At 38.6% G+C, this 72089-nt stretch overlaps 2 protein-coding genes and 2 non-coding genes across 6 annotated transcripts in view; 2 read left to right on the forward strand and 2 right to left on the reverse strand.

Moving 5' to 3' along the window:
* Positions 1–33638: 33638 nt before the first annotated feature.
* On the forward strand, positions 33639–34103 carry LOC130939804 (uncharacterized). Its single transcript, XM_057867878.1, has one exon. The coding sequence runs from the start codon at positions 33639–33641 to the stop codon at positions 34101–34103; it is 465 nt and encodes a 154-aa protein (XP_057723861.1).
* Positions 34104–40970: 6867 nt separating this feature from the next.
* LOC130942561 (small nucleolar RNA R71) lies at positions 40971–41078 on the reverse strand. The gene has a single exon (XR_009071129.1). It is a non-coding gene; the product is annotated as a small nucleolar RNA R71 (small nucleolar RNA).
* A 6938-nt stretch (positions 41079–48016) lies between these two features.
* LOC130943162 (small nucleolar RNA R71) lies at positions 48017–48120 on the reverse strand. The gene has a single exon (XR_009071693.1). It is a non-coding gene; the product is annotated as a small nucleolar RNA R71 (small nucleolar RNA).
* Positions 48121–68983: 20863 nt separating this feature from the next.
* Positions 68984–72089, forward strand: part of LOC130940440 (protein PIR-like) — a 3613-nt gene continuing 507 nt past the window's right edge. The window contains exons 1-8 of one of the 3 annotated variants that reach the window (XR_009070305.1): positions 68984–69359; positions 70049–70122; positions 70282–70346; positions 70767–70886; positions 71002–71072; positions 71268–71360; positions 71667–71736; positions 71923–71987. Coding sequence is in view for 1 of the 3 variants with exons in the window: in XM_057868567.1 (XP_057724550.1) it covers positions 70236–70346; positions 70767–70886; positions 71002–71072; positions 71268–71352 (387 nt within the window). In the remaining 2 variants the exon portion in view is untranslated. The other 2 variants (XR_009070306.1, XM_057868567.1) reach the window with 2 other exon arrangements.

Raw genomic sequence — 72089 nt, forward strand, 5'->3', positions numbered from 1 at the left:
TCTAGTTTAATTTCCTTTGTCAATATATACATAGTTTTGTAATTTTGGATTTTTAGTTGGTTAATTTGATGTATGATATTCATTGCATGTATGTTTGAGTTGCCTTTATTGATTTTGATTATTTATGGTTCATAGCTTTTTATCATTTTCCCAATTTTTCCATATTTTATGATTATGCCTATTAGGTGTTTGATGAAATGCCAATGTTGATTATGGGGTAGATTTCCACCCCTTTTCTTAGGGAAAATGAGTTTATGGATCACTAGATCCATAATGTCCAACATTTAGTGATAATTCTTAGGTTGTTAGTTGTTATCGTTTCCACTAACGCTAGCTTTTTACCAATTAATTTCGTAAGTTAACTAGGATTTGTGGATTAATAACAATTATGCTCACTTGACTTATCCTTCGATGTTAATGGTTGACTTAGTGAAATTAATCCATCACAATTATCATAGTTGTGGTTATAGCAATGAAGGGATTCCATGATTCATCCCAAGTCAAAGTTTCATTTATGTTTTAAACCATTTTTCCATTGATTTTGAGTCTTACTTGTTTATATTGCATACATAGTTCTTTTGTTCTTTCATTAGTTTATTAATTACAATTTTGCCTTGTTCTTTAATTCCTTTATTTTGTTTGCTCTCAATCATTGAAAACCCCTTTGATTCTCACAACCAAGATTGTGCACTTTTTGGCATTAGTTCCTGGGGAAGACGACCCGGGATTTAAAACTCCCAGTTATTTTGTGTTGATTGTGACACCTTTTGGATTATAATTTGATTGATGATCAATGGTTGGGTTTGGACTATACTTGCAATGTCAATCCTATTTTTAGTGCGAAAATAGAAACCCATGCTTTTGGTCATTGTCAAATTTTGGCGCCGTTGCCGGGGAGCTTGCGTCATGAGTGCTATATTTTGGTTGTTGTAAATATGTCCTAGTGTAAATAGATACTTTTTGATTGAATGTTTTCTTTTTGTTGGTAATTAGGATTTTGTTTATTTTGTTGATTGATGTCTTTAACTTTTGTTTTTAATTTTCTCTATGAGTTATCACCCTCTTGGTTTGGAGTTTGGTTGTAATCATTTTGTAAGGCTTGATAACCTCAATTTTGGATTGCATCATGGGATTGGAACAACAATTTTGGAAGGAGCCACCTCCTCTATATTACAATGAGCCATACCCTTCCCAATGCACACACCTAACCCAAGGATATTGTTGAGTTCACATTGATTATGCACCTCCACCACGATATGCCTATGACCCTTACTCCCAACATAACCCTCAATCAGCATATTTTCAAACACCACACCAATAACAACATCCACCTTCTTAGACACCCCTAAACACTTGCCAACATGAGTCACCTCCCACATATACAATCTTTCGCCCAAATTATGAATCTCAATTTTCACCCTAATGTGAAGCTTTCCCACCCTTGGCCCAAGACCAACAAAACCTTCAAGCCTTTCTCCAAGAGAAAGAAGGATTCTGAAGCACACAAGGGCAATTCATGGCTACCATAGCCGAAGTAGTGAACCGCTTGGTTCTACTATGCTCATCCGATCAAAGCACTCCTCTTGGAGAGTGTGAGGGAGCAAATGAAGGGTGTAGTGAAGAGGAGAGAATGGAGCCACAAGGGAAAAAAGAAAAGATAGAGCATGAATTGGAACATGAGGAAAAAAGTGGATTATTTAAATCGGAGGAAAAAAAGGGAGAATTGAGGAAGGTTGATAAAGATGAGGATTCTATCATTGATGGTTTTTTGTCTTCCTTGGTCAATCCCCTTAATGATCCTAATGAGCCTCTTCCCATTGAGCTTGATAGACACATAAAGGTAGACTTTTCACAACATCCTTGTTATGACTTAAGTAATAGGGAATAGGAGGAAGAAGAAGTTGGTGAGGAAGGAGTTGACAACCAAGAGCATATTGAGTGGGTGGCAATTTCACCTATGAACTTCATTGTCCCCCATCAATATGCTATCTTGGAGACAGATTACCAACTAAAGGTCCTTCTTGGATTGGTACATGGTGGAGGAATGGGTATTGGTTGCCAAGAGAATCCAAGGCCCTTCAAGAAGAACAATTCAAGAATTGGAGTTCAAGAATGGTGTGAAGCACAATTGGGTGATTTTTGGAAAATGTTGGGTTGTTACAAGGGTCAATTAGGAGCTTATCCATCCGACTTGAAGCATAAAGATCAACAAGAAGGTGAGCATATGCCCAGAATATGGGATTCCAGAGGAGAGTCAAAGACCAAGCATGGATGGAGGTTCAAGGAGGAGTGGAAACACAAGCCACCCTAGCTAGAGTCTCCTCCAAAAGTCCAACTTATGGACTATAAACCAAAGTGTTAGGTGGGAGACACCCCACCATAGTAACATTGTTCTAACCATTCCTTCTTTATAGTCTTGTTTTATTGCATTTTGCTTCTTTTAGCTAGCTTAAGATTAGTTTAATTTTTGAGCTTAGATAGGTTGATGTTGGTTTGGATCATGATTTTATGGATTTCTGAATATTTGGGGTTGAAATATGTCTTGAGCTAAGGTTTGGTGCCCAAAAATATGCATTTCCCTCTGATTTGCGCACTGTGCGTGCGCACCAACATGTGCGTACACACACGCCCTTACAGTCCCTCTGGTGGAGGCGCTCGCACATCCTGTGCGCATGAACCCTACCCCTTTTGTCCTTGTGCGTGCGCACACACACATGATCCTTAAAAAAAGAAGAGAGTTTTCAGTGCGTACGCACCTGTTTATGTGTACGCACACGTCTTGTTCTTCTCTCTGTTCAGAGCGTTCGCACGACTTGTGCGGACGCACCCCTCCCCTTTTCACCTTGTGTGCGTACGCATACATACCTGTGTGTATGCACAAGTGTTGTTTTCTCTTGGGCATGATTTGATTATAAATGTGACTGTTTTCTCTTGAGCACTCTTTCTCGAAAGTGCGACACCAGTGAGATGGTGGAATGTGAGGATCCCCTTCTTTGTTACTCCTAGTATTGTAAAATCGCATCCAGCGAGATGGTAGGAGGTTTGGATCCCCTCGTGGTTCCTTTTGGATATATGACTGATGAGCGGATAATTTGTACACTTTTTGGCATTGTTTTTAGTATGTTTTTGGTAGTTTTAGTTTAGTTTTTATTATATTTTTGTTAGTTTTTAGTTAAAATTCACTTTTCTGGACTTTACTATGAGTTTGTGTGTTTTTCTGTGATTTCAGGTATTTTCTGACTGAAATTGAAGGTTCTGAGCAAAAATCTGATTCAGAGACTGAAAAGGACTGCAGATGCTGTTGGATTCTGACCTCCCTGCACTCGAAGTGGATTTTCTGGAGCTGCAGAAGCCCAATTGGCGCGCTCTCAACGGCGTTGGAAAGTAGACATCCTGGGCTTTCCAGCAATATATGATAGTCCATACTTTGCCCAAGATTTGATGGCCCAAACCGGCGTTCAAAGTCACCCTCAGGAATTCCAGCGTTTAACGCTGGAACTGGCATAAAACTTGGAGTTAAACGCCCAAACTGGCATGAAAGCTGGCGTTTAACTCCAGAAAAGGTCTCTACTCGAAAATGCTTCATTGCTCAGCCCAAGCACACACCAAGTGGGCCCGGAAGTAGATTTTTCTGTCATTTACTCATTTCTGTACACTCTAGGATTACTAGTTTACTATTAATAGGATCTTTTGACATTGTATCAGGACCTCATGACATTTTTACACGTTTCATTGTATACTTTCCACGGAATGAGTCTCTAAACCCCATGGTTGGGGGTGAGGAGCTCTGCTGTGTCTTGATGGATTAATGCAATTACTACTGTTTCTTATTCAATCATGCTTGCTTCCATTCTAAGATATCACTTGCTCTTAACCCGGATGAATGTGATGATCCGTGACACTCATCATCATTCTCAACTATGAACATGTGCCTGACAACCACCTCTGTTCTACTTTAGATTGAGTAGATATCTCTTGGATTCCTTAAACAGAATCTTCGTGGTATAAGCTAGAACTGATGGCGGCATTCAGGAGAATCCGGAAGGTCTAAACCTTGTCTGTGGTATTCTGAGTAGGATTCAATGATTGAATGACTGTGACGTGCTTCAAACTCCTAGCAGGCGGGGCGTTAGTGACAGACGCAAAAGGATCGATGGATTCTATTCCGGCCTGACCGAGAACCGACAGCTGATTAGCCATGCTGTGACAGAGCATAGGAACGTTTTCACTGAGAGGATGGGAGGTAGCCACTGACAACGGTGAAACCCTACATACAGCTTGCCATGGAAGGAGCCTTGCGTGTTTGATGAAGAAGACAGTAGGAAAGCAGAGATTCAGAAGAAGGAGCATCTCCAAAACCTCAACCTATTCTCCATTACTGAAAAACAAGTAACCAATTCATGTTCTTTTGCTTTTTACAATCAATCCTGATAATTTCTGATATCCTGACTAAGATCTACAAGATAACCATAGCTTGCTTCAAGCCGACAATCTCCGTGGGATCGACCCTTGCTCACGCAAGGTATTACTTGGACGACCCAGTGCACTTGCTGGTTAGTTGTGCGGGATTGCAAAAGTGTTATTGCAATTTCGTGCACCAAGTTTTTGGTGCCGTTGCCGGGGATTGTTCGAGTTTGGACAACTGACGGCTTATCTTGTTGCTTAGATTAGGACTGTTTTATTTTTGTTGGTTTAGAGTCTTTTAGTTGAGTCTAGTTTTATATTTTAAGTTTGGTGTCAATTGCATGCTTTTGCTTTTCTTTTAATTTTCGATTTTTGCATGTTCTTAGTCCCTTTTTGATTCATAAAAATTCTAAGTTTGGTGTCCTCTTTGTGTTTTCCTTTAAAATTTTCGAAAATTAGTGTTTGATTTTCTAAAAATTTTAAGTTTGGTGTCTTTTTGTTGTTTTTCTCTTTCCTCTTTTCAAAAATCAAATCTTTTTCATAAAAATTTTTCAATCATATCTTTTTAATTGCTGTTTTCAAAATCTTTTTAATTAACTAATTGATTTAGTTCTCAATTTACTTTGATCTTGTTTTCTTTTTGATTTTCGAATTTTTTTTATTTTAATTTTCTTTTGTTTTATTTTATTTTTTTTTCGTTTAACTAAAAAAAAAAACAAAAAAAAAACAAAATTTATCTATTTGCAATCATTATCATTTCCCTCTTGTCCAGTATGGACCTAAGAGGGATTGATCAGTCCAAAAGGACTCTAGGGTCATATGCTAACCCCATTACAGCTGCATATGGGAGTAGCATCTGCACACCTCCCATCAAAGCAAGCAGCTTTGAGCTAAATCCTCAACTCATTATCATAGTGCAGCAAAATTGCCAGTATTCCAGTTTTCCACAGGAAGAACCTACTGAGTTTCTGGCATAGTTCTTACAAATTGCTGACACAGTACATGATAAAGAGGTAGATCAGGATGTCTACAGACTATTACTGTTTCCATTTGCTGTAAAGGATCAAGCTAAAAGGTGGTTGAACAACCAACCTACAGCAAGCATAAAGACATGGAAACAGTTGTCTGACAAATTCCTGAATCATTTTTACCCTCCAAAGAGGATGACACAGCTAAGGCTGGACATCCAAGGCTTTAAACAAGAGGATAATGAATCCCTCTATAATGCCTGGGAGAGGTATAGAGGTATGCTTAGAAAATGCCCCTCTGAAATGTTTTCAGAGTGGGTACAGTTAGACATCTTCTACTATGGGCTTACAGAAAAAGCTCAGATGTCTTTAGACCACTCAGCTGGTGGATCCATACACATGAGGAAGACAATTGAAGAAGCTCAAGAGCTTATAGACACTGTTGCTAGAAACCAATACTTATATTCTAGCAATGAGTTCGTTCCAAAGGAGGAGGTCATGGCATTAGTCACTGATCCTAATCCTCAGGAACAGATGAATGAGCTTAATCAACAATTGCTCCTGATGACAGAACAGTTAGCAGAATTTAAAGAAATGCTCCATGATACTAAGGTTGCTAACAAGAGCATAGAACTGTAGTTGAATCAAGCAAAACAGCAAATATCTAAACAGATAACAGAGGAATGTCAAGCAGTTCAACTGAGGAGTGGGAAGACACTGAATAACACTGCTCAAAAGAGCAAAAAGCCAAATAAGGAACAATTGACAGAGGATAACCAACCCACTGTTCAAAATCCCTCTGAGGACAGTAAGAGCCCAGAGAGGAATGCTATTGGCGTTCAAACGCCAGAAAGGGAAGGAAAGCTGGCGTTAAACGCCCATTCCTTGCCCAGTTCTGGCGTTCAAACGCCAGAAAAGGGGGAAAAGTTGGCGTTAAACGCCCATTTTCCACCCAATCCTGGCGTTCAAACGCCAAGGGAGGATCAGACACCTGAGAGTGCTGATAATTATCCCTCTAACAAGGCTTCTTCAACCACTTCTGTAAGGAATAAACCTGCAGCATCTAAGGTTGAAGAATATCAAGCCAAGATGCCTTATCCTCAGAAACTCTGCAAAGCGGAACAGGATAAGCAATTTGCCCGCTTTGCAGACTATCTAAGGACTCTTGAAATAAAGATTCCGTTTGCAGAGGCACTTGAGCAAATACCTTCTTATGCTAAATTCATGAAAGAGATCTTAAGTCATAAGAAGGATTGGAGAGAAACTGAAAAAGTGTTTCTCACTGAAGAATGCAGTGCAGTCATTCTGAAAAGCTTACCAGAAAAGCTTCAAGATCCTGGAAGCTTTATGATACCATGCACATTAGAAGGTGCTTGCACCAAGACAGCTCTATGTGATCTTGGAGCAAGCATCAATCTAATACCTGCATCCACTATCAGAAAGCTTGGGTTGGCTGGAGAAGTCAAACCAACCAGGATATGCCTCCAACTTGCTGATGGCTCCATTAAACACCCATCAGGCATAATAGAGGACATGATTGTCAAGGTTGGGCCCTTTGCCTTTCCCACTGACTTTGTGGTGCTGGAAATGGAGGAGCACAAGAGTGCAACTCTCATTCTAGGAAAACCTTTCCTAGCAACTGGACGAACTCTCATTGATGTACAAAGAGGGGAAGTAACCCTGAGAGTCAATGAGGATGAGTTCAAGTTGAATGCTGTAAAAGCCATGCAGCATCCAGACACACCAGATGACTGCATGGGCGCTGACATTATTGACTCTCTGGTAGAAGATATCAATATGGCTGAAAGCCTAGAATCAGAGCTTGAGGACATCTTCAAAGATGCTCAACCTGATCAAGAAGAACTAGAGGAAGCAAAGGAATTTTCGAAAATTCCTCAGAAGGAGGATAAACCTCCCAAACCTGAACTCAAACCTCTACCACCATCCCTGAAGTACGCATTTCTGGGAGAGGGTGACACTTTTCCAGTGATCATAAGCTCTGCTTTGAATCCACAGGAAGAGGAAGCACTGATTCAAGTGCTAAGGACACACAAGACAGCTCTTGGGTGGTCCATAAGTGATCTTAAAGGCATTAGCCCAGCTAGATGCATGCACAAGATCCTGTTGGAGGATAATGCCAAACCAGTGGTCCAACCACAAAAGAGGCTAAATCCAGCCATGAAGGAGGTGGTGCAGAAAGAGGTCACTAAATTACTAGAGGCTGGAATTATTTATCCTATTTCTGATAGCCCCTGGGTGAGCCCTGTCCAAGTTGTCCCCAAAAAGGGAGGCATGACAGTGGTTCATAATGAAAAAAATGAACTGGTTCCTACAAGAACAGTCACAGGGTGGCGTATGTGTATTGACTACAGAAGGCTCAATACAGCCACCAGAAAGGATCATTTCCCTTTACCATTCATAGACCAAATGCTAGAAAGACTAGCTGGTCATGATTACTACTGCTTTTTGGATGGCTATTCAGGCTACAACCAAATTGCAGTAGATCCTCAGGACCAAGAGAAAACAGCATTTACTTGCCCTTCTGGCGTGTTTGCCTATAGAAGGATGCCTTTTGGTCTGTGCAATGCACCTGCAACCTTTCAAAGGTGCATGCTCTCTATCTTCTCAGATATGGTAGAGAAATTTCTGGAAGTCTTCATGGATGACTTCTCAGTATATGGAGACTCATTCAGCTCCTGTCTTAACCACCTATCACTTGTCCTGAAAAGATGCCAAGAGACTAACCTGGTCTTAAACTGGGAGAAATGTCACTTTATGGTGACTGAGGGAATTGTCCTTGGGCACAAAATTTCAAGCAGGGGAATAGAGGTGGATAAGGCAAAGGTAGAGGTAATTGAAAAATTACCACCACCTGCCAATGTTAAGGCAATCAGAAGCTTTCTAGGGCATGCAGGATTCTACAGAAGGTTCATAAAGGATTTTTCGAAAATTGCAAAACCTTTAAGTAACCTGCTAACTGCTGACACACCATTTGTGTTTGACGCACAGTGTCTGCAGGCATTTGAGACCCTGAAAGCTAAACTGGTCACAGCACCAGTCATCTCTGCACCAGACTGGACATTGCCATTTGAATTAATGTGTGATGCCAGTGACCATGCCATTGGTGCAGTGTTGGGACAGAGGCATAACAAACTTCTACATGTCATTTACTATGCTAGCCATGTTCTAAATGATGCACAGAAGAATTACACAACCACAGAAAAAGAATTACTTGCAGTGGTTTATGCCATTGACAAGTTTAGATCTTATCTAGTAGGATCCAAGGTGGTTGTTTACACTGACCATGCTGCTCTTAAATACTTACTCACAAAGCAGGATTCAAAACCCAGGCTTATCAGATGGGTGTTGCTTCTGCAAGAGTTTGATATAGAAATAAGAGACAGAAAAGGGACAGAGAACCAAGTAGCTGATCATCTGTCCCGAATAGAACCAGTAGCTGGGGCGTCCCTCCCTTCTACTGAGATCTCTGAGACTTTCCCAGATGAGCAACTCTTTGCCATTCAGGAAGCTCCATGGTTTGCAGATATGGCAAACTATAAAGCTGTGAGGTTCATACCCAAGGAGTACAGCAATGTGCAAAGAAAGAAATTAATTTCAGATGCCAAGTACTACCTCTGGGATGAACCATATATCTTTAAGAGATGTGCTGACGGAGTGATCCGCAGATGTGTACCCAGAGAAGAAGCACAAAGGATCCTATGGCATTGCCATGGATCACAGTATGGAGGACATTTTGGAAGTGAGCGAACAGCCACTAAAGTCCTCCAGTGTGGCTTCTACTGGCCTACTCTCTATAAAGATTCCCGAGAGTTTGTGCGTAACTGTGACAGTTGCCAAAGAGCTGGTAACCTGCCTCACGGATATGCCATGCCTCAACAAGGGATATTAGAGATAGAATTGTTTGATGTATGGGGAATTGACTTCATGGGGCCATTCCCTCCGTCATACTCAAACACTTACATTCTGGTGGCGGTGGACTATGTATCTAAGTGGGTAGAAGCAATTGCTACACCCACTAATGATACCAAGACCGTGCTAAAATTCCTCCAGAAACACATCTTCAGCAGATTTGGTGTTCCCAGGGTACTAATCAGTGATGGGGGCTCTCATTTCTGCAACAAACAGCTATACTCTGCTATGGTTAGATATGGAATTAGCCATAAAGTGGCAACTGCGTATCATCCACAGACAAATGGGCAAGCTGAAGTCTCTAACAGAGAGCTAAAAAGAATCCTAGAACGAACTGTGATAGCCCGAAGAAAGGATTGGGCAAAGAGCTTGGATGATGCTCTGTGGGCATACAGAACAGCATTCAAGACTCCTATAGGAACCTCTCCATACCAACTGGTGTATGGGAAGGCCTGTCATTTGCCTGTGGAACTGGAACATAAAGCCTACTGGGCAACCAGATTCCTAAACATGGACGCTCAGTTAGCTGGTGAAAAAAGATTGCTCCAGTTAAATGAGCTAGAGGAGTTCAGACTCAATGCCTTTGAAAATGCAAAAATTTATAAGGAAAAGGCAAAGAAGTGGCATGACAAGAAATTGTCAACCAGAGTCTTTGAGCCAGGACAAAAAGTTCTGCTCTTCAACTCCAGGCTCAAATTGTTCCCAGGAAAACTCAAATCCCGGTGGAGGGGTCCGTATGTGATCACAGGAGTGTCACCATATGGATATGTTGAGCTTCAGGATATTGATTCTGACAAAAAGTTCATTGTTAATGGACAGAGAATCAAGCATTATCTTGAAGGCAATTTTGAGCAGGAATGCTCAAAACTGAGACTTGAGTGATTCTCAGTGAAGGTCCAGCTAAAGACAGTAAAGAAGCGCTTGCTGGGAGGCAACCCAGTCATTAGGAGGTTATATGATTTTTTCTTACAGAGGCAAGTATCAAAAATGAAGGAATTCACAGAGTTACAGAAGGATTCAGCTCAAAAAGCAGAGAAAATGAGCTTACTGGCGAAAAAACGCCAGTAAGGGGCATTTTGGGCGTTAAACGCCAGAATGGGTACCATTCTGGGCGTTTAATGCCAGGAATGGTGCCATTTTGGGCGTTAAACGCCAGAATGGGCACCATTCTGGGCGTTTAACGCCAGGTGTGCAGCATCCTGGGCGTTTAGAAAAACGCCCAGTGATAAAGGATTTCTGGCGTTTAACGCCCAGCCAGGGCGGGCACCATTCTGGGCGTTTAACGCCAGGTGTGCAGCATCCTGGGCGTTTAGAAAAACGCCCAGTGATAAAGGATTTCTGGCGTTTAACGCCAGCCAGGGCACCTGGCTGGGCGTTAAACGCCCAAAAGGGGCAACAAATGGGCGTTAAACGCCAGAATGGGTGCCATTCTGGGCGTTTAACGCCAGAAAGGTGGGGGGACCACAATTTCGTTTTCAACTCAGATTTTTTCAAACTTTCCTTTTATTACCCATACTCTTCTACATAAATGCACTTCAACCTTTCATCATTCACTTTCAATTCTTCACAAATCAAAACCATTCTTCAAATCTATTTCAAATTAATCCCAAATCTTCTTCAAAAACTCACCCTTTTCTCAAATCCTTTCCATATCTTCTCAACTTTTCTTTCAAATTCTTATTTTTTTTTCGAAAACTCCCCTCCCCACCTTATAAATACACGTTTGAACCCCTCTTTCCACCACACCATTCGAATTTCCTCTTCCTCCCTCTCTCTTCTTTCCTTTCTTTTGCTTGAGGACAAGCAAACCTCTAAGTTTGGTGTGCTTTTCCGTGATCACTAAGCCAAGATTCATCAAGATCATGGCTCCTAAGGGAAAACAAACCAATTTAAGAGGCAAGAAAGAGAATAATCCAAAGAATCTTTGGAACCAAGAGAAGTTCTTAACCAAAGAACATGAAGACCATTATCACAAAATAATGGGTCTGAGGTCAGTGATCCCGGAAGTTAAATTTGATCTGAAGGAAGATGAATATCCGGGGATCCAAGAGCAAATTCGAAACAGAGGATGGGAAGTTCTAACCAATCCTGAGATAAAGGTTGGAAGGAACATGGTTCAGGAATTCTACTCAAATCTGTGGTTAACAGATAAGCAGAGAATGACTGGAACTGCTTACCATACCTACAGAACTATGGTCAGAGGGAAAGTTATGTACTTCCATCTGGACAAAATAAGAGAAATCTTCAAGTTGCCTCAACTGCAAGATGATCCTGACTCTTTTAATAGGAGGATGGTGAGAGTAGATAAAGGGTTGGATCAAGTTCTAGAGGACATATGCCTCCCTGGAACTAAGTGGATAACCAATTCTAAGGGTGTCCCTAACCAACTCAAGAGGGGAGACCTCAAACCAATTGCAAGAGGTTGGCTAGACTTTATTGGGCATTCCATACTACCCACTAGCAACCGTTCTGAGGTCACCATCAAGAGAGTAGTGATGATTCATTGCATTATGCTTGGAAGAGAAGTGGAGGTTCATCATGTGATTGCTTGTGAGATCTACACAATTGCAAATAAAAATTCCACTGAAGCCAAACTGGCTTACCCAAGCTTAATCTCCTTGCTCTGTAAAGAGGCTGGGGTGAAGATGGGAGTAGATGAATTCATACCCATTGAACATCCAATCACCAAGAAGTCAATGGAAGGACAAGTGCAAGACAACTCTATCAAAAGGAGGGCGCAGGAGTTCCTCCCTGAATTTTCTGAAATTGGCTACTGGGCCAGCCTAGAAGCATCTATCACCAAGTTGCAAGAAACTATGGAGCAACTGAAGGAAGAACAGCAGAATCAGAACTGCATGCTCTGCAAATTGCTGAAGGAACAAGAGAAGCAGGGGCGTGAAATCCAAGAGATGAAACGCCAAAAGCTCTCCTCTCAAGCTGAGGGAGCATCCACTTCTCAAAATCAAGGTTGTTGAGTCCTAACTCTGTGAAAACCTCTATCATTAGGAGCCTATTTTTGCGTTTTTCTTTTGTTTTCTATTTTTATTTTTTTTAGTCTCATCTTATATCTATATTTGAGTCTTGTTCTTAATTCATAATTAATAAAATTTATGCCTTAAAGTTATGAATGTCCTATGAATCCATCACCTCTCTTAAAAGAAAAATGCTTTAATCACAAAAGAACAAGAAGTACAGGATTTCGAAATTATCTCTGAAACTAGTTGAATTGGTTTGATGTGGTGACAATACTTTTTGTTTTCTGAATGAATGCTTGAACAGTGCATATGTCTTTTGAATTTGTTATTCATGAATGTTAAAATTGTTGGCTCTTGAAAGAATGATGAAAAAGGAGACATGTTACTGAGGATCTGAAAAATCATAAAAATGATTCTTGAAGCAAGAAAAAGCAGTGAAAAAAAAATTTCGAAAAAAAGAGAGAAGAAAAGAAAAAGAAGAAAAAGAAAGAAATAAAGTTGTGATCCAAGGCAATAAGAGTGTGCTTAAGAACCCTGGACACCTCTAATTGGGGACTTTAGCAAAGCTGAGTCATAATCTGAAAAGGTTCACCCAATTATGTGTCTGTGGCATGTATGTATCCGGTGGTAATACTGGAAGACAGAGTGCTTTGGGCCACAGCCAAGACTCATAAAGTAGCTGTGTTCAAGAATCATCATACTTAACTAGGAGAATCAATAACACTATCTGGATTCTGAATTCCTAAAGAAGCCAATCATTCTGAATTTCAGAGGATAGAGTGAGATGCCAAAACTGTTCGGAGGCAAAAAGTTACTAGTCCCGCTCATCTAATTGGAACTATGTTTCTTTGATATTTTGGAGTTTATAGTATATTCTCTTCTTTTTATTCTATTTTGATTTTCAGTTGCTTGGGGACAAGCAACAATTTAAGTTTGGTGTTGTGATGAGCGGATAATTTGTACACTTTTTGGCATTGTTTTTAGTATGTTTTTGGTAGTTTTAGTTTAGTTTTTATTATATTTTTGTTAGTTTTAGTTAAAATTCACTTTTCTAGACTTTACTATGAGTTTGTGTGTTTTTCTGTGATTTCAGGTATTTTCTGACTGAAATTGAAGGTTCTGAGCAAAAATCTGATTCAGAGACTGAAAAGGACTGCAGATGCTGTTGGATTCTGACCTCCCTGCACTCGAAGTGGATTTTCTGGAGCTACAGAAGTCCAATTGGCGCGCTCTCAACGGCGTTGGAAAGTAGACATCCTGGGCTTTCCAGCAATATATGATAGTCCACACTTTGCCCAAGATTTGATGGCCCAAACCGGCGTTCAAAGTCACCCTCAGGAATTCCAGCGTTTAACGCTGGAACTGGCATAAAACTTGGAGTTAAACGCCCAAACTGGCATGAAAGCTGGCGTTTAACTCCAGAAAAGGTCTCTACTCGAAAATGCTTCATTGCTCAGCCCAAGCACACACCAAGTGGGCCCGGAAGTGGATTTTTCTGTCATTTACTCATTTCTGTACACTCTAGGATTACTAGTTTACTATTAATAGGATCTTTTGACATTGTATCAGGACCTCATGACATTTTTACACGTTTCATTGTATACTTTCCACGGCATGAGTCTCTAAACCCCATGGTTGGGGGTGAGGAGCTCTACTGTGTCTTGATGGATTAATGCAATTACTACTGTTTCTTATTCAATCATGCTTGCTTCCATTCTAAGATATCACTTGCTCTTAACCCGGATGAATGTGATGATCCGTGACACTCATCATCATTCTCAACTATGAACATGTGCCTGACAACCACCTCTGTTCTACTTTAGATTGAGTAGATATCTCTTGGATTCCTTAAACAGAATCTTCGTGGTATAAGCTAGAACTGATGGCGGCATTCAGGAGAATCCGGAAGGTCTAAACCTTGTCTGTGGTATTCTGAGTAGGATTCAATGATTGAATGACTGTGACGTGCTTCAAACTCCTAGCAGGCGGGGCGTTAGTGACAGACGCAAAAGGATCGATGGATTCTATTCCGGCCTGACCGAGAACCGACAGCTGATTAGCCATGCTGTGACAGAGCATAGGAACGTTTTCACTGAGAGGATGGGAGGTAGCCACTGACAACGGTGAAACCCTACATACAGCTTGCCATGGAAGGAGCCTTGCGTGTTTGATGAAGAAGACAGTAGGAAAGCAGAGATTCAGAAGATGGAGCATCTCTAAAACCTCAACCTATTCTCCATTACTGAAAAACAAGTAACCAATTCATGTTCTTTTGCTTTTTACAATCAATCCTGATAATTTCTGATATCCTGACTAAGATCTACAAGATAACCATAGCTTGCTTCAAGCCGACAATCTCCGTGGGATCGACCCTTGCTCACGCAAGGTATTACTTGGACGACCCAGTGCACTTGCTGGTTAGTTGTGCGGGATTGCAAAAGTGTTATTGCAATTTCGTGCACCAATGACAACGTACATCATGAGTAGACGCAATGGTTATGGTTCACCCCACTTGCTCCAGGTTGGTTTGTTGAGGCTCTCCGCGTAGATGCAAGGGTGTGGTTCACCCCACTTGCTCCGGGTCGAGATGGTTTGAGCTTCTTGGGTAAATGCAAGGGTCTGGTTCACCCCAATTGCTCCAGGTTGAGATGATTGTGAGCTTCCTGGGTAAATGTAGTGGTTGCTCCACTTGCTTTAGGATTGTATTTAGGATTGATCTTAGTCTCTCTGGGCAAACGTAGTGGCTCATCCTCACTAGTTCCAGGTTGATATTTGAGATTTCTTTGACCTTGATGCGTGATAGATGATTGATTATTTTTACATATGCATATGCTTTGAGCTTCGCACCACTGAGACTGTCTAGGGTTCGCTACTGGACATGTCGGGTTTGACTGGATAACTAACAGATGATATCATGCATCATGTGCATTTGTATGACTTGATTGAGTATGCATATTTTGGTTTGCCTAATTGTGTATATATGTCTATATGCTACATGACTTAAATATTGTATCTGTTTCTTTAATTGTGTATTAGTTGTATGATTTGTATGTGTTTGACCTTGAGAGACCCCTCTTATGGTGGAAGCGTGAAGAGGGTTGATCCACCTGGTGATTAGGAGGATTGAAGGAGACAAGAGGTGAAGTGTGAGATTAGAATTAGAATCCCCTTAAATAGATTACTTGTTATTCTGGTTTAGTGAAAACTCTAAATTTTGATCTGGGTTGTAAAAGTTTTAGAATTGCCTTCGGCTTCACAATGCCTTATATCTTGTCTGTTAGGGACTATTACCATGCCGAGAACTGGTTCCATACGTGTTGTTGCTTTTCAGATGCATGACATGAGGCACCTTGCTGAGCATGCTGGAAACTCTCTCAGACCGAAGATCTACGTTTTGGGTTTTTATATTATGTACTTAGTTATATATATATATGTGTGTACTTTCTCCGATTTTGTAAGAAAAACATGTTTTGTCCCTCTTAGAGGTTGACTTTGGAGAACTTGGATTTGTATTTGTACTCTGGTCAGCCTTTGCTTCGCAGATCAGTTTTGGAGCTTGCTATTTGTATCTTTGGCACTCTGTATCATATGTATCTTATGCTTCCATATGTTCATATCTATTTCTTTTATGCTTAATGTTTTTTGAGTATGACGTTTTTGTCTGGTCTTGGTTTTGCGTGACTTTTACCTTCAAGGCTCCACGTTAAACTATTCTTCACATATATCTATGTACGTATTTTGTTTTTAGAGGTCGCAGCGCCTTACCACCTTTGATTTATGTCCTAGGCGTAAAGCAATGTATGATAGGGTGTTACATGCCACACCTTGAAGAGAGCGTGCAACGCCCCTAGGTACAAGAGTGAAGGGCGTGCCATACCCTAGAACTAGGTGGAGGGATGCCACGCCTTGAAAACAACAAACCCCTGGGAAGTAATTTATAAATGTTGTCAACCCTGATCTCTTCATACATAAGTGATCATAACATGAGCTAAAGAGGTCTAAATGATGTAGTTCTAATGGTGTTGGAAAGCTAACATTTAGAGCTTCAAAACGATATGCATATGTCTATAGTGGATGTTTGGTTTGAGATGTGCATGACCCTTGTCTTTTCAACTTGCAAAATAACACCCCAAGAAAAATAATGCAAGGTGTGCCACGCCCAAAACTAGCGTGTAATGCATTGGAAGAGGGCCAAGGGCTGTGTTACATGCCCAAACACCAAGTGCCATGCCCAGCAGCCCAAGTGCCATGCCCAAACATCCTGGAAGAGTAATTAAGCATGGCGTCTAACACCTCACTTGTGGCATGCAACGCCCAGACCCAAGATTAAGCTCAAGTTACATGCCAGTGAGCCCACGTGCAACTTCAATAAGGATTTTAACAAGGTCCAACCTCAAATATTTGATTCTTGTTTGAAGACTAAAGAAGATTTTGTTATAATTAAATTTGAATTTGATTTAATTCTGTTTTATTCTAGGATTTGAATTATTAAGAGTTATCTTATTTTGATTAAGATGAGATTTAGTTTTTAAATTTGGATTTGGATTTTAGGTAGACCTAGGATATAAATAAGTGAACATTATTCACAAGGAAGGGAATCCAAGGGAGGATATTCGGACCCCTCACGTATCTCTCTTCTTCTTCTTTTCTTTTGCTTTGTTTTTCAAATCGCCATTGGTCACTAATCCCTTTGTCAAAGGGGAGCTCTATTTATGTTTTTATTGATTAATCTAAGTTTTCTTTTATTTTGAAGTGTTGCATTGATCTATTTCATGATTGAGTTATTCGTTCTTCATCCTTAAAGGATTAGTAGTATCGAAAGGTATGCTAATCCCGCCTTGAATTTGTTTATTGCTTCGATAGAACTAATATTTGAATTATGCTTGAAAACTCTTTCACATGACTTTTTGAATTGAATAGACATAGTGGTTTTTAAAGTGGCATATAATTCGACCTTGGATACGTGACATATAATCCGACCTAAGGACTACTTTTTTTGAATCCAATGAGGAACTGAATTGGATTTGTACTTAACCTCTTCAATTAATTGATTGACCAAGACATTGGTGGTTGGTTAATTGAAGAGAAACCGAGGACCTAAGATATTGGAAATCGGTTAATTAAGATTCATCGTGAAAAGATCTTAGCATGCTTTAGAATAGGGAAACAAGGTTTAGTCTTCCTAGGGCTTAAATATCTCTGAAACCCTTGACATTATCCATTATTGATTTCTCTCAATTCATCATCATTCCCTACCTCATAAGCATTAAATTTCCTAGACTACAGCAAGACAAGTTTTCAACCCTAATCATTCTAGGTTTTAATGATCTAATTAGTTATTTAACTTGATATTTGCATGCTCAATCCTTTAATTCCCGTGAGAACGATATCCACTCACCGTGGTATTACTTGAACAATTCAGTCCACCTGCCAGTATCCATGAGCTTTACTTTTTGCTCATCAAGTTTTTGGTGCCGTTGTCAGGGATTAACTGAGCTTGACAACATACGTTGGGTTGAATTACTAAATTAGATCCTTTAGTTTATTATTTTATTTTCTTTTATTGTTATTTTTTCTTTTCTTTTCATAAATGTTTTAATTTTTTTAAAAAATATATATTTTCCTCTCTGTTCTTTTTATTTCTTTCGTCTTTATTTTCTTTATTCTACACATTGCTTTTAATCAACTTTGGTGTTTACGTATAAGGAAGCAATGGATCTCATGAACACAATCTTCACATTTAACAAATGCATGTTTCAACAAGTTTCCTTATAGTACAAGTAGAACAATTACAACAATTGCAAGCTTCACAAGCCCCTGGCTATGATTTCTATGGAAGAGCATACATAGGACAATTCTCAAGGCCAGAGAATAACCTACTTCCCTGAATGGAGGGAGTATCCTAATGATGACTGGTGGAATCAAGGACAAGCCTTCTCCAGTGTTGCATACCATCTACAAGAAAGCCAAATGCAATTCCTAAAGCCTCTTGAGCTTGCTGTAGAAGAACTAGCTCAGACCGTGGCTGAGTTTTCTCTTGAGAATAAAATAGAAAGATTATCCCAAGCCATTGCTAAGTTTGCTCAAGAAACCCAAGGTTTTATGCAAGAAACAAAAACAAACTTCAAAAACTAAGAAACCTCCATGTTTCATTGATCTGATTAGTTATTTAACTCGATATTTGTGAGCTCAATCTTTTAATCCTCGTAGGAACGGTATCCACTCATCGTGGTATTACTTGAACGGTCTGGTGCACTTGTCGGTATCCGTGAGCTTCACTTTTCGCTTATCACTTGAAACAAAATAACTAGAGGTTATTATAAACTACTAGGAATGGTTTCTGAACTGAATCTAGAAACTAGAAATTGAGCAATTTAGGTGACCTTAATGTCATTAATGTCCAAATTGAGTGACAAATTAGGAGATTTTAATTAATCTCATTTCCATTAACAAGACTTATAGATTGAGATTGATTAAGCATGGTTGACTTATCTCACCATTAGAGGTTGACTAATTAGGTTTGCTCTTATAATTGTCATATTGTGTTTAGTGACGCAAGAGGTGTTGATGTCCAATATTTATTGGTGATTTAGGATTTTTAGTTGTTCTTGTTTCCATTGATGAGTGAGACCTATGGATTAAGACTGACTATGCCTAATTGACTTTCTCCCGATGATGGAGATGACTGGTGCACGAAATTGCAATCACACTTTTGCAATCCGTACAACTAACCAGCAAGTGCACTGGGTCGTCCAAGTAATACCTTACGTGAGTAAGGGTCGATCCCACGGAGATTATTCTTGTTGAAACGAGCTATGTTTATTTTATTATTCTTAGTCAGGATATTAATTAAAATTATCAGTTGGAATTATTAGATTGGAAAAAGAAGAGGGAATAAAATCGTTACTTGTTGTGCAGTAATGAGAAATATGTTGGAGTTTTGGAGATGCCTTGTCCTCTGAATTTCTGCAATGTAATATTCAACTCAATTGTTTGTAAAGCACGTCTACGGCAAGCTGTATGTAGGGTGTCACCATTGTCAGTGGCTACCTCCCATCCTCTCAGTGAAAACGTTCCTATGCTCTGTCACAGCACGGCTAATCAGCTGTTGGTTCTCGATCATGTTGGAATAGGATCCATTGATCCTTTTGCGTTTGTCATCACGCCCAGCAATCGCGAGTTTGAAGCGCGTCACAGCCATTCAATCCTTGAATCCTACTCGGAATACCACAGACAAGGTTTAGACCTTCCGGATTCTCAAGAGTGGCCACCATCAATTCTAGCTTATACCGCGGAGATTCTGATTAAGGAATCTAAGAGAAGCTCATTCAATCTGATGTAGAACGGAGGTGTTTGTCAGGCACACGTTCATGGATTAAAGGGGGTGATGAGTGTCACGGATCATCACCTCCTTCATAATTAAGCGCGAATAAACATCTTAGATCGGACCATACACACGTTTGAGTGAAATAGAAACAATTGCATTAATTCATCGAGACGCTGCAGAGCTCCTCACCCCCAACAATGGAGTTTAGAGACTCATGCCGTCAAAAAGTATGTAATTCAGATCTGAAAATGTCATAAGGTACAAAATAATTCTCTAAAAGTTGTTTAAATAGTAAACTAGTAACCTAGGTTTACAGAATATGAGTAAACTAAGAAAATTGGTGCAGAAATCTACTTCTGGGGCCCACTTGGTGTGTGCTAGGGCTGAGACTAAAACTATCCACGAGTTGAGGCTTTTCTTGGAGTTGAACTTCAAGTTATGACGTGTTTTGGGCGTTCAACTCCGGATCATGACGTGTTTCTGACGTTTAACTCCAGACAGCAGCATGTACTTGGCGTTCAACGCCAAGTTACGTCATCTATCCTCGCGCAAAGTATGGACTATTATATATTGCTGGAAAGCCCTGGATGTCTACTTTCCAACGACGTTGAGAGCGCGTCAATTGGACTCCTGTAACTCCAGAAAATCCATTTCGAGTGCAGGGAGGTCAGGATTCAACAGCATCAGCAGTCCTTTTTCAGCCTAAGTCAGATTTTTGCTCAACTCCCTCAATTTCACAGAAAAATACACAAACTCATAGTAAAATACACAGTGCATAATTTCACCTGAAATCACAGAAAAATACACAAACTCATAGTAAAATCCAGAAATATAATTTTTGCCTAAAAACTAATAATATTTAACTAAAAACTAATTAAAACATACTAAAATCTACATGAAATTACCCCCAAAAAGCGTATAAAATATCCGCTCATCATAACACCAAACTTAAACTGTTGCTTGTCCTCAAGCAACTAGATAAATAAAATAGGATGAAAAGAAATTAAGGAACAATAATATCTCAGAGTTTCAAGTGAAGCTCAGATTCTAATTAGATGAGCGGGACTAGTAGCTTTTTGCTTCTGAACAGTTTTGGCATCTCACATTATCCTTTGAAATTCAGAATGATTGGCATCCATAGGAACTCAGAATTTAGATAGTATTATTGATTCTCCTAGTTTAGTATGTTGATTCTTGAACACAGTTACTTTATGAGTCTTGGCCGTGGCCCTAAGCACTTTGTTTTCCAGTATTACCACCAGATACATAAATGCCACAGACACATAATTGGGTGAACCTTTTCAGATTGTAACTCAGCTTTGCTAGAGTCCCCAATTAGAGGTGTCCAGAGCTCTTAAGCACACTCTTTTTGCTTTGGATCACGACTTTAACCACTCAGTCTCAAGCTTTTCACTTGGACCTGCATGACACAAGCACATGGTTAGGGACAGCTTGATTTAGACGCTTAGACCCGGATTTATTTCCTTGGGCCCTCCTATCCATTAATGCTCAAAGCCTTGGATCCATTTTACCCTTGCCTTTTGGTTTTAAGGGCTATTGGCTTTTTCTGCTTGCTTTTTCTTTCTCTCTTTTTTTTTCGCAAGAAAAAATTTTTTTTTCACTGCTTTTTCTTGCTTCAAGAATCAATTTCATGATTTTTCAGATCATCAATAACATTTCTCTTGTTCATCATTCTTTCAAGAGCCAACAATTTTAACATTCATAAAATTCAATATCAAAATTATGCACTGTTCAAGCATTCATTCAGAAGATAAAAAGTATTGCCACCACATATAAATAATTAGAATTTTCCTTATTAAGAACTCGAAAAAATTAACTTGCCTCTTTATTCTATAAATCTACTATTTTATTCATGCTTGATGATGATGAGAAAAATAAGTTATAACTTAATTGGAAATAAAGCCAAAATAGATATGCTAATTACTACTACTCCTATATAACTTCTAAGGTAAAATCCTATAATAATACTATCACAGAGTTAAAGCTAGAATTAGAACTTAACAACCTGTATTTTGGGAAGTGGATGTTCCTCTAGTCTGTGGGGTACCTTCAAGAATTAATTTCTGACGCTTCAGCTTCCTTAAGTTCACATCCTTGCTCTTCCTGTTCCCTTAGGTGCCATGATCTTAATGAGTTTTAGCTTAGTGATCATGGCAAATCACACCAAACTTAGAGGTTTGCTTGTCCTCAAGCAAAAGAAAGGAAAGGAGAGGAGTAGAAGGAGAGGCAGTTTCGAAAAAAAGATAAGATGAGTTGAAAAAGATATGAGAAGAAATTAAAAAGATTTGAAAAAGAATTGGATTGGAAAAAGATTTGTGTTTATGAATTAAGATACATTTGATATTTTTGAAAAAGGGATTTTAGAAATTAGGGTTTTTAGAAATTAGGATTTAAAAATTTTTGGAATTGAAACATGTTTATGCAAGAAATCATGAATTGAAACATAAAAATTAGAAAATTTGTGAAGAAAAACGAATTTTACCTCCTCCCCACCATTCTGGCGTTAAACGCCCAAACGCTGCATGTTTTGGGCGTTTAACGCCCAAACGTTGCTTCTCCTGGGCGTTCAACGCCCAGCTGATGCATCTTTCTGGCGTTGAACGCCAGGAAGTCCTTTGTCACTGGGCATTTTTCTGAACGCCCAGGATGCTGTCAATCTGGCGTTAAACGCCCAGAAGGTGCTTCTTTCTGGCGTTTAATGCCCAGAAGATGCTCCTTTCTGACGTTTAACGCCCAGATGGCTACCCTTACTGGCGTTGAACGCCCAGTGGGTGCTTCTTTTGGGCGTTCAACGCCCAAAATGTTTCTTACTGGCCTTTTTTCGCCAGTGAACTTCCAAATTCCCCTGTAACTCTGTGAATTCAAGCAATTGCTATTATACCTTGAAGATACTTGGACACATACCTGTAAAAAAAGGAAATTTATTTAATTAGTAAATAAACTTTGTAAATGGCTGGGTTGCCTCCCAGCAAGCTCTTCTTTATTGTCTTTAGCTGGACTACCACTGAGCTCTAATCAAGTCTCAGTTTCGAGCATTCTTGCTCGAAGTTACTTTCAAGATAATGTTTAATTCTCTGTCCATTAACAATGAACTTTTTGTTGGATTCATTATCCTGAAGCTCTACGTATCCATATGGTGATACGCTTGTAACCACATATGGACCTCTCCACCGGGATTTTAATTTCCCGGGGAATAATTTGAGCCTGGAATTAAATAGCAGAACTTTCTGCCCCGGCTCAAAGACTCTGGATGACAATTTCTTATCATGCCATCTTTTTGCTTTCTCTTTGTAAATTTTTGCATTTTCGAAAGCATTGAGTCTAAATTCCTCTAGCTCATTTAACTGAAGCAATCGTTTTTCTCCAGCTAATTTGGCATCAAGGTTTAGGAATCTGGTTGCCCAGTAGGCCTTATGTTCAAGTTCCACTGGCAAGTGACATGCCTTTCCATACACAAGCTGGTATGGAGAGGTCCCTATAGGGGTCTTGAATGCTGTTCTGTATGCCCACAGAGCATCATCCAAGCTCCTTGCCCAATCCTTTCTACGGTTAATTACAGTCCGTTCCAGGATTCTTTTGAGTTCTCTATTTGAGACTCCAGCTTGCCCATTAGTCTGTGGGTGATATGGAGTAGCTACCCTGTGGCTAACTCCATAACGAACCAAAGCAGAGTAAAGCTGTTTATTGCAGAAATGACTGCCCCCATTACTGATTAATACTCTAGGGGTACCAAATCTACTGAAGATGTGTTTCTGGAGAAATTTTAACACTATTTTAGTGTCATTTGTGGGTGTTGCAATAGCTTCCACCCATTTGGATACATAATCCCCTGCCACCAGAATATAAGTGTTTGAGTATGATGGTGGGAAGGGTCCCATAAAGTCAATACCCCATACATCAAACAACTCAATCTCCAAGATCCCTTGCTGAGGCATGGCATAACTGTGAGGCAGATTGCCAGATCTTTGACAACTGTCATAATTAAGTACAAATGCTCGGGAATCTTTATAGAGAGTAGGCCAGTAGAAGCCACATTGGAGGACTCTTGTGGCTGTTCGCTCACCTCCAAAATGTCCTCCATATTGTGATCCATGGCAGTGCCATAGAATCTTCTGTGCTTCTTCCTTAGGCACACATCTACGGATTACTCCGTCTGCACATCTCTTGAAGAGATATGGTTCATCCCAAAGATAGTACTTTGCATCTGTGATCAATTTCTTTGATTGCAGCCTACTGTACTCTTTGGGTATGAATCTAACTGCCTTATAGTTTGCGATATCTGCAAACCATGGCACTTCCTGGATGGCAAAGAGTTGTTCATCCGGAAAGGTTTCAGAGATCTCAGTGAGAGGGAGGGACGTCCCTTCTACTGGTTCTATTCGGGACAGGTGATCTGCTACTTGGTTTTCTGTTCCTTTTCTGTCTCTTATCTCTATATCAAACTCTTGCAGAAGCAACACCCATCTTATAAGTCTGGGTTTTGCATCCTGCTTTGTGAGTAGATATTTAAGAGCAGCATGATCAGTGTACACAATCACTTTTGACCCTACTAAATAGGATCTGAATTTGTCAATGGCGTAAACCACTGCAAGTAGCTCTTTTTCTGTGGTTGTGTAATTCTTCTGTGCGTCATTTAGAACACGGCTGGCATAGTAAATGATGTGCAGAAGCTTGTCATGCCTTTGTCCCAACACTGCACCAATGGCATGGTCACTGGCATCACACATCAATTCAAATGGTAATGTCCAGTCTGGTGCAGAGATGATTGGTGCTATAACCAATTTAGCTTTCAGAGTCTCAAATGCCTGCAGACACTCTTTATCAAAGATAAATGGCGTGTCAGCAGCTAGCAGGTTGCTCAGGGGTTTGGCGATTTTTGAAAAATCCTTTATAAACCTCCTATAGAATCCTGCATGCCCCAGAAAGCTTCTGATTGCCTTAACATTGACAGGTGGTGGTAATTTTTCAATTACCTCTACCTTAGCTTGATCCACCTCTATCCCCTTGTTCGAGATTTTGTGCCCAAGGACAATTCCTTCAGTCACCATAAAGTGACATTTCTCCCAGTTTAAAACCAGGTTAGTCTCTTGGCATCTCTTTAGAACAAGTGCTAAATGGTTAAGGCAGGAGCTGAATGAGTCTCCAAATACTGAAAAGTCATCCATGAAGACTTCCAGGAATTTTTCCACCATATCAGAGAAAATTGAGAGCATGCATCTCTAAAAGGTTGCAGGTGCATTGCACAGGCCAAATGGCATCCTTCTATATGAAAATACTCCATATGGGCAGGTGAATGCCGTTTTCTCCTGATCTTGGGGATCTACTGCAATTTGATTATAACCTGAATATCCATCCAGGAAGCAGTAGTATTCATGACCTGCTAGTCTTTCTAGCATTTGGTCTATGAATGGTAAAGGAAAATGATCCTTTCTTGTGGCTGTATTGAGCCTTCTATAATCAATACACATACGCCACCCTGTAACTGTTCTTGTAGGAACCAATTCATTTTTTTCATTGTGAACCACTGTCATGCCTCCCTTCTTAGGGACGACTTGGACAGGGCTTACCCAGGGGCTGTCAGAAATAGGATAAATAATCCCAGCCTCTAGTAATTTAGTGACCTCCTTTTGCACCACTTCGTTCATGGCTGGGTTCAGCCGCCTTTGTGGTTGGACCACAAGCTTGGCGTCACCCTCCAATAGGATCTTGTGCATGCATCTGGCTGGACTAATGCCCTTAAGATCACTGATGGACCACCCAAGAGCTGTCTTGTGTGTCCTTAGCACTTGAATTAGTGCTTCCTCTTCCTGTGGCTCTAAGGTAGAACTTATAATTACAGGAAAGGTATCACCTTCTCCCAGAAATGCATATTTCAGGGATGGTGGTAATGGTTTGAGCTCGGGTTTAGGAGGTTTCTCCTCTTCCTGAGGGATTTTCAGAGGTTCTACTATTCTCTCTGATTCCTCCAGGTCAGGCTGAACATCTTTAAATATGTTCTCTAGCTCTGATTCGAGACTCTCAGCCATATTGACCTCTCTTACCAGAGAGTCAATAATATCAACACTCATGCAGTCATTTTGGGTGTCTGGATGTTGCATGGCTTTGACAACATTCAACTTGAACTCCTCCTCATTGACTCTCAAGGTTACTTCCCCTTTTTGGACATCAATGAGGGTTCGGCCAGTTGCTAGGAAAGGTCTTCCTAGAATGAGAGTTGCACTCTTGTGCTCCTCCATTTCCAGCACCACAAAGTCAGTAGGAAAGGCGAATGGCCCAACCTTGACAATCATGTCTTCAATCACGCCTGATGGGTATTTAATGGAGCCATCAGCAAGTTGAAGACATATCCTGGTTGGTTTGATTTCTTCAGTTAAACCAAGCTTTCTGATAGTAGATGCAGGTATTAGGTTGATACTTGCCCCAAGATCACATAAAGCTTGCTTGGTACAAGTGCCCTCTAATGTGCATGGTATCATAAAGCTCCCAGGATCTTTAAGCTTCTCAGGTAAGCTTTTCAGAATGACTGCACTGCATTCTTCAGTGAGGTAAACTTTTTCAGTTTCCCTCCAATCCTTCTTATGACTTAAGATCTCTTTCATGAACTTAGCATAAGAGGGTATTTGCTCAAGTGCTTCTGCAAACGAAATCTTTATTTCAAGAGTTCTGAGATAGTCTGCAAAGCGGGCAAATTGCTTATCCTGTTCCGCTTGGCGGAGTTTTTGAGGATAAGGCATTTTGGCTTTGTATTCCTCAACCTTAGTTGCTGCAGGTTTATTACCTACAGAAGTGGGTTGGGAAGCCTTTTTAGAAGGGTTGTCATCAACACTTGTATGTGACTGATCCCCCACTGGCATTTGAATGCCAGGGGTGGAAGCTGGAGTAGCGTTAGACGCCACCTCCCCATTTGTTACTGGCGTCTGAACGCTAGAACTATGCTCCCTTTGGGCGTTCAACGCCAGATTCATGCTTGTTTCTAGCGTTGAACGCCAGGAATGAGCATGGGCTGGGCGTTCAGCACCAGCATTATTCCTCTCTGGGCTCTGATTGTCCTCAGAGGAATTTTGAGTAGCCATTTGTTCATTTCTTGGCTTCCTGCTGCTTTGAAGTGAGGTATTTAATGTTTTACCACTTCTTAGTTGAACTGATTGGCATTCTTCTGTTATTTGTTTTGATAGTTGTTTTTCTGTCTGCTTTAACTGTACTTCCATATTCCTGTTAGCCATTCTTGTTTCCTGTAATATTTCCTTGAATTCGGCTAGCTGCTGAGTTAGAAAGTCTAATTGCTGATTGAATTCATTAGCCTGATCCACCGGACTGAGTTCAGCAGTTACTGTTTTAGCTTCTTCTTTCATGGAAGATTCACTGCTTAGGTACAGATGCTAATTTCTGGCAACTGTATCAATAAGCTCTTGAGCTTCTTCAATTATTTTTCTCATATGTATAGATCCACCAGTTGAGTGGTCTAGAGAAATCTGAGCTTTTTCTGTAAGCCCATAGTAGAAGATGTCTAATTGCACCCATTCTGAAAACATTTCAGAGGGGCATTTTCTTAGCATCTCTCTGTATTTTTCCCAGGCATCATAAAGGGATTCATTATCTCCTTGTTTGAAGCCTTGGATGCTTAGCCTTAGCTGTGTCATCCGTTTTGGAGGGAAATAGTGATTCAGGAATTTTTCTGACAGCTGTTTCCATGTTTTTATGCTGTTCTTAGGCTGGTTATTTAACCACCTCTTAGCTTGATCTTTTACAGCAAATGGAAACAGTAATAATCTGTAGACATCCTGATCCACTTCTTTATCATGTACTGTGTCAGCAATTTGTAAAAATTATGCCAGAAACTCTGTAGGTTCTTCCTGTAGAAGACCGGAATACTGGCAGTTTTGCTGCACCATGATAATGAGCTGAGGATTCAACTCAAAGCTACTAACTCCAATGGAGGGTATACAGATACTACTCCCATATGAAGCAGTAGTGGGGTTAGCATATGACCCCAGAGTCCTCCTGGACTGTTCATTTCCACTTAATTCCATGATGGAATAAAGGAGATGGTATGTATGTTGATACTGTCTATTTTATTATAAAGATAATTTTCGAAATAATAAAATAAAATAAAACCGAATTAAAAATAAAATAAATAAAGAAAGAAAATTAAAAATTAAAATTTATAAAAAAAAAGTTTGAAAGATTTTCGAAAAATTGAGGAGAGAGAAGGTGGTTAGGATATTTTTGAAAAAGATATTTTATTTATTTATTTATTTATTTTTTTAAATTCTTAAAAAGATAAGAATTGAAAAATTTTGAAATTGAAATCTGAATTTTTATAAAAATTTCGAAAAAATAGTTCAAAATTAGTTAGAAAAGATATTTTTTTGAATTTTGAATTTTATGATGAAAGAGAAAAACACACAGAAGACACAAGACTTAAAATTTTTAGATCTAATGCTCCTTATTTTCGAAAATTTTGGAGGGAAAACACCAAGGAACACCAAACTTAAAAATTTTAAGATCAAAACACAAGAAAAAACTCAAGAACACCTTGAAGATTCACAAGAACACCAAGAACAAAAGGAAGAACACCAAACTTAAAATTTTTAGAAAACTTTAATAAAATTTTCAAAAATTATATCAAAATTAACAAGAAAACACCAAACTTAAAGTTTGGCACAAGATTAAATCAAGAAAAATTATTTTTGAAAAAGATTTTCAAAAGAACTGGTGCCCAATCATCAAGAATATAAACCAATACTCTAGCAAATTAGGAGTAAGTGTAACACTTGTTTTGAATAGGTATATTCCTTTTGGAAGATTAATGCTTTAAAAAGAACACAAGTGAAACAAGAAAAGACACAAAACAAGAAAAACTCAAGATCAACAAGAAAGATAAACAAGAACAACTTGAAGATCAATGAAGAACAAAGAACACAAATTCGAAAAGTTAAAGAAAAATATAAAATATGCAATTAACACCAAACTTAGAACAAGACACTAAACTCAAGAAAAATTAACAATTAATTAAGAAAATTAATATTTTTGAAAAGAAATTTTTGAAAAGAAACTATCCTATCAGATTTTAACGACTCTATAACATAAAAATAAATTATTCCTAATCTAAGAAATAAAATAAACCTTTAGTTGTTCAAACTCGAATAATCCCCGGCAACGGCGCCAAAAACTTGGTGCACGAAATTGCAATCACACTTTTGCAATCAGTACAACTAACCAGCAAGTGCACTGGGTCGTCCAAGTAATACCTTACGTGAGTAAGGGTCGATCCCACGGAGATTATTCTTGTTGAAACGAGCTATGTTTATTTTATTAATCTTAGTCAGGATATTAATTAAAATTATCAGTTGGAATTATTAGATTGGAAAAAGAAGAGGGAATAAAATCGTTACTTGTTGTGTAGTAATGAGAAATATGTTGGAGTTTTGGAGATGCCTTGTCCTCTGAATTTCTGCAATGTAATATTCAACTCAATTGTTTGTAAAGCACGTCTACGGCAAGCTGTATGTAGGGTGTCACCATTGTCAGTGGCTACCTCCCATCCTCTCAGTGAAAACGTTCCTATGCTCTGTCACAGCACGGCTAATCAGCTGTTGGTTCTCGATCATGTTGGAATAGGATCCATTGATCCTTTTGCGTTTGTCATCACGCCCAGCAATCGCGAGTTTGAAGCGCGTCACAGCCATTCAATCCTTGAATCCTACTCGGAATACCACAGACAAGGTTTAGACCTTCCGGATTCTCAAGAGTGGCCACCATCAATTCTAGCTTATACCGCGGAGATTCTGATTAAGGAATCTAAGAGAAGCTCATTCAATCTGATGTAGAACGGAGGTGTTTGTCAGGCACACGTTCATGGATTAAAGCGGGTGATGAGTGTCACGGATCATCACCTCCTTCATAATTAAGCGCGAATAAACATCTTAGATCGGACCATACACACGTTTGAGTGAAATAGAAACAATTGCATTAATTCATCGAGACGCTGCAGAGCTCCTCACCCCCAACAATGGAGTTTAGAGACTCATGCCATCAAAAAGTATGTAATTCAGATCTGAAAATGTCATGAGGTACAAAATAATTCTCTAAAAGTTGTTTAAATAGTAAACTAGTAACCTAGGTTTACAGAATATGAGTAAACTAAGATAATTGGTGCAGAAATCCACTTCTGGGGCCCACTTGGTGTGTGCTGGGGCTGAGACTAAAGCTATCCACGAGTTGAGGCTTTTCTTGGAGTTGAACTCCAAGTTATGACGTGTTTTGGGCGTTCAACTCCGGATCATGACGTGTTTCTGACGTTTAACTCCAGACAGCAGCATGTACTTGGTGTTCGACGCCAAGTTACGTTGTTTATCCTCGCGAAAAGTATGGACTATTATATATTGCTGGAAAGCCCTGGATGTCTACTTTCCAACGCCGTTGAGAGCGCGTCAATTGGACTCCTGTAACTCCAGAAAATCCATTTCGAGTGCAGGGAGGTCAGGATCCAACAGCATCAGCAGTCCTTTTTCAACCTAAGTCAGATTTTTGCACAGCTCCCTCAATTTCAGCCAGAAAATACCTGAAATCACAGAAAAATACACAAACTCATAGTAAAGTCCAGAAATATGATTTTTGCCTAAAAACTAATAATATTTAACTAAAAACTAATTAAAACATACTAAAATCTACATGAAATTACCCCCAAAAAGCGTATAAAATATCCGCTCATCAATGACTAGATGGGATTAACTCTAGATAATCACCATGTTTGTGATTAATAACTTCAAAAGAAACCCTTGATTCTCAATCCATGACTTTCTCCATCCTTGATTCTCATCCGAAAATCTCCCCTTATACTCAAAACCATAATACGCACACCTCACTGTAATTCCTTTGAGAGACGACCCGAGGTGTAAATACTCTCGATTTTTATTGTTTTGCATTGTGACAAACAAATTAAACTTTGATTCGGATCATTTGCTGGTTTGAAACTATACTTGCAACTGAACTATTGATCCGTGAGCATCTTTCCCCTATATTTTGTTTAAGTTTGAATTCAATGAGTTTTAATTAAATTTTAATGTTTGAAACTTCTTTGGATGCTACTTTGAGTTGTTTTGGTGATTTAATTATTTTAGGTGAAGTTTGGATCAGTTTGGCAGAGTTTGTGTGCAAGAAAAGAGAAGATTTAGAAGCTGCCAAGCTGGCGCTAAACGTGGACCTGGGCGTTTAGTGCCAGGAGCTCAGAACCGCGTGGAATCCCTCTGCCCATTTGGCATTTAGCTCTAGGAACTCAAAATCGAAAGGGAAATTTCTGCCCACAAGGGCGCTAAATGCTGGATCTGGCGTTTAGTGCCAATGAGCTGGATCTCACTTCACCAAACGAGCATCTTTAGTTGGATTTAGCTTTTAATTACACTATTTTATTTTATTTAGTTAATTTTAATTACAAAAAAATTAGTTTTGAAATCAAATTTTGTTAGATATAAAAGAGAAAAGATTCACCCTTTGGGGGGATCATTGGACTTCCGCACTTTCACTTTTCTGAACCCTAGTTTTCTCTCTGGAGCATGAGCCACTAAACCTCCCTGGTTAATGTTAGGAGCTCTATTTATTTCTATGGATTGAGACTATTATTGTTCTATTTTAATTAATGTATTAGCTCATTTTCAAGAATTACTTTTGTTCTTCATCTTATGAATCTAGGTAGATCGGAAGAATAACCCTTATTCTATATGTGTTCTTGTGATTCTTGGAAGAGTTATCTCACTCGAACACTAGCTTGAAAATAAATTCCTCCTAAATTGCTAATTACTTGGACTTAATGGGATACGTGACATATAATCCTTTTATATCTAGGTAATTAGAGTTTTGTGGCCAATAAACTAGAATTGAACCTAACCCTCTAATCGAAGTTAAGTGGCCAAGACATCGGCAGTTAACTAGGTTAGAGAAGACTAAATCACTAAGACATTAGGGTTTAGTCACTGACAGTTTTTTATGAAATGAACTTTGCATAATTAAAATAGTTGGTAAGACAACTTAACCAGAAAGAATAAACATCTCAAATACCTTAACCGTTTTCTCTCATATATTCCACACCAAAACCCACTGTTTGCTTTCTAATTCTCTGAACTATTGTTTAATGCTTCTGAAGCCTAAAACATCACTTTCTGCTTGCCTGACTAAATGAGTCATTCGACTACTGTTGCTTAGTTCATCAATCCTCATGAGATCAACCCTCACTCACATGAGGTATTACTTGGTACGACCCAGTGCACTTGCCGATTCAGTCGTGGATATTCTAAATTTCTGCAACCAAGTTTTTAGCGCCATTGCCGGGGATTGATTGTGATTGATAACTAACTGTGTCTGATTGCTTAAATTAGGCGTTTGTAGCTTTTAGTTTTTATTTGTTTTGTTCTTTGAATTTCAAAATTTTAGCTTTATTTTACTTAAAATTTTTCTCTTAATTTCTGAAATTAAGTTTGATGTCCCCCTTAGTTATTTTATTTTTCCTGATTAATTTTCTTTTCATTATTTTCGAATTTAATGGCTTTTTTTATTGATTTTCAAAATTTTAGAGTATTATTTTTTTAGTTTATTTTATTTTATTTTTTTTACACATGATACCTCATTGGAAATTCCCTGCACTCTAATGTAGAGATTCCCATCTTTCTTTATTTTCTATCTGTTTATGAGTAGGAACAGAAACAAAGAACCCCTTCTAGACTTTGACCCTGAGATTGAGAGGACTGCAAGAAGATGTTTACAGCAGGCTAGAGCTTACAGAGCTACTGAAAGTCTCAGGGATAACTCTTAGAAAGAAGCTGAAGAGTTCACTATGGAGGGCAACAACAACAACAATGCAATCATTGCAAAATGTTACTAATTAGAATGCAAATAGGCAACCTAGGAGGACTTTTGGCTTTTATACTTCTCTTAGCCCGGATTTCTATGAGAAAAGCATCGTTGTACCCCCTGTTGCTACAAATAACTTTGATCTGAAGGCTCAGTTGATCTCTCTAGTACAACAAAACTTCCAGTTTTATAGGCTCTCGTAGGAAGTTCCCAATTTGTTCATATCTAATTTCTTGTAGATCTGTGATACTGTGAAGACTAATAGAGTGAATTCTGATGTCTACAAGCTACTTCTCTTTCCATTTGCTATAAAGGATATAGCAAAGCAGTGGCTTAACACTCAACCTAAAGAGAGCTTGGACACTTGGGATAAGGCGGTCAACAGGTTTCTGACTAAGTTCTTTCTTCCTCAGAAGCTGATTAAGCTGAGGACAAATGTTCAGACCTTTAGGCAGAGAAAGGGTGAGTCTCTCTTTGAAGCCTGGGGAAGGTACAAGCAAATGCTTAGGAAGTGTCCTCCTAATATGTTCTCAGACTAGATTCAAGTATAGATATTCTATGATAGAGTCTCTGAGATCGCCAGGATGTCTCTAAATAATTCTGCAGGAGAGTCTGAAAATACTCCTGACTTAACCTTTATAGTTGTAGAACTCTCCAAGAACACTCACAGTTTTATGCAAGAGACTAGAGCTTCACTTTAAAACTTGGAGATACAAGTGGGTCAGTTGAGTAAGCAAATACCTGAGAGACCTCCTAACACTCTTCCTAGTGACATAGTGCCTAATCCAAGAGAAGAGTGCAAGGCCGTCACATTGTCAAGTGAACCAGTGACAATGGAGGAAGTACAAGTCGCTAAGGGATCAAAGGAAACAGAAGCTCCAAAAAAGCCTGAGGGTACCATAGTACACGCCTCACCCAGTGCACCTGAGCTCAAGCCAAAGATGTCATATCCTCAGAAACTCCAAAAGGAGACCAAGGACGAGCAATTCTCACAGTTCTTGGATGTTTTCAGAAAGTCACAAATCAATATTCATTTTGCTGAAGTTCTAGAGCAAATGCCTCCCTGTGTTAAGTCCATGAAGAGCTTACTTTCTAAGAAGAAGACCTTAAAGGGAGATGAAACAGTGGTTCTGACCAAGCAATAATTTAGACCAAGTTTCCAAGAAGATGTCAGATCCAGGGAGCTTTCGAATTTCATGCACTATTTGGAACGTCACCTTTGACAAAGGCCTATGTGATCTTGGTGCAAGTATCAATCTATTGTCTTTGTCTGTTATGAAGAAGCTACAAATCCAAGAGGCACAGCCAACAAGGATAGCATTACAAATAGTAGACAAATCTCTGAAATTGGCACATGGAATAGTGGAGAATGTCTTGGTCAAGGTTGGAGAACTATTCCTCCTTGCAAATTTTGTAATCCTTGACATGGGAGAGGATAAGAACGACTCTATCATCCAAGGAAGACTATTCCTGGCCATTGGGAGAGTTCTGATTGATTTGGAACAAGGTGAATTATTTCTGAGGATGTGTGAGGATTACTTGGTATTCAAGGTTTTTAGTCCTTCACATCACTCTGGTGAAGGAGGCACTTACATGAAGAGTGAACTCATCAATCCAATCCCTGTCTCTTGAGCATCTTGAGTTGATCCATGAGAGCACAGGAAAAAGATTCACAGTGCGAGGTGAAGAGCTAAGGCCATATGACCATCCTTTTCTTTAGTAGAGCTGACTGTCAAGCTAGTGACGGTAAAAAAGCGCTTGTTAAGAGGCAACCCAACCCTAAGTAACCTTTGGTTTTTCATTTAGTTTGTTTTCATTTATCTTTGAATTTTTTATTTTTTATTATTATTCTTAGTTTTCCTTGGTTTTATGATGTTTATGATCATGCAAAGTGTGTAGAATAGGAACAGGAGGACACTGGAGGAGAAACAAAACACCCTGGAGGGCATTTTACTCAAGTGCCTTGGTGCTAAACACCGACATAGGCGTTCAGTGGTAGAGATGGCATAATTCTCAAAGAACTCATTGAAGGGTGGTGCTAAACGCCAGGCTAGGTGTGTAGCACTTGGATTGGTATCTAGAAGTTCGCGTTAAACAACAGGGAGGGCGTTTAACGCATAGAATAGCATGAAGAAGCTGGCGTTAAACACCTATGAGGGGCATCATTCTCAAGGCAATTCATGCCTTGTCGGTCGCTAAACGCCAGCTGGGCGTTTAGCACCAAGCCTCGTTCCTCAAGTTTCAAAAAAAAAGATCCAATTCTGCCGTTAATCGCCAGGAGTGGTGTTTAACGCCCTCGATGGCATGAGCAATACAGCGTTGGGGCGCTACACACTGGACCTGGCGTTTAGCGCCAGCAACATAGAATTCAAAATTGGAGAAAGGGTTTAACCGTTTCCAACGGTTATTTCACCCCACCTCCCCTTTGACCATTCAACACAACACCCTTTCACCCTCTACCATTTTCCCATCCACATTCATGCCCTCATTTCCCAACCATACCCCCATCAACCTATCATCTGCCATCAATCTTCGAAATCCCACTTTTCCATATTCACTTCACCCAGTCACCTTTTATCTCTCCCACTATCTCTCTCTCTCCCCATTCCCCACAGTCAATCACCCTCCCCCCTCCCACCTCTTTGCGCTAATTGAAAGTCAAACTGATATGGCTTCAACTATATGACTTTTATACACAAACTGATGCATCTGGAAAGCCATATCTGAGACTTGTGCCCAGGTAATATCGGGTTGCGAGTAGTCAACTGACACATGAGCTCACGGCCTACGTAGGGCTAGACATGCATCAAACTTGTTTGCAGAATATATTCCTTGCTTATGAAATATATGCATGTGTTTGAATATATTGATGTTGATTGTTGTGATCATGAGTGTATGTGTTTAGTAATTGATTAGAGTAACGGAATAATGGAATGAAAGAAGACTAAAAAGGAAAATGAGTAATTAATGTGTCTAACTACGAATTTTTCTTATCGAACGATGCAACCTCGTCCGTATGAAACCCTGCTAGGAACCTCAAGTTCTCACCCCTTCCTTTCCTTTCCTCGCAAATGGAGACGGGAGTTCTGTTCTATGAGCTACCTGATACTATTGTGTATGAGGATCCAGATCTGGAGAGTTATTTGATTTTAGGCGAGCCTCATTTTAAGTTGTACATACTGCACGACAGGCCATTCAAGCACCACCTACTTAGCTCGAATTTTGACCCTGACATGTCATATGAGTTCTCTTTGACTTGGTTACATCTAGGACGAACAATGCACCCTTTTTTTCACAATCACTTAATCAGGTAGTTCCTGAACCTGATCTGGATGACATGTATGTTCTTGAGCCTCCACCCATTTTGGATGTTCCACTGGAGCCAGAGCCTCCAATACACCTGATGCGTGAGAATCTTTCCTATCTTTTCCTAGTGAATTTGCATTTAATTTGTTGAGTTTAATCAAGAATTAATTATCTTTTAGCGACTATGGATGCTACTTTGAGTCGTGTGCAATTCTATTTATTTTAGGTAGCATTCGGCTGGATTTGATGGAGTTTTCACAGAAAAAGAGAAGAAGGCGAATGATGCTGTTAACCCTAACCTCTTTCCACTCAAACCTAAATATCGCGACCTACAGATGTCTAATGGACGTGATTTTAGTGGCGTTGGAAAGATAACTTCCAAAGTTTTTCAATGACATATAATAGTCTATACTTCTTCTCCACCAAGTCTGCCAAGGCTGTGCCTAACTTGAGAAATTTCAAGTTAGGCGCAAGGCACAACAATAACACGCAACATTGGACTAGATTCTTCAAGTTCGGCATAGCTTTCCTCAAGTAAGGTGCAGCACTCAAGCACTCCATGCCACTCCTTGCTGCCCACCTCAAGTAAGGCGCAGCTCTCCTCAAGTTAGGCGCCAACCATGATTAAAAGGAAGTGGTCCCCACGCGTACAAGGCTCGCACGGATTATTTAATTAATTCTGATTTAAATTTTATTTTATTTTAAAATAGGAAAAGATATTATTTTAATTTTAGAAAATAGATTATTTTAAATTAATGAGGATTATATATAAAAAGAAGAAACTTTTCTTCTGGGGATGATTCCACCTCATTCAAAATTTACAGTTTACCAGAATCCTAGTTTTCACTCTTTTCCATGAGCAACTAAACCTCCACTGTTAAGGTTAGAAACTCTGTCTATTGTATAGATTGATTCTGTTGCTTGTTTTTTCTATTTTAATTTATGTACTGATTTATATTTCAAGAATTGTTTTCTTTCGTTATTTATGAAATTGGGTGGAACGGAAGTATGACCCTCTTTCTAATTGAGTTCTTGTATAAATTGGAAAAGCTCTTTACTTGAACAACAACTTGAAAACATATTCTCCTAAATTTCTAATTATCTAGATTTAACGAGATACGTGACATATAATCCTCTTATATTTGGGTAATTAGGATTTCTGTGGCATATAACTAGAATTGAATTTCACCCTCTAGTTGGAATTAATTGACCAAGGAATTGGCGGTTGATGAATTTTAGAGGTGACTAAAAATGTCTAAGGAATTAGGGTTTAGTCATATATAGTTTGCCTAGAATTAAATCTTGCATGATTAAAATAAATTAATAAGAAAAGTCAAACAACTTTGAAGCCTTAACTGCTTTCTCCATATTTTATTCCCAACTTATTTATTGCATGTTGATGAGCGGATAATTTGTACGCTTTTTGGCATTGTTTTTAGTATGTTTTTAGTATGATCTAGTTAGTTTTTAGTATATTTTTATTAGTTTTTAGTTAAAATTCACTTTTCTGGACTTTACTATGAGTTTGTGTGTTTTTCTGTGATTTCAGGTATTTTCTGGCTGAAATTGAGGGATCTGAGCAAAAATCTGATCCAGAGACTCAAAAGGACTGCAGATGCTGTTGGATTCTGACCTCCCTGCACTCGAAGTGGATTTTCTGGAGCTACAGAAGCCCAATTGGCGCGCTCTCAACGGCGTTGGAAAGTAGACATCCTGGGCTTTCCAGCAATATATGATAGTCTATACTTTGCCCATGATTTGATGGCCCAAACCGGCATTCAAAGTCACCTCAAGAAATTCCAGCGTTAAACGCCGGAACTGGCACCTAAATGGGAGTTAAACGCCCAAACTGGCATAAAAGCTGGCGTTTAACTCCAAGGAGAGTCTCTACACGAAAATGCTTCATTGCTCAGCCCAAGTACACACCAAGTGGGCCCGAAAGTGGATTTTTATGTCATTTACTCATCTTTGTACACCTTAGGCTACTAGTTTTCTATAAGTAGGACCTTTTACTATTGTATTTTCATCTGGGAATCTTGGTAGCTATCTTTGCGTTTTATGCTATCTTAGATCATTTGGGAGGCTGGCCTCACGGCCATGCCTAGACCTTGTTCTTATGTATTTTCAACGGTGGAGTTTCTACACACCATAGATTAAGGTGTGGAGCTCTGCTGTACCTCGAGTATTAATGCAATTACTATTGTTCTTCTATTCAATTCCGCTTGTTCTTTGTCCAAGATATCACTTGTTCTTCAACTTGATGAAGGTGATGATTGACACTCATCACCATTCTCACCTATGAACAAGGTGACTGACAACCATTCTTGTTCTACAAGCATACGAGGCTTAGTGAATATCTCTTGGATTCTTTAACCGGAGTCTTCGTGGTATAGGCAAGAACTGATGGCGGCATTCAAGAGAATCCGGAAGGTCTAACCTTGTCTGTGGTATTCTGAGTAGGATTCAATGATTGAATGACTGTGACGTGCTTCAAACTCCTAGCAGGCGGGGCGTTAGTGACAGACGCAAAAGGATCGATGGATTTTATTCCGGCCTGACCGAGAACCGACAGCTGAATTCCGCTATGCTGTGACAGAGCATATGCTATCGTTTTCACTGAGAGGATGGGAGGTAGCCATTGACAACGGTGAAACCCTACACGAGCTTGCCATGGAAAGGAGTAAGAAGGATTGGATGAAGACTGTAGGAAAGCAGAGAGACGGAAGGGAAGGCATCTTCATACGCTTATCTGAAGCTCTCACCAATGATATACATAAATACCTCTATCTTTATCTTTATGCTTTATTCGTTTATCACTATACCCATTTGAGTCTGCCTGACTGAGATTTACAAGGTGACCATAGCTTGCTTCATAGCAACAATCTCCGTGGGATCGACCCTTACTCACGTAAGGTATTACTTGGATGACCCAGTGCACTTGCTGGTTAGTTGTGCGGAGTTGTGTTTATGCCATGGTATTGAGCACCAAGTCTTTGGAGCCATTACCGGGGATTGTTCTGTGTATTAAAAAGTATTGATCACAATTTCGTGCACCAAGTTTTTGGCGCCGTTGCCGGGGATTGTTCGTGTATGGACAACTGACGGTTCATCTTGTTGCTTAGATTAGGTATTTATTTTATTTTATTTTTTTTTCGAAATTCTTGAAGATGAATTCTAGAGTTTCATGATGAATTGTTGAAATCTGGCTGGCTGAGAAGCCATGTCTAATCTCATTGGACCGAGGTTTCAACTTATCATCACAAAAGCTTGTTGATTTTTATCAATCTTGCTTTTGGAGCAGTGATCTGCTAAGGCTTGGCTGGCTTCTGGCCATGTCTAGTGTTTTGGACCGAAGCTTTCTTTGAGAGCTTGGCTGGCTGTGAAGCCATGTCTAATTCCTGGACCGGAGTCTTAGACTAGCATTGCACTGATTCCTGGAATTCTCATTAAGAATTTTGATATCTTTTTCCACTTAATTTTCGAAAATCACAAAAAAATTTCACAAAATCATAAAAAACCAAAAATATTTCATGTTTCTAGTGTGAGTCTAGTGTCTAATCTTAAGTTTGGTGTCAATTGCATGCATTCATTCATGTGTCTTAAGGATCTTCAAGTAATTCTTGATGATTTCTTACTCTGATCTTTGAATTCTTTTGACTTGAGTGTTTATGTGTCTCATATAGTGTCAGTAGTATACAAACTGCTAAGTTTGGTGTCTTGCATGCATTGTTATTTGATTCTTGTTGCATTTTGATTATTAAAAATCCAAAAATATTTTTTATTTGTGTCTTTTCAAGTCAATAATACAAAGAATTGAAGATTCAGAACATACTGCAGAGGGATTATATAGAAAAAGCTGGGCGTTCAAAACGCCCAGTGAAGAAGGACAGACTGGCGTTTAAACGCCAGCCAGGGTACCTGGTTGGGCGTTTAACGCCCAAAAAGGTAGCATTTTGGGCGTTAAATGCCAGAATGTATACCATTCTGGGCGTTTAACGCCAGGATGGTGCTAGGGGGAAGATTTTGTTTTCAAATCAATTTTTTTAGTTTTTCAAAATCAAATCTTTTTCAAATCATATCTTTTCAATCAAATGTTTTCAAAATCAATTTCTTTCTTTTTTTAAGATACTTACTAACAATTAATGATTTGATTGAACATTTCAAGTATGTTGCCTTTTCTGTTGAGGAAGGTTTAATGTTTGAATCATATCTTTTCTTGTTAGGCAAGACATTAACTTTTAAAATCATATCTTTTTAAAATTGTTTTCAAATCAAATCTTCTCAATCATATCTTTTTAATCACATCTTTTTCAAAATAGTTTTCAATCAAATCTTTTTAACTTCTAATTTCAAAATCTTTTTCAAAAATCACTTGATTTCTTTTCCACTTTGAATTTTCGAAAATTATCAATCAATTTTTCAAAATGTTTTTGACATCTTTTTAATTAATTTTCGAAAATTCTCTTCTCTTCTTCCCACATCCTTCTATTTATGGAGTACTACTCCTTCTTAATGCACAATTCGAACTCTATCTAATCAAGTTCGAATTCTTCTACCTCCTTCTTCTATTTTTCTTTTTCCTCTGACACCTCAAGGAATCTCTATACTGTGACATAGAGGATTCCACATTTTCTTGTTCTCTTCTCTTTCATATGAGCAGGAGCAGAGACAAAGGCATTCTTGTTGAAGCTGACCCTGAACCTGAAAGGACCTTGAAGCGAAAGCTAAGAGAAGCTAAGGCACAACTCTTTGTTGAGGACCTGACCGAATTCTTCAAAGAAGAACCCATGGCAGCCGAAAACAACAACAATGCCAACAATGCAAGGAAGGTGCTGGGTGACTTTACTGCACCTACTCCCAATTTCTATGGGAGAAGCATCTCTATCCCTGCCATTGGAGCAAACAACTTTGAGCTTAAGCCTCAATTAGTTTCTCTAATGCAACAGAATTGCAAGTTCCATGGACTTCCAATGGAAGATCCTCATCAGTTTTTAGCTGAGTTCTTGCAAATCTGTGACACAGTCAAGACTAATGGGGTTGACCCTGAGGTCTACAGACTGATGCTATTCCCTTTTGCTGTAAGAGACATAGCTAGAATATGATTGGACTCACAACCTAAAGATAGCCTGGACTCTTGGGAAAAGCTAGTCAATGCCTTCTTGGCAAAGTTCTTTCCACCCCAAAAAATGGAGTAAGCTTAGAGTGGAAGTCTAAACCTTCAGACAGAAGGATGGAGAATCCCTCTATGAAGCTTGGGAAAGATACAAACAATTAATCAGAAAATGTCCCTCAGACATGCTTTCTGAATGGAGCATCATAGGAATTTTCTATGATGGTCTCTCTGAACTATCCAAGATGTCTTTGGATAGCTCTGCTGGAGGATCTCTTCATCTGAAGAAGACGCCTACAGAGGCTCAAGAGCTCATTGAAATGGTTGCAAATAACCAATTCATGTACACTTCTGAAAGAAATCCTGTGAACAATGGGACAAGTCAGAAGAAAGGAGTTCTTGAGATTGATGCTCTGAATGCCATATTGGCTCAGAACAAGATATTGACTCAACAAGTCAATTTGATTTCTCAAAGTCTGTCTGGAATGCAAAATGCACCAAGCAGTACTAAGGATGCTTCATCTGAAGAAGAAGCTTATGATCCTGAGAACCCTTCAATGGAAGAGGTGAACTACCTAGGAGAACCCTATGGAAACACCTATAATTCTTCATGGAGAAATCACCCAAATTTCTCATGGAAGAATCAAGAGAGACCTCAACAAGGTTTCAATAACAATAATGGTGGAAGAAACAGGTTTAGCAATGGCAAGCCTTTTCCATCATCTTCTCAGCAACAGACAGAGAATTCTAAGCAGAACCCCTCTGACTTAGCAACCATGGTCTCTGATCTAATCAAAACCACTCAAAGTTTCATGACTGAAACAAGGTCTTCCATTAGGAATTTGGAAGCACAAGTGGGACAACTGAGTAAGAAAATTACTGAACTCCCTCCAAGCACTCTTCCAAGCAATACAGAAGAAAATCCAAAAGGAGAGTGCAAAGCCATAACCATGGCCGAATTTGGAGAGGAAGGAGGGGAAGTGAACTCCACTGAGGAAGGCCTCAATGGGCGTGCACCAACCTCCTCTGAGTTCCCCAATGAGGAACCATGGGAATCTGAGGCTCAAAATGAGACCATAGAGATTCCATTGGACTTACTTCTGCCCTTCATGAGCTCTGATGAGTATTCTTCCTCTGAAGAGGATGAGTATGTCACTGAAGAGCAAGTTGCTAAATACCTTGGAGCAATCATAAAGCTAAATGACAAGTTATTTGGAAATGAGACTTGGGAGGATGAACCTCCTTTGCTCACCAAAGAAATGGATGACTTGTCTAGGCAGAAATTTCCTCAAAAGAGACAAGATCCTGGGAAGTTTTCAATACCTTGTACCATAGACACCACGACCTTCAAGAAGGCTCTGTGTGACTTAGGGTCAAGTGTGAACCTCATGCCTCTCTCTGTAATGGAGAAGCTAGGGATCTTTGAGGTACAAGCTGCAAGAATCTCACTAGAGATGGCAGACAACTCAAGAAAACAAGCTCATGGACTTATAGAGAATGTTTTGGTGAAAGTTAAAGACCATTACATCCCTACTGATTTCATAGTCCTTGAGACTGGGAAGTGCATGGATGAATCCATCATCCTTGGCAGACCCTTCCTAGCCACAGCAAAGGCTGTGATTGATGTTGATGGAGGTGAACTGATCATTCAAGTGAATGAAAAATCCTATGTGTTTAAGGCTCAAGGATATCCCTCTGTCATCATGGAGAAGAAGCATGAAGAGCTTCTCTCAATTCAGAGACAAACAGAGCCCCCACAGTCAAACTCTAAGTTTGGTGTTGGGAGGCCACAACCAAACTCTAAGTTTGGTGTTGAACCCCCACATTCAAACTCTAAGTTTGGTGTTGGGAGGTTCCAACATTGCTCTGAGTATCTGTGAGGCTCCATAAGAAGCCCTCTGTCAAGCTACTGACATTAAAGAAGCGCTAGTTGGGAGGCAACCCAATGATTATATTTTATATATTTCTCTTTGTCATTTTATGTTTTTTTGTAGGTTGATGATCATAAGAAGTCACAAAATCCATTAAAAAAGCAAAAACAGAATGAAAAACAGGAAAAAAAATAGCACACCCTGGAGGAAGAATTCACTGGCGTTTAAACGCCAGTGAGGCTAGCAGTTGGGCGTTTAACGCCCAGTCTGGCACCATTCTGGGTGTTTAACGCCAGAAAGGGGCACCAGACTGGCGTTAAACGCCAGAAAAGGGCAAGAACCTGGCGTTAAACGCCAGGAATGGGCACCAGCCCGGCGTTTAACGCCAGAAAAGGCTCAAAACGTGATTTTTGATGCCATTTGGTGCAGGGATGACTTTTCCTTGACACCACAGGATCTGTGGATCCCACAGGATCCCCACCAACCCCACCAACCTCACCCTTCAAATTCAAACCACTTTCCCTCCCAAACCCACCCATAATGGCCGAACCCCATCTCCCCTCTCTCCTATAAATACCCTTCTTCACTCCTTCATTTTCACACAACCTAAACACCACTTCTTCCCCTCTTTGGCCGAATACAAAGCCATCTCCCTCTTCCTCATTTCTTCTTCTTCTACTCTCTTCTTTCTTCTTTTGCTCGAGGCCGAGCAAACCTTTTAAGTTTGGTGTGGTAAAAGCGTTGCTTTTTCATTTTCCATAACCATTTATGGCATCCAAGGCCGGAGAAACCTCTAGAAAGAGGAAAGGGAAGGCAAAAGCTTCCACCTCCGAGTCATGGGAGATGGATAGATTCATCTCAAGGGTGCATCAAGACCACTTCTATGAAGTTGTGGCCTTGAAGAAGGTGATCCCCGAGGTCCCCTTTTCACTCAAAAAGGGTGAATATCCGGAGATCCGCCATGAGATCCGAAGAAGAGGTTGGGAAGTGCTTACCAACCCCATTCAACAAGTCGGAATCTTGATGGTTCAAGAGTTCTATGCCAATGCATGGATCACCAAGAGCCATGATCAAAGTGTGAACCCGGATCCAAAGAATTATCTTACTATGGTTCGGGGGAAATACTTGGATTTTAGTCCGGAAAATGTAAGGTTAGCATTCAACTTGCCTATGATGCAAGGAGATGAACATCCTTACACTAGAAGGGTCAACTTTGATCAAAGGTTGGACCAAGTCCTCACAGTCATATGTGAAGAGGGCGCACAATGGAAGAGAGATTCAAGAGGCAAGTGATGAGCGGATAATTTGTACGCTTTTTGGCATTGTTTTTAGTATGTTTTTAGTATGATCTAGTTAGTTTTTAGTATATTTTTATTAGTTTTTAATTAAAATTCACTTTTCTGGACTTTACTATGAGTTTGTGTGTTTTTCTGTAATTTCAGGTATTTTCTGGCTGAAATTGAGGGACCTGAGCAAAAATCTGATCCAGAGACTCAAAAAGGACTGCAGATGCTGTTGGATTCTGACCTCCCTGCACTCGAAGTGGATTTTCTGGAGCTACAGAAGCCCATTGGCGCGCTCTCAACGGCGTTGGAAAGTAGACATACTGGGCTTTCCAGCAATATATGATAGTCCATACTTTGCCCAAGATTTGATGGCCCAAACCGGCGTTCAAAGTCACCTACAGAAATTCCAGCGTTAAACGCCGGAACTGGCACCTAAATGGGAGTTAAACGCCCAAACTGGCACCAAAGCTGGCGTTTAACTCCAAGAGGAGTCTCTACACAAAAATGCTTCAATTGCTCAGCCCAAGCACACACCAAGTGGGCCCGGAAGTGGATTTTTATGTCATTTACTCATCTCTGTACACCCTAGGCTACTAGTTTTCTATAAGTAGGACCTTTTACTATTGTATTTGAGATAGAGGAATCTGGGTAGCTATCTCTGAATTTTATGCTATCTTAGATCATTTGGGAGGCTGGCCATTCGGCCATGCCTAGACCTTGTTCTTATGTATTTTCAACGGTGGAGTTTCTACACACCATAGATTAAGGTGTGGAGCTCTGCTGTACCTCGAGTATTAATGCAATTACTATTGTTCTTCTATTCAATTCCGCTTGTTCTTTGTCCAAGATATCACTTGTTCTTCAACTTGATGAATGTGATGATCCGTGACACTCATCATCATTCTCACCTATGAACAAGGTGACTGACAACCATTCTTGTTCTACAAGCATTCGAGGCCCTAGTGTTTATCTCTTGGATTTCTGATTGCATGATGCATGGTTGATCGCCTGACAACCGAGTGCTCGCCTGACAAACGAGCCAGCCATTCCGTGAGATCAGAGTCATCGTGGTATAGGCAAGAACTGATGGCGGCATTCAAGAGAATCCGGAAGGTCTAACCTTGTCTGTGGTATTCTGAGTAGGATTCAATGATTGAATGACTGTGACGTGCTTCAAACTCCGAAAGGCGGGGCGTTAGTGACAGACGCAAAAGAATCACTGGATTCTATTCCGGCCGGACCGAGAACCGACAGATGATTAGCCTATGCTGTGACAGAGCATCAGGGACGTATTTTCACTGAGAGGATGGGAGGTAGCCACTGACAACGGTGAAACCCTACATGAGCTTGCCATGGAAGGAGTAAGAAGGATTGGATGAAGACAGTAGGAAAGCAGAGAGACGGAAGGGAAGGCATCTTCATACGCTTGTCTGAAGCTCTTACACCAATGATATACATAAGTATCTCTATCTTTATCTTTATGCTTTATTCGTTTATCACTATACCCATTTGAGTCTGCCTGACTGAGATTTACAAGGTGACCATAGCTTGCTTCATACCACCAATCTCCGTGGGATCGACCCTTACTCGCGTAAGGTTTATTACTTGGACGACCCAGTGCACTTGCTGGTTAGTTGTGCGAAGTTGTGTTTATGCCATGGTATTGAGCACCAAGTCTTTGGAGCCATTACTAGGGATTGTTTATGTTTTGAAAAGTATTGATCACAATTTCGTGCACCAAGTTTTTGGCGCCGTTGCCGGGGATTGTTCGAGTTTTGAGCAAGCTTTTTGTCCGGTAACATCAGTGCCAAAATCCGGCAACAGCACCAAGTTTTTGGCGCCATTGCCGGGGATTGTTCTTGTGTATGGACAACTGACGGTTCATCTTGTTGCTTAGATTAGGTATTTAATTTTTTCGAAATTCTTGAAGATTAATTCTAGAGTTTCATGATGATTTGTTGAAATCTGGCTGGCTGAGAAGCCATGTCTAATCTCATTGGACCGAGGTTTCAACTTATCATCACAGAAGCTTGTTGATTTTTTATCAATCTTGCTTTTGGAGCAGTGATCTGCTAAGGCTTGGCTGGCCTTTGGCCATGTCTAGTGTTTTGGACCGAAGCTTTCTTTGAAAGCTTGGCTGGCTGTGAAGCCATGTCTAATTCCTGGACCGGAGTCTTAGACTAGCATTGCACTGATTCCTGGAATTCTCATTAAGAATTTTGATATCTTTTTCTTAATTTTCGAAAATAACAAAAAAAATTTTACAAAATCATAAAAACCAAAATATTTGATGTTTCTTGCTTGAGTCTAGTGTTTCATCTTAAGTTTGGTGTCAATTGCATGCATTCATTCATGTGTCTTAAGATCTTCAAGTAATTCTTGATGATTCCTTACTCTGATCTTTGAATTCTTTTGACTTGAGTGTTTATGTGTCTCATGTGGTGTCAGTAGTATACAAACTGCTAAGTTTGGTGTCTTGCATGCATTGTTATTTGATTCTTGTTGCATTTTGATTATTAAAAAAAAATCCAAAAATATTTTTAATTTGTGTCTTTTCAAGTCAATAAAACAAAGAATTGAAGATTCAGAACATACTGCAGAGGAATTATACAGAAAAAGCTGGGCGTTCAAAACGCCCAGTGAAGGACAGACTGGCGTTTAAACGCCAGCCAGGGTACCTGGTTGGGCATTTAACGCCCAAAGAGGTAGCATTTTGGGCGTTAAACGCCAGAATGGATACCATTCTAGGCGTTTAACGCCAGGATGGCAAAGGGGGAAGATTTTGTTTTCAAAATCAATTTTTTTTTCAAGTTTTCAAAGTTTTTCAAAATCAAATCTTTTTCAAATCATATCTTTTCAATCAAATGTTTTCAAAATCAATTTCTTTCCTTTTTCAAAGATACTTACTAACAATTAATGATTTGATTGAACATCACAAGATTGTTGCCTTTTCTGTTGAGAAAGGTTTAATGTTTCAAATCATATCTTTTCTTGTTAGGCAAGTCATTAATTTTTGAAATCAAATCTTTTAAAATTGTTTTCAAATCAAATCTTTTCAATCATGTCTTCTTAACCACATCTTTTTCAAAATAAGTCTTCAATCAAATCTTTTTAATTTCTAATTTCAAAATCTTTTTCAAAAATCACTTGATTTCTTTCTCACTTCTATTTTTGAAAATCAATTAAGTGTTTTTCAAAATGTTTTCAAAATCTTTTTAATTTAATTTTCAAAAATTACTTCCCTCCTTCTCACATCCTTCTATTTATGGAGTACTACTCCTTCTTAATGCACAATTCGAACTTCATCCAATTAAAGTTCGAATTCTTCCCCTTCTTCTTTCTTCTATTTTTCTTTTCCTCTGACACCTCAAGGAATCTCTATACTGTGACATAGAGGATTCCATATCTTCTTGTTCTCTTCTCTTTCATATGAGCAGGAGCAGAGACAAAGGCATTCTTGTTGAAGCTGACCCTGAACCTGAAAGGACCTTGAAGAGAAAGCTAAGAGAAGCCAAAGCACAACTCTCTTTAGAGGACCTGACCGAATTCTTCAAAGAAGAAGAACTCATGGCAGCCGAAAATAACAACAATGCCAACAATGCAAGGAAGGTGCTGGGTGACTTTACTGCACCTACTCCCGACTTCTATGGGAGAAGCATCTCTATCCCTGCCATTGGAGCAAACAACTTTGAGCTTAAACCTCAATTAGTTTCTCTAATGCAACAGAATGGCAAGTTCCATGGACTTCCAATGGAAGATCCTCATCAGTTCTTAGCTGAATTCTTGCAAATCTGTGACACAGTCAAGACTAATGGGGTAGACCCTGAGGTCTATAGACTGATGCTATTCCCTTTTGCTGTAAGAGACAGAGCTAGAATATGGTTGGACTCACAACCTAAAGAAAGCCTGGATTCTTGGGAAAAGCTAGTCAATGCCTTCTTGGCAAAGTTCTTTCCACCACAAAGATGGAGTAAGCTTAGAGTGGAAGTCCAAACCTTCAGACAGAAGGATGGAGAATCCCTCTATGAAGCTTGGGAAAGATACAAACAATTGATCAGAAAATGTCCATCTGACATGCTTTCTGAATGGAGCATCATAGGTATTTTCTATGATGGTCTCTCTGAACTATCCAAGATGTCTTTGGATAGCTCTGCTGGAGGATCTCTTCATCTGAAGAAGACGCCTACAGAGGCTCAAGAGCTCATTGAAATGGTTGCAAATAACCAATTCATGTACACTTCTGAAAGAAATCCTGTGAACAATGGGACTAGTCAGAAGAAAGGAGTTCTTGAGATTGATACTCTGAACGCCATTTTGGCTCAGAACAAGATATTGACTCAACAAGTCAATTTGATTTCTCAAAGTCTGTCTGGAATGCAAAATGCACCAAGTAGTACCAAGGATGCTTCATCTGAGGAAGAAGCTTATGATCCTGAGAACCCTTCAATGGAAGAGGTGAATTACCTAGGAGAACCCTATGGTAACACCTATAATTCTTCATGGAGAAATCACCCAAATCTCTCATGGAAGAATCAAGAGAGACCTCAACAAGGTTTCAATAATAATGGTGGAAGAAACAGGTTTAACAATGGCAAACCTTTTCCATCATCTTCTCAGCAACAGACAGAGAATCCTAAGCAGAACCCCTCTGACTTAGCAACCATGGTCTCTGATCTAATCAAAACCACTCAAAGTTTCATGAATGAAACAAGGTCCTCCATTAGAAATTTGGAGGCACAAGTGGGGCAGCTAAGCAAGAAAGTTACTGAACTCCCTCCAAGTACTCTCCCAAGCAACACAGAAGAAAATCCAAAAGGAGAGTGCAAAGCCATAACCATGGCCGAATTTGGAGAGGAAGGAGATGAAGTGGACGCCACTGAGGAAGACCTCAATGGGCGTACACTGACCTCCACTGAGTTCCCCAATGAGGAACCATGGGAATCTGAGGCTCAAAATGAGACCATAGAGATTCCATTGGACTTACTTCTGCCTTTCATGAGCTCTGAAGAGGATGAGTATGTCACTGAAGAACAAGTTGCTAAATACCTTGGAGCAATCATGAAGTTGAATGACAAGTTATTTGGAAATGAGACTTGGGAGACTGAACCTCCTTTGCTCACCAAAGAACTGGATGACTTGTCTAGGTAGAAATTACCTCAAAAGAGACAAGATCCTGGGAAGTTTTCCATACCTTGTACCATAGGCACCATGACCTTCAAGAAGGCTCTGTGTGACTTAGGGTCAAGTGTAAACCTCATGCCTCTCTCTGTAATGGAGAAGTTAGGGATCTTTGAGGTACAAGCTGCAAGAATCTCATTAGAGATGGCAGACAACTCAAGAAAACAAGCTCATGGACTTGTAGAGAATGTTTTGGTAAAGGTTGAAGACCAGTACATTCCTACTGATTTCATAGTCCTAGAGACTGGGAAGTGCATGGATGAATCTATCATCCTTGGCAGACCCTTCCTAGCCACAGCAAGGGCTGTGATTGATGTTGATGGAGGTGAACTGATCATTCAAGTGAATGAAAAATCCTATGTGTTTAAGGCTCAAGGATACCCCTCTGTCACCATGGAGAAGAAGCATGAAGAGCTTCTCTCAAATCAGAGACAAACAGAGCCCCCACAGTCAAACTCTAAGTTTGGTGTTGGGAGGCCACAACCAAACTCTAAGTTTGGTGTTGAACCCCCACATTCAAACTCTAAGTTTGGTGTTGGGAGGTTCCAACATTGCTCTGAGTATCTGTGAGGCTCCATGAGAGCCCTCTGTCAAGCTACTGACAATAAAGAAGCGCTTGTTGGGAGGCAACCCAATGATTATATTTTATATATTTTCCTTTGTTATTTTATGTTTTTTTGTAGGTTGATGATCATAAGAAGTCACAAAATCCATTGAAAAAGCAAAAACAGAATGAAAAACAGGAAGAAAAATAGCACACCCTGGAGGGAGATGTTGCTGGCGTTCAAACGCCAGTAAGCCTAGCAGTTGGGCGTTTAACGCCCAGTCTGGCACCATTCTGGGCGTTTAACGCCAGAAAGGGGCACCAGACTGGCGTTAAACGCCAGAAAAGGGTAAAAACCTGGCGTTAAACGCCAGGAATGGGCACCAGCCCGGCGTTTAACGCCAGAAATGGCTCAAAACGTGGATTTTGATGCCAATTGGTGTAGGGATGACTTTTCCTTGACACCTCAGGATCTGTAGACCGCACAGGACCCCCACCAACCCCACAACCACTCTCTCTCTTCTTCCCCCATTCACCAATCACCTCATTACCTCTTCCCCAAAAACCCTTCACCTATCAAATCCCATCTTTCTCTTCACCACTCACATCCATCCTTCATAAAACCCCACCAACCTCACCCTTCAAATTCAAACCACTTTCCCTCCCAAACCCACCCATAATGGCCGAACCCATCCCCCCTCTCCTATATAAACCCTTCTTCACTCCTTCATTTTCACACAACCTTAAAAACACTTCTCCCCCTCTTTGGCCGAATACACTAAGCCATTCCCTTCTTCCTCATTTCTTCTTCTTCTACTCTCTTCTTCCTTCTTTTGCTCGAGGACGAGCAAACCTTTAAGTTTGGTGTGGTAAAAGCGTTGCTTTTTTGTTTTCCATAACCATCTATGGCATCCAAGGCCGGAGAAACCTCTAGAAAGAGGAAAGGGAAGGCAAAAGCTTCCACCTCCGAGTCATGGGAGATGGATAGATTCATCTCAAGGGTGCATCAAGACCACTTCTATGAAGTTGTGGCCTTGAAGAAGGTGATCCCCGAGGTCCCCTTTTCACTCAAAAAGGGTGAATATCCGGAGATCCACCATGAGATCCGAAGAAGAGGTTGGGAAGTGCTTACCAACCCCATTCAACAAGTCGGAATCTTGATGGTTCAAGAATTCTATGCCAATGCATGGATCACCAAGAACCATGATCAAAGTATGAACCCGGATCCAAAGAATTATCTCACAATGGTTCGGGGGAAATACTTGGATTTTAATCCGGAAAGTGTGAGGGTGGCGTTCAACTTGCCTATGATGCAAGGAGATGAACATCCTTACACAAGAAGGGTCAACTTTGATCAAAGGTTGGACCAAGTCCTCACAATCATATGTGAAGAGGGCGCACAATGGAAGAGAGATTCAAGAGGCAAGCCGGTTCAATTGAGAAGGCATGACCTCAAACCCGTGGCTAGAGGATGGTTGGAGTTTATCCAACGCTCAATCATACCCACTAGCAACCGGTCCGAAGTTACTCTAGACCGGGCCATCATGATTCATAGCATCATGATTGGAGAAGAAGTGGAAGTTCATGAGGTCATAGCCCAAGAACTCTACAAGGTGGCGGACAAGTCCTCTACCTTGGCAAGGTTAGCCTTTCCTCACCTCATTTGTCACCTCTGTTATTTAGTTGGAGTTGACATAGAGGGAGACATCACCATTGATGAGGATAAGCCCATCACCAAGAAAAGGATGGAGCACACAAGAGACCCCTCTCATCATGAGATCCCTGAGATGTCTCAAGGGATGCACTTTCCTCCACAAAACTATTGGGAGCAATTAAACACCTCCCTAGGAGAATTGAGTTCCAACATGGGACAACTAAGGGTGGAGCACCAAGAACACTCCATTCTCCTCCATGAAATAAGAGAAGATCAAAGAATCATGAGAGAGGAGCAACAAAGGCAAGGAAGAGACATTGAGGAGCTTAAGCACTCCATAGGACCTTCAAGAGGAAGGAAGAGCCGCCATCACTAAGGTGGACCCGTTCCTTGATTTCCTTGTTCTTTATTCTTCTGTTTTTCGAATTTTAGTGCTTATGTTTATCCATGTTTGTGTCTTATGACCATTAGTGTCTTAGTGTCTATGCCTTAAAGTTATGAATGTCCTATGAATCCATCACCTTTCTTAAATAAAAACGTGCTTAATTGAAAAAGAAAAAGAATTGCATGAATTTTGAAATTTATAACAGTTTAATTATCTTGATGTGGTGGCAACACTTTTGTTCTCTGAATGTATGCTTGAACAGTGCATATGTCTTTTGAATTTGTGGTTCATGAATGTTGGCTCTTGAAAGAATGATGAAAAAGGAGACATGTTACTGAGGATCTGAAAAATCATAAAAATGATTCTTGAAGCAAGAAAAAGCAGTGAATACAAAAAAAGAAAGAAGCAAGCAAGCGAAAAAAAAAACCGAAAAAAAAAGAAAGAAAGAAAAAGAAAGAAATAAAGTTGTGATCCAAGGCAAAAAGAGTGTGCTTAAGAACCCTGGACACCTCTAATTGGGGACTTCAGCAAAGCTGAGTCACAATCTGAAAGGGTTCACCCAATTATGTGTCTGTGGCATGTATGTATCCGGTGGTAATACTGGAAGACAGAGTGCTTTGGGCCACGGCCAAGACTCAATAAGTAGCTGTGTTCAAGAATCATCATACTTAACTAGGAGAATCAATAACACTATCTGGATTCTGAGTTCCTAAAGAGGCCAATCATTTTGAATTCCAAAGGATAAAGTGAGATGCCAAAACTATTCAGAGGCAAAAAGCTAAAAGCCCCGCTCATCTAATTAATACTGATCTTCATAGATGTTTTTGGATTTCATTGCATATTCTCTTCTTTTTATCTTATTTGATCTTTAGTTGCTTGGGGACAAGCAACAATTTAAGTTTGGTGTTGTGATGAGCGGATAATTTGTACGCTTTTTGGCATTGTTTTTAGTATGTTTTTAGTATGATCTAGTTAGTTTTTAGTATATTTTTATTAGTTTTTAATTAAAATTCACTTTTCTGGATTTTACTATGAGTTTGTGTGTTTTTCTGTAATTTCAGGTATTTTCTGGCTGAAATTGAGGGACCTGAGCAAAAATCTGATCCAGAGACTCAAAAAGGACTGCAGATGCTGTTGGATTCTGACCTCCCTGCACTCGAAGTGGATTTTCTGGAGCTACAAAAGCCCAATTGGCGCGCTCTCAACGGCGTTGGAAAGTAGACATCCTGGGCTTTCCAGCAATATATGATAGTCCATACTTTGCCCAAGATTTGATGGCCCAAACCGGCGTTCAAAGTCACCTACAGAAATTCCAGCGTTAAACGCCGGAACTGGCACCTAAATGGGAGTTAAACGCCCAAACTGGCACCAAAGCTGGCGTTTAACTCCAAGAGGAGTCTCTACACGAAAATGCTTCAATTGCTCAGTTCAAGCACACACCAAGTGGGCCCGGAAGTGGATTTTTATGTCATTTACTCATCTCTGTACACCCTAGGCTACTAGTTTTCTATAAGTAGGACCTTTTACTATTGTATTTGAGATAGAGGAATCTGGGTAGCTATCTCTGAATTTTATGCTATCTTAGATCATTTGGGAGGCTGGCCATTCGGCCATGCCTAGACCTTGTTCTTATGTATTTTCAACGGTGGAGTTTCTACACACCATAGATTAAGGTGTGGAGCTCTGCTGTACCTCGAGTATTAATGCAATTACTATTGTTCTTCTATTCAATTCCGCTTGTTCTTTGTCCAAGATATCACTTGTTCTTCAACTTGATGAATGTGATGATCCGTGACACTCATCATCATTCTCACCTATGAACAAGGTGACTGACAACCATTCTTGTTCTACAAGCATTCGAGGCCCTAGTGTTTATCTCTTGGATTTCTGATTGCATGATGCATGGTTGATCGCCTGACAACCGAGTGCTCGCCTGACAAACGAGCCAGCCATTCCGTGAGATCAGAGTCATCGTGGTATAGGCAAGAACTGATGGCGGCATTCAAGAGAATCCGGAAGGTCTAACCTTGTCTGTGGTATTCTGAGTAGGATTCAATGATTGAATGACTGTGACGTGCTTCAAACTCCGAAAGGCGGGGCGTTAGTGACAGACGCAAAAGAATCACTGGATTCTATTCCGGCCGGACCGAGAACCGACAGATGATTAGCCTATGCTGTGACAGAGCATCAGGGACGTATTTTCACTGAGAGGATGGGAGGTAGCCACTGACAACGGTGAAACCCTACATGAGCTTGCCATGGAAAGGAGTAAGAAGGATTGGATGAAGACAGTAGGAAAGCAGAGAGACGGAAGGGAAGGCATCTTCATACGCTTGTCTGAAGCTCTTACACCAATGATATACATAAGTATCTCTATCTTTATCTTTATGCTTTATTCGTTTATCACTATGCCCATTTGAGTCTGCCTGACTGAGATTTACAAGGTGACCATAGCTTGCTTCATACCACCAATCTCCGTGGGATCGACCCTTACTCGCGTAAGGTTTATTACTTGGACGACCCAGTGCACTTGCTGGTTAGTTGTGCGAAGTTGTGTTTATGCCATGGTATTGAGCACCAAGTCTTTGGAGCCATTACTAGGGATTGTTTATGTTTTGAAAAGTATTGATCACAATTTCGTGCACCAGCAAGCCGGTTCAATTGAGAAGGCATGACCTCAAACCCGTGGCTAGAGGATGGTTGGAGTTCATCCAACGCTCAATCATTCCCACTAGCAACCGGTCCGAAGTTACTCTAGACCGGGCCATCATGGTTCATAGCATCATGATTGGAGAAGAAGTGGAAGTTCATGAGGTCATAGCCCAAGAACTCTATAAAGTGGCGGACAAGTCTTCCACCTTGGCAAGGCTAGCCTTTCCTCATCTCATTTGTCACCTCTGTTATTCAGTTGGAGTTGACATAGAAGGAGATATCCCCATTGATGAGGACAAGCCCATCACCAAGAAAAGGATGGAGCACACAAGAGACCCCTCTCATCATGAGATCCCTGAGATACCTCAAGGGATGCACTTTCCTCCACAAGACTATTGGGAGCAAGTAAACACCTCCCTAGGAGAATTGAGTTCCAACATGGGACAACTAAGGGTGGAGCACCAAGAACATTCCATCCTCCTCCATGAAATTAGAGAAGATCAAAGAATCATGAGAGAGGAGCAACAAAGACAAGGAAGAGACATTGAGGAGCTCAAGCACTCCATAAGACCTTCAAGAGGAAGAACAAGCCGCCATCACTAAGGTGGACCCGTTCTTTAATCTCCTTGTTCTTTATTTTCATGTTTTTCGAAAAATTGTGCTTTATGTTTATCTATGTTTGTGTCTTATGATCATTAGTGTCTTAGTGTCTATGCCTTAAAGTTATGAATGTCCTATGAATCCATCACCTCTCTTGAATAAACAAATGTTCTTAATTGAAAAAGAAAAGAATTGCATGAATTTTGAATTTTATAACAGTTTAATTATTTTGATGTGGTGGCAACACTTTTGTTCTCTGAATGTATGCTTGAACAGTGCATATGTCTTTTGAATTTGTGGTTCATGAATATTGGCTCTTGAAAGAATGATGAAAAAGGAGACATGTTACTGAGGATCTGAAAAATCATAAAAATGATTCTTGAAGCAAGAAAAAGCAGTGAATGCAAAAAAAAAGGGAAGGAAGCAAGCGAAAAAAAAGAGAAAAACGAAAAGAAAACGAAAAAAAAAAAGAAAGAAAAAGAAAGAAATAAAGTTGTGATCCAAGGCAATAAGAGTGTGCTTAAGAACCCTGGACACCTCTAATTGGGGACTTTAGCAAAGCTGAGTCACAATCTGAAAAGGTTCACCCAATTATGTGTCTGTGGCATGTATGTATCCGGTGGTAATACTGGAAGACAGAGTGCTTTGGGCCACGGCCAAGACTCATAAAGTAGCTGTGTTCAAGAATCATCATACTTAACTAGGAGAATCAATAACACTATCTGGATTCTGAGTTCCTAAAGAAGCCAATCATTCTGAATTCCAAAGGATAGAGTGAGATGCCAAAACTATTCAGAGGCAAAAAGCTAAAAGCCCCGCTCATCTAATTAATACTGATCTTCATAGATGTTTTTGGAGTTCATTGCATATTCTCTTCTTTTTATCTTATTTGATCTTCAGTTGCTTGAGGACAAGCAACAATTTAAGTTTGGTGTTGTGATGAGCGGATAATTTGTACGCTTTTTGGCATTGTTTTTAGTATGTTTTTAGTATGATCTAGTTAGTTTTTAGTATATTTTTATTAGTTTTTAGTTAAAATTCACTTTTCTGGACTTTACTATGAGTTTGTGTATTTTTCTGTGATTTCAGGTATTTTCTGGCTGAAATTGAGGGATCTGAGCAAAAATCTGATCCAGAGACTCAAAAGGACTGCAGATGCTGTTGGATTCTGACCTCCCTGCACTCGAAGTTGATTTTCTGGAGCTACAGAAGCCCAATTGGCGCGCTCTCAACGGCGTTGGAAAGTAGACATCCTGGGCTTTCTAGCAATATATGATAGTCCATACTTTGCCCAAGATTTGATGGCCCAAACCGGCATTCAAAGTCACCTCAAGAAATTCCAGCGTTAAACGCCGGAACTGGCACCTAAATGGGAGTTAAACGCCCAAACTGGCATAAAAGCTGGCGTTTAACTCCAAGGAGAGTCTCTACACGAAAATGCTTCATTGCTCAGCTCAAGTACACACCAAGTGGGCCCGAAAGTGGATTTTTATGTCATTTACTCATCTTTGTACACCTTAGGCTACTAGTTTTCTATAAGTAGGACCTTTTACTATTGTATTTTCATCTGGGAATCTTGGTAGCTATCTTTGCGTTTTATGCTATCTTAGATCATTTGGGAGGCTGGCCTCACGGCCATGCCTAGACCTTGTTCTTATGTATTTTCAACGGTGGAGTTTCTACACACCATAGATTAAGGTGTGGAGCTCTGCTGTACCTCGAGTATTAATGCAATTACTATTGTTCTTCTATTCAATTCCGCTTGTTCTTTGTCCAAGATATCACTTGTTCTTCAACTTGATGAAGGTGATGATTGACACTCATCACCATTCTCACCTATGAACAAGGTGACTGACAACCATTCTTGTTCTACAAGCATACGAGGCTTAGTGAATATCTCTTGGATTCTTTAACCGGAGTCTTCGTGGTATAGGCAAGAACTGATGGCGGCATTCAAGAGAATCCGGAAGGTCTAACCTTGTCTGTGGTATTCTGAGTAGGATTCAATGATTGAATGACTGTGACGTGCTTCAAACTCCTAGCAGGCGGGGCGTTAGTGACAGACGCAAAAGGATCGATGGATTTTATTCCGGCCTGACCGAGAACCGACAGCTGAATTCCGCTATGCTGTGACAGAGCATATGCTATCGTTTTCACTGAGAGGATGGGAGGTAGCCATTGACAACGGTGAAACCCTACACGAGCTTGCCATGGAAAGGAGTAAGAAGGATTGGATGAAGACTGTAGGAAAGCAGAGAGACGGAAGGGAAGGCATCTTCATACGCTTATCTGAAGCTCTCACCAATGATATACATAAGTACCTCTATCTTTATCTTTATGCTTTATTCGTTTATCACTATACCCATTTGAGTCTGCCTGACTGAGATTTACAAGGTGACCATAGCTTGCTTCATAGCAACAATCTCCGTGGGATCGACCCTTACTCACGTAAGGTATTACTTGGATGACCCAGTGCACTTGCTGGTTAGTTGTGCGGAGTTGTGTTTATGCCATGGTATTGAGCACCAAGTCTTTGGAGCCATTACCGGGGATTGTTCTGTGTATTAAAAAGTATTGATCACAATTTCGTGCACCACATGTCTTCTGATATTCTGAGTTTCCTGTTTAATGCTTTTTTGAACTCTCAAACACCATTTTTTGTTTGTCTAACTAAGTAAATCACTTAACCATTGTTGCTTAGTCTATCAATCCTCGTGGGATTGACCCTCATTCACTTGAGGTACTACTTGGTACGACCCGGTGCACTTGACGGTTAGTTTGTGGTTGTAAATTTTGCACCAACACCCTATGGATCAGTCGCTCACTCAGTATAGACCATTAGGTGAAGCTCTTGCACTGATATATGCTAATAGACCCATTATTGAGAATGAGAATGTTAATAGTTCAACGGAGGTTCAAGAGGAGGATGAGGATTCAGAGGAGGATCTGAATTAGGAGGCGTAGTTCTCAAACGAGGAGGAGCAACACCTTGATGGGGACCAAAGGAAGGAACGCTAGTTGGCTTACCCAATGGTGCTATTTGATCAAGCAAAGCAGGACAAGTCATGTAACAACCTAACTTCCAGTACGTCATGATCGTACCAAAAGTAAGGCGTTATTAACCTATTTTCTTTATTAACTATTTAATATTGAGCCTTTAGTTCGATATCGCGTTTCAGTTTTTAATAAAAAATCAGAAAATTTTGTTTTTGTTTATTAAAATCATGTCAAAGATCAACAAGCAATAATAATCACATAGTTATTAATAATAATAAATATTATAAAAAAGAATTCAAATGAAACTCAGGTACAACTCCTATCCCTCTGTAAAAACTAAAGTAACAAGGGCGAGGGAACTCTATGAAAATAACTTAACTCATAAATATAGTCCAACAATCGTCCGTAGCTTCAAACTAAGTCTTCGAACCTGTGTCACTGAAAGAGTGGAAGATTTTGGGGTGAGAACAAACCACACGTTCTCAGTAGGGAATGGGAATACCGTAAAAGTAATGGTTAACATGCAAATAATTTACTTAATAAGACCATTTTTGTCAAACACTTGCAAATACCTTTTAATCTTATTTTAGATAGTTAATTACTTTCTTTACATTTATAAAGCCAAAATAGATCTCAACCACAAAACTTGTCATATTAAATATCTCTCAGCCACAAAATTGATTCTCAGCCACAAGAACAGTTATTCATCATCTCAATACATTCACAAACTACTAGCACAAGTAAGGGACTCAATTCAACACACAAACAGGTCACAATAAGACAAACAACACAATCACAGAGAGTCAATACAAGTAAACACAACCAAATACAAATGCGCAAACATTATGATGCATGTCTGTCCTAAGTAGACCATGAGCTCACGTGTCGGTTTACACCCTACAACCCAACATTACCTAGGAACAAGTCCCAGATATGGTTTCCCTTTGTGTCCTTAATGCATACATGTCGATGGTAAGAATACCACTCCTTCGTGACTACCAGTAGTCGGTGCAAAGCTCGACCCCATAATATACGCACAAGGGGAAACAATGATCCTCAGTTCGTGGGTGTCCCCGAGATCAACACACAAACAAAACAGAGATCCTCAGTTAGTGGGTTTCCCCGAGATCAACATACAACAAAATAGAGATCCTGAGTTCGTGGGTTTTCCCGAGATCAATACACAACAAAATAGAGATCCTCAGTTCGTGGGTTACACCCGACATCAATACACAGCAAACAACAATCCTCAGTTCGTGGGTTATACCCGAGATCAACATACAACAGTTCGTGGGTTATTCCCGTAATCAATGATTATCAGTTCGTGGGTTTTTCCGCATATAAAACAAATAACAATTTACAGGTTTCCCCAAGATCAATGATCATTCAGTTCGTGGGAACTTTCCAAATTTAACTAATTATCAGTTTCACACTCTTGTTTAGTTACTCTTTCTTAAGTTCGCTAAATTCCCAAAGACTCAAAAATCATCTTTCTCTTTACTATTCGAACTCAAATGTTATAAATTCACCAATCTCTTAAAAGGTAATCCTTTATTTCAAGCCCAAACCATAACTCTTTTCATCTTCAAATCAACTTTATAACAATCTTTTTTCTTAAATAAATCAAAATCGAAATATAATTTATTCTGTTCTTAATAAATCAAATAACACAGTTTCCCAAATCCAAAACTTTTCAAACAAAACCTCAATTTTATAAAAATTTCAGCAGCACCTCCCCTAAAACTCAGACTTAGCCACCCTTACGAGTTCCTTCTTTCTCAACAATTCATCTACCTTTTCTCAACAAGTATCAAATAAAAGGTTCTCAAACAATCGAAAAATCCACAATTTGCAATTCCCACAAAATCCATCAATCCAACTTCAAACTCATCAATTCATAAATTATGTTAACCAAAAGACTAATAGTTCCTCATTCCCAAATATTCAAACACATTATCACCTAACTTAACTAGAATTTTAGCAACATTGACACCAAAACACACAAAAATATGTATTATTCACAAAATCACGGTTCTCCTATAATCAACTATTATGTTCACCCAAAAATTCAGCTTCATATAGTTTCCAATTATTACAAATTATCTTTATACTTTTAAAATAACTGCATTAGTTTACAATTTAGATGTTAAGGAATTAACTTAACAATCGATTTATGATCTCTTTGTATGACACCTTTGAATCCTCCAATTCGTTCGAGGACCTTCTCCTTTCCATGAAGTCTAAAACATGTGTCCTTAGTATGACCCATTTTTCTACAATAACTGCACCAGTGATCATCACGGTGAGCCTTTGAGGGAGCCTTTGAGCTGAACCATCAACAGAATTTCCTCCTTCCAACATGACTGACCTCCAAGTTTCTTCCCCTCGTACAATATAAAAAACTTTTGAGAGAAGGAATTTTTTCTTTACCCAAAATTTGAACCCGAATTGGATCAAATTCAGAGTGCAAGCCAGACAGAAATTTAAATATACGTATCCTTTCAATAAATTGTGTCAATGTAGTAAAACCATGTGTGCACTGCATAGTCAAATTTTGATACTAATCTAACTCGATCGACAAACGATTCAGCGTCCCGTAGTAGTCTGTTACGGAGAGGCTCCCTTCCTTGCTATTGAAGATCTTGTTTTCTATTTCATAACATGCTGCAGTATCCTTCTTCATTGAGTATGCCTGACTTAGATTATTCCAAATCTCCTTAGCAGTGGGGAAGAACATATAATTATGGCTGATTTCTGGTGTCATAGAATGCCATAACCAGGTCATGATAAGAGCATCCTCATCATCCCAGGCTTCATATTTGGGGTCTGTCGTGGCTGGAGGGTTCCCTTCTAGATGATTTAATTTCTTTCGCCTCTTGAGAATAGTGCGAACCAGTTGAGACCATTGAAGGTAGTTGCGTCCATCAAAACAATACAACCCTTGTAACACCGGTAGATCATTGGGGCTGACGAGAGGCGCAATCTTATCATCTGTCATTGGTAAGAATCGGCAGCAAAAGGAAGACAGAAGAAAAAAGAAAGAAAAAAACGACGATCGTGTCTGGGCAAGCAGCGTCGCAATCAAAGAGATCGCGCCGATGGCAACGAAATCTCCTGGACTTTGTAGATCGACAAATCCCGCTTTTGATGGTGGTGGTCTCGTTCAGAAACTCGTCAGAAAAAAAATTCCGGTGACGGCGTGCGGCAGCGGCAGGGCACCGAAACAGGTATAGTTGCAGTAATGATGGCTGCCTAGAAAAATGCTGGAAAAATGCGGAAGCAGAGCCTTCAAAATCGGGAGCTCTGATACCAACTTGAAAAGAAGATTTTTGAATATTATTCCTAAACTGTTTCTCATAGAGAGTGATTACATACATAATATAAAGATTATTTACAACCTAATTAAGGAAAGAAAATAACATGTAATAAAAGCTATTCAAAATAAATCTGCACCAAATCTGTCCTAATATAAACAAATCTGTAGTCATTATAGAATTCATTCCGATACATCAAATAACTAAAATCAACAGCAAGCACTTATTCACAATAATCAGGATATAGCCACAACTCAACTAATTTAGCATAATCAAATAAAATCAAAATTTTTAACAATTCCATCAAAATCAGAAAACCAATATCAGTCACAGCCACAAACCAAAATTAATCTTATCAATTAATCACTTACAACAATAAAACCCAGTAACATTCACAGCCATAACCTAAACTCAATAAACTAATTGAAACACTAAAACATCATCTTAATACCAAACTTAATCTAAATTTCACAACCTCAAACTAAGTCCATTTCAATCAATTAATCACACAAAATATTTATAAATTATTCGCAATTATTCATTAAACTTCATTGGCATTCATAAATTAAAAACGGTTAATTCCAAATAGAATCCCCTACCTCCGAGTGTCGAAATTGCGAAATTTAAACGTGACAAATCCATTATTCCAAATCTACCAGCAGCAGCCAGACAGCAATAATTCCTCTGTCAGTGGCCTTAATGGCAGTAGCATATAGCTCCAGTAGCGAGCACCATGGCATCGTGGCTTCAGCAGCAGTTTCTGATGGCAACAGCGGCGTGCAGTTCGACGGTAACCTCTGTCTCCAGTAACAGCGACAGTGTTACGAGCCCTTGTCTTTCCCGTCACGTCTCTCTTCTCTATGAACTCCTATCTCTCTCTTTGTGCTCGTCGGCAGTGACAAAAATGGCGGCGATGAAATCCCTTTCCAGCGGCGAACAATGGCGACGTTAGTGGCTTCCTCAACTACGACGACAGTGGCGAGCTTCAGCGATAGCGACAGCGCACAACCTCTCGCAGCAGGTCGCGCTCCTCCTTCACGTGCATCCTTCTCTTCCCGACGACGTTGACGGCGCGGCGAGCAACTGGACATCAACGACAACAACCCGCGATGGCAGCGGCACAGCATGCTCTATTTCCCCTTTCAGCTCTCTCGATCTCTATCTCTCATTTCTACCCTTTGATGTGCGATGGCGTTCCTCTCTCTCCCCTCCTCCTTCGGCGATGAGGCCCCAGCCGGTGTCGCCCCTCCTCTCTTGCCCACTCCGTCTTCTCCATTTTCCCTTTCTCTCTGCGTTTCTCAGTTTTGTGTATGATTTTTACGTTTAGGAAAGGAAAGGGGGTGAAGGTGCAGCTGAGTGTGGTGAGGGAGTTAGGGTTAGGATTCTAATTTGGAAATTAAGGTTTCTGATTTTCAATTTCAGAATTTTGGAATTTAAGGTTAGAAATTAAAGATTTTATAAAGGAATAATGATAAATATGAATAGATATTTTGATAAAATTGGAGGGTAGAGTAATTTTAAAACAAAATATACTCTATTAAAAATATTTAGGAACATTATTTATTAACATATTGCTAAGTTCAATTAATTATCTGTAATTTAAATTATAAGATGAACATATGAATAACATTTTATAAAATATAGTTTAAACTTAAAATATTAATTATTCAAATTAAATAATATAACTGTTCATTATTTTTCAATCACTAGAACTTTAATTTCAATTTATAAAATAACTAATTATGATAAAAATTGTACAAAAATATTAATTGACTTAAACTTAAAGTATTTATAAATATCAATCTAATCATTTATAATAAATTAATCTCTAAAAACTCAAATTAATAAAAAAACCATAATTTATTCATAATAGAAATTATTGAAATTAAATTATACAATTCTTTCTTATTTTTTAATTAATAAAATTATATAAAATATTCAACTATAATAAATATTATAATAAAATTATAATTAATTTAAACTTCAATTATGATGAAACTCTATTTAATTACTTTTAGTAAAATAATTTTTTTAAAATAAAATTATCAACAAATATAATAAATCACAAATAACTAATTATTTGATTTTTAAAAACTAGGGTTGTTATAAGTTAGTACCCTATATTTTATGGACATCCATCTTAATCAGAGTTTGAACACTTAGAGTTTGGATGCCAGCTTAGTGGTTTTCTTCATTAGCCAAGCTCTGGAATGTCGTATGTACATATATGTTAATAGCTGTATTGTAGTTATGATAGAGGTACTAATTTAGGTCTGTATATTGAGGTGGTGGATGACTGTACACATTTGATTTATATGTGAGGTTTGACTATCCTGGTGTTATGGTTGTTTTCATGTTCCATGCTACGTGATTTTCTTTGTGTATGGCTATTTATGTTCTATATGTTGTTTTAAAAAAAATAAAAAATTTACCTGAAAAAGTGATAGTCTCTAGCGACGAATCAAGCTCATATGTTAAATTAGATAAGAGTTACAGTTTCAGGAAAGTAAATCAGTAGCACCTTACTTTTAGTACAATTATGACGTGCTAAAAGTTAGATCGTTACACTACTCTCCAATCTGACATCGCCTACTCTTCCTCCTATGTTATTTGCTTTTCCTTCGATGTTGTCTGCTCCTCTGTGATCTGGCACTAGCATATAGCATCTCCTTTGCTTGACATCCAACTCTTTCACTATGCATTAGTAAATCAAAACAAAATTAAATTTTTTCTTTCAATTTATTGAACCTTTTAATTTAGTTTAAACCTTTAAATTTTTTAGCTTTTAGATATTTTTCTCCACCTTAAAAATGACTTCTGATTGAATTTAAAATTTATACTGCTATTTTTGAAAGAAAATTATAAGGGCCTATTCCAACTTGTTAATTCTCTCTTTCTTTTCTACCCATTTTCTCAACGTGTTGTCTACAGGATGCAAGCTTTCTACCTTGCTTTCTGAAAGATTCAATACTTGATTCTAAAGGTTACCAACCATACTTGGTGATATAGATAAGATAATTTGGGTTATAGATTTCATTAAGTGAAAGTTCATACAAAAGGTACCAATGTTTAGTAATAATTACTTGGGTTGATTTTAATCGATCACAATCTTCGAATCGGATGGAGGTGGCACTTGTAAGAACGCCGCGGATCAAATTAGTTATTATCTAAGAGGCATTAGGATTAGGATAAATATTATACCTTCTACTTGTCAATTCCGCCTTGTATATATACGTCATATATTTCAGTGGATATAGGCATAGTTATTAGAATCGAATCGGTGATTGACCCGGTCATACAACTGGATTACTGGTTTAATTAGTGAGTCATTGATTTATTCGGTTGATACAGTCATAATTAAATAAAAATATATAATTATAAAATTAAAATTAAAATTAAAAGTTAAATGCATATTTTTTAAAATATATTAATAACAATTAAACATTAATTCTTAGATATAATTTATACTACAAGAAAAGATAATAAATTAATCACTAGAACAAAATATTTTTTCAATTTAAATGAACAAAAAAATAAAAGATAACTAAATCAATATCAATATATCAATATATTAATATACTATGTGACAACTTACTTGGTATTCATGTAAATCCATGGTTTAAAAGAATAAATTGTCATCTACATTAGTAAAGAACAAGTTTAGCACAGTGACAAGGAAAGACTGTGTATTCACGCGGTCCTGTGTTTATTTTTGGAGTTGTAGTGGAAGCAGCTCCTACGATGGTTCGGTGGTCTGCGGATGCATCATGGACCCGCAATTGAAACGCAAACCAGTTAATTTTTAACAGATTTAATCACTGTTAATTGATTCAAATATATGTGCAGTCCAATTTACTAACTAAATTGACCAGACTATCAATTCACTGATTTTTCAATTCGGTCGAACCGGTCGATCTAGTCCGATTCCTGATAACTATGAATATAGGTAAAATTTGTATCCAATTCTTTTTAAATTTAATAGGAGAAGATCTTGATTGAATATCTCGTGGGCCAATAATGCCCTAAGGGGTAAATTTTTGGCGGAGCATGTGCCTTATGTCCAGTTGAAGGCATTGCATATTGCATCATAGAAAATTTACAATTACTCTAGGTAACCAATTAAGGTAGCATACTACGGTCAACTATTACTTGGGCTTAGAAAAATTGATTAAAAATTAAAAAATTATTTGAAATTCATCATCTAAAGTCACTTTTTGACATTCTCCTCCCGGCGAAAAATACGCTGAAAGCCTCTCTTTCCTTTCCTCTCTCATTATTAGGAAGGAACATTTAAAATATAATAAAAAAATATACATCTGAAGCATAATAAAAGGAACTATCTAAAATATTAAAAAAAACAAAGACAAACAAAAAAATTTAAAATTATTAACAGCCAAAACTTAACAAAAAGAAATATTTAAAGCCTAACAAAAAAAAATTCAATATCATTTTAAAAACATCCATAACCTAACAAATCGAGATATAAAAAGTTACCGACGAAACATAACAAAAGAAAATATCCAAAACATAAGAAAAAGATACATCTAAAACTATTAAAAAGAATCATTTAAAATCTAAAAATAAAGAAACATCAAAAAATAAATCTAAAACTTAATAAAAAGAAACATCTAAAATATTAAAAAATTCAAAAGCTAAACAAAATAAAAAAAAATTAAAATTATTGAGGAAAAAACATCTGAAACATAATAAAAAGAAATATCTAGTAAAGTCTAACAAAAAATAGATATCTAAAATCATTTTAAAAATATCCAAAACCTAACAAAACGAGACATCCAAAATTAGTGTATCTGAAAAAGAATATTCAAAATATAATAAAAAGAAACATTCAAAACATAAAATAAAAAAAACATTTGCAAACTAAGAAAATAAACATTAACTATTAAAAAGGTCAAAACCTTAAAAAAAGAAATATCTAAAACAAAAAAAGATCAAAAACCTATAAAAAAAGACACATCTAAAACATAAAAAAACATTCAAAACTATTAAAAAAATAATTATGTAAAATCTAAAAAGAAGAAAAATTCAGTACTATTAAAAATAATTATTTAAAACTGAATAAGAAAAAATATCTAAAATTATTAAGAAAAATACCGCATTCAAAAGGAAGGACGGAGCTTTTCAACATCTCTGTTAGCATTCTTTCGCTTCTTAACTTTAGAGAGGTGAAAGAGGCGGTAATTTAAAGAGCTACACGAGATTAAAAAAAAAAAAAAAAGTGCAGAAGCTGCTTCGAAGAAGATGCAAAAAAAAGAGAGAAAGAAAAGTAAAAGGGAACGGGAGAACGTGTATTTTTTTAACATAAAATTAATTTTTAAAATTTTAAAATAATTTTTTTTTTACAAAATAGATTGCTGTATTAAATTAAATTGGCTGCATATGGAGTTCTACGAGCGTGATTCAGGCAAAAATTACGATGAGTTTTCTTTATATAATTTCAAAAGTGGATGCAATCTTTATATTTAAATATTGGTATTGATGTTCCTGTCACAACTCACAAGGTAATCAGAAATTGAGAAAATAAAATTTTGACTAAAAATAATTCTTTATATTCAAAAAGTGGGTTGTGAAATCATGAGTGAAATAAGCCACAAACATAACACAAATCATTGGGTGACATACAATAATGGTTGTTGAACTTTCCATTTTCGTGATTAGGTCACGTCTTCATTATTTTATCTCCCTCCTTTTTCTTTCTGCCTCAAGAGTTCCCAATGAAGATGTGAATGGGTCCGTGGTCGGTTGCATATTTTAATCATAAGCTTTACTTTTGCATGCGATGTGCTGGGTCTCTCTCTATATATATGTATCTATATGTACATGTCAACACCATTTTTCATTCTTTAACGAAAAATTCTTCCATGTATGTTAGGTACATTTAATCCATATTTCAAGAACAATTACAATATTTTTATTATAATTTATACTAATTAAAAGCTAAATTAAAAAATGATAATATGTAGTCATAATTTTTACTCCAAAACATATACACACACATATTTTCTCTGATTAAATCACTAACTATATGATGAGTATTATTAATATTTTTGAGCAAACGAACGCATGCCTTGCATGAGTTATGATCTTTCATAATATGTTGGGTCTTGCTTAATCATAGAGAATGATGTCCTTGTCTTCTACCTTTAAATAAATTCACTTGAGGTTTCTTTCTTATTCAATAAATAACCATTTTTTGTGACACAAATAAGAGAATTGGAAAGGATAAGGGAATCATCTTTTTTGGCATTTTATAACTTTTATATTAATTACTTCTTTGTACATAAAATATATGGTATTTTACCATCGGAAGCAAGAAATGATAACCGTCTATATATATCGATGTCATGATCTAATGTATACTTTTATTATGACACAATATTTAATATCAAAAGTACTACGTGTTTAAATTAGGTTAAGTACGACGTCTTCAATAATAAACGACTAAAGATATTCAACAAATTATTAGAAATCCATTATTTTGATTTCTTGACATTCGAGTGTTTCAATGCTACACTACACCAGCTAAAAGCCATAATATGGGAAACAATTTAACGGAAACACTAGAAGGAAATCAAAAGAGGTCAAACTTCATGGTACAAGAAAAATACTGAATATCATCAGATTTATTATAAGATTTAGTATCGAATATTAATGGCAAATTTACTAATAAATTTATCGACAAATTTAATAATAAATTCGTTAAATAAAAAAATTATCGTCAGATTTAGTTTTCTTATCATAAATTTACCAGAAATAATTAGAGAGAAAAAAATTAGTGCAATTATTACTGCCAGATTTACTGTTTGTCAGTAATAATACGGATTAGTGCAACGATATGTTTTGATCATTCACAAAGGATTACCGTCGGATTTAATCGCCGATAAATCCGACGGTAATCTTACCCTAAATTCGAATCATGAACTCTTTTTCCGCCTCATTTTCGAACTACTCTCTCTCTAACCTTTTCTTTTCTCTCTCTCTCCCACAAACCACATCCGGCAGCCCCTCCACCAGCGTCGGCCACCACCAACAGCGTTTAAAGACTGTGTAGACTCCTTACGTCGCGTTGGTGGCTCTATTGCCGACATTTTTGTCGCTCCCGCCACTGCTGTGACCGCTGTAGGGCACTGCTTCCTATGTCATCGAAGCTGTCTTCTTCCTCCCTCCTCTAGGTATGTTGTCCTTCTCTTTCTTCCTATTATTATTTTTTAATTTAATTTAATTTATTTTTTAATTTCATTCGGATGTTATAATGAAAGTCTCTTTATAGATTGTCACCTTAAAGACAACATTCACTACAAGAAAAATATCCATCCAGCTACACTTTTTTAAGCTACATTTGAAAAGCGTAGCCTATTCTTAGAATAGGCTATACTTTTTTGCATGGTACCCTTTTATAAGAGAAAAGGAAACACTATTGAGGCGTCCCTTCAAAAGCGTTTCCTTAGATATTTTAAATATCACTTAAAAAGCGTAGCCAAATCTAAAAAGCTATGAACACACTTTATTGACTAAAGGAAGCGCTTTTAAAAAGTAACTCATTTGTTAAGTTTTGGGTGCGCTTCAAAAACGTCTCCTAATGTATCTAAGACTAAATACAAACACTTAGTGAAATTTTTTTCACCCTTTCACCAAATCTCAGAAGGCGTCGTATCCCCCAACCCCTAATCTGATGAACCCCCTTTGTCTCTCTTCTCTGTTCTATCTCATCACTCTCTTTTCTGTTCTCTCGTCACTCTCCCACCTCGCCTCGTCGCTCTCACCTCTCATCTCCGGTCTCTAGCTCACTTCTCTCTCGGTCTCGCACTCACGTCTCAGACTTAAGCTCGTCGTTGCCGTTTGTGTCGTCACCATCACGCACTCAGTCGCCGCCTTCACTGCGCTCACTGTGCTCACCTCGGGTAGTGGTGGTCTTCGTCTTCTTGTTTCGGCCAGTAGTTCAGTTGCTCAGCTTTCTTCACCATCGGTCCTAGGTGAGTTTCCTTCGGCCCTGTTCTTTATGTCAATTTCGATGTATCTTAGGGTTTCATAGTGAAATTAGAATTTTATGGTGGTGGTGGTTATTGTTGTATGTGTGTTTTTTTATTAATTGTCGAAGATGAATACTAGAGATTTGGAAATTGGAATGGTACTTCTTCACAGTTAGTTCTATGGAATTTGAGAGGTTTGGGGTTCTGATTTAGGGTTTTTATTTGGGGGTTTTAGCTACTGGATATGCCACTAGGAATTGGGAATTTTAGCTTCAGAATGATCCACCTGAATTACATTCTCTCTTGATGTAACAACACTTCATTTTTCTCTTCCTTTTCAATTTTATTTCTGCCTCATTTTCCTACTTAATTTTGTTGCTTAACTTGAAGTTTGCTTATGGATAGTTCTTTGCATTGTTCATACTCTGATTCTTCTGTAATTTACTTAATCCGAGCTTATTCTAATTGTAGAAACTTTCAATTTGGTTTGTATAAGTTGCACAAGCTTGTTTTAGACGTCCTATCCAAAATGTTTAGTGGTCAAATCACGACTGAAACAAACTACTGATCCATGACTATTAGATTTGCGTGGAATGCAATTTGGTGTTGAAGTTCCAAAGTAACCTATTTATAGGAACTTGAGGTTTTTCTTAATTATATTCGAGTCCCTTTTTTTCGCCCTAATTTTGTAGGACGAGTAACCGGAGGTGCAAGGACCTGGAGTGTGGGTGTCAACTGAGAGAGGTGCAACAAATAGTCCAATAAGGTGCTGTTGTTTATGCTTCCATTGTTCTTTTATGGATATGTTATGAACTTGTGTTGTTATTGTTCTTAAACACTTCATGCATTTCAGCCTTTTTTTCGAATTACAAATATGCAATGCATGGCTGCCTAGTAATTATCATGTACTGGCCTCCTTTTGTAGAGTATAGCGATGTTTCTGCATACCGATTATCTCTATCAGAGGATACGAAAGCTCTCAATCAGCTGGTATTCTGCTTTTGGGCTAACACTTAGATCTGATTGTTAGATGATTTTTATTTTCGTTTTAATTATAAATTTCTTACTGCTAATACGAAAACAATGTAGAACATCCTTACCCAAGAGGGGAAGGAAATGGCATCGGTGCTTTACACATATCGCAGTTGTGTCAAAGCCCTTCCTCAAGTGAATTTTCTCTTTAGTTACATCTAGTTGTTATTCTGCAAGTGAAAAAAATTCGCACTACTTAATTGATAGCTTTACATAATGCAGCATGATGTTTTACACACATCTATTTTCTATATCACTTTTGGTTTATTGATAACATACACTATTAAACTTCTGGAGGGGAGGTACATTTTAAAGTTTTTGATTTCCATACATGTATACTGTCTCTTATAATTTATACATTTTGCCACAATGGGGCAGCTTCCTGATTCGATGAAGCAAAGTCAAGCTGATTTATATTTGGAAACATATCAAGTTCTGGACTTGGAAATGAGTCATTTGTGTGAAATTCAACGATGGCAAGCATCAGCTTCATCAAAGGTATGAGATGTTGGTCACTTGTTGTATGGACCTTTTTTTAATTGTTTCTTTCCTTTTCAGAAACTGACAGAACATAGCATGTTTAATATATCTGTCTATGTCATTTTGAATGCAGTTAGCTGCTAATATGCAACATTTTTTTAGGCCTGAGCGACGCATTAATGGCCCTACAATATCTCATTTGTGGTGTGTTATGGTGCTTCATCATTTATTATTTATTTATTTATTTTTCCTTTTATTTTATTTTCTTTTAATTGATAACCTTATTGGCATTTTTATCTTCAACATCCTATTGGATTATATCACTGGACTGTGGCCACTCCCTCCTTTCATTTCACACAATTTGTGTCGTTATATTTATGATATTTTTATTCTTGACAGGTCTATGCTGAAGTTACTTGATGTTTTGGTGCAACTTGATCATCTTAAAAATGCTAAGGCAAGCATACCTAATGACTTTTCTTAGTATAAAAGGTAAGTATTTCATATCTAACTGTGTCACTTTATCGTCACGTTCAGGATCTTCAAATTTTCTTTTGAGTTCAGTTTGCCTCTGTTTTTCAATGAATCTGATCTTAGAAATATGGACTCATCTTTTGGTAATTTGTGAAACTATAAAAGTCACTCAAAACTTTGGCAAGCTTTCTACTATATATGATCTACATGGTAATCTTTAGGGTAATAATCATGCGAACACCTTTCTTATTAGTTTAGAAATTTTAAAACTACTTGGTGAAATTTCAAATTTGTTCTTTTTATTTTTTCTTCTCTATTTTTCAGAACTTTCACACAAGTCAGCGGTCAGTGGCAAGACACTAATTCAATGAGGGAAGAGTTGGATGATTTACAGGTACCTAATGTTGATATTTCCTTGTTTATGGCATGTTGAATGCTCTGAATTTATTATGTTATTGATTCCATAAGTGATAATTTATCCCAAAATTTTTTCCTTGGCTTTGGCTTTTGTATTGTTACATTTTTTTGGCCATGCCCAACCAAAGGTGAGCTGTGTTTGACATTTTAGTTGTGTGTGCAGATTTTCTTGAGCACAAGATGGGCTATCTTGTTGAACCTGCATGTTGAGATGTTCCGCGTGAACAAGTATCCTATATATGATATCAATCTGATGTACTGGCATAATGTTACACACAAGAACTAAGAACACCTATCTGTTACTAGTTTTTAGCATGTCACCATTTTTAT

Source organism: Arachis stenosperma, chromosome 7 (assembly GCF_014773155.1).
Source record: "Arachis stenosperma cultivar V10309 chromosome 7, arast.V10309.gnm1.PFL2, whole genome shotgun sequence".
In the NCBI taxonomy this organism is placed as follows: Eukaryota; Viridiplantae; Streptophyta; class Magnoliopsida; order Fabales; family Fabaceae; genus Arachis; species Arachis stenosperma.

What these genes read in the sequence shown, in the direction of transcription:
- LOC130939804 (XM_057867878.1), top strand. Translation starts at nt 33,639, where the DNA reads ATGTCAGATCCAGGGAGCTTTCGAATTTCATGCACTATTTGGAACGTC.